The sequence below is a fragment of the Sylvia atricapilla genome, chromosome 14 (genome assembly GCF_009819655.1).
Source record: "Sylvia atricapilla isolate bSylAtr1 chromosome 14, bSylAtr1.pri, whole genome shotgun sequence".
Lineage (NCBI taxonomy): Eukaryota > Metazoa > Chordata > Aves > Passeriformes > Sylviidae > Sylvia > Sylvia atricapilla.
The window spans coordinates 17,165,011-17,232,001 of record NC_089153.1 but is presented as its reverse complement, the minus strand read 5'-3'; the positions used below and the strand labels follow the sequence as shown (position 1 = coordinate 17,232,001).

General features: G+C 59.4%; 4 protein-coding genes across 7 annotated transcripts; 1 reads left to right on the top strand and 3 right to left on the bottom strand.

Annotated features, from left to right (window-relative positions):
• The first annotated feature begins 18,422 nt into the window (after positions 1–18,422).
• Positions 18,423–24,114, top strand: IL17B (interleukin 17B). Its single transcript, XM_066329496.1, has 4 exons — positions 18,423–18,872; positions 22,289–22,354; positions 23,217–23,497; positions 23,653–24,114. The coding sequence occupies exons 1-4, from the start codon at positions 18,423–18,425 to the stop codon at positions 23,909–23,911; spliced, it is 1,056 nt and encodes a 351-aa protein (XP_066185593.1). The 3' UTR covers positions 23,912–24,114.
• Positions 24,115–25,048: 934 nt separating this feature from the next.
• PCYOX1L (prenylcysteine oxidase 1 like) lies at positions 25,049–27,896 on the bottom strand. Its single transcript, XM_066329399.1, has 5 exons — positions 27,692–27,896; positions 27,081–27,255; positions 26,494–26,705; positions 26,260–26,400; positions 25,049–25,744 (listed from the first exon to the last, which is right to left on the bottom strand). The coding sequence occupies exons 1-5, from the start codon at positions 27,714–27,716 to the stop codon at positions 25,086–25,088; spliced, it is 1,212 nt and encodes a 403-aa protein (XP_066185496.1). The 5' UTR covers positions 27,717–27,896; the 3' UTR covers positions 25,049–25,085.
• A 2,860-nt stretch (positions 27,897–30,756) lies between these two features.
• GRPEL2 (GrpE like 2, mitochondrial) lies at positions 30,757–42,019 on the bottom strand. Of its 3 annotated transcripts, none has more exons than XM_066329397.1 (5): positions 41,955–42,019; positions 37,690–37,858; positions 36,485–36,566; positions 33,969–34,170; positions 30,757–32,948 (listed from the first exon to the last, which is right to left on the bottom strand). In XM_066329397.1, exons 1-5 carry the CDS (start codon positions 42,014–42,016, stop codon positions 32,792–32,794), a joined length of 672 nt encoding a protein of 223 aa, XP_066185494.1. In that variant the 5' UTR covers positions 42,017–42,019; the 3' UTR covers positions 30,757–32,791. The 3 variants fall into 3 exon arrangements, 2 of the variants coding, with proteins under 2 accessions (XP_066185494.1, XP_066185495.1); XR_010744710.1 differs by having other exon boundaries at positions 32,861–32,948; positions 33,036–34,170; XM_066329398.1 differs by having other exon boundaries at positions 32,824–34,170.
• A 2,654-nt stretch (positions 42,020–44,673) lies between these two features.
• On the bottom strand, positions 44,674–64,711 carry AFAP1L1 (actin filament associated protein 1 like 1). 2 transcript variants are annotated; one of them, XM_066329395.1, is made up of 19 exons: positions 64,666–64,711; positions 53,637–53,765; positions 53,101–53,184; positions 52,216–52,316; positions 51,957–52,068; positions 51,536–51,634; positions 50,963–51,174; positions 50,461–50,640; positions 49,724–49,810; positions 49,403–49,496; positions 49,130–49,282; positions 48,555–48,766; positions 47,487–47,632; positions 47,145–47,223; positions 46,935–47,052; positions 46,633–46,797; positions 45,448–45,626; positions 45,066–45,194; positions 44,674–44,821 (listed from the first exon to the last, which is right to left on the bottom strand). In XM_066329395.1, exons 1-19 carry the CDS (start codon positions 64,679–64,681, stop codon positions 44,798–44,800), a joined length of 2,319 nt encoding a protein of 772 aa, XP_066185492.1. In that variant the 5' UTR covers positions 64,682–64,711; the 3' UTR covers positions 44,674–44,797. The 2 variants fall into 2 exon arrangements, with proteins under 2 accessions (XP_066185492.1, XP_066185493.1); XM_066329396.1 differs by having other exon boundaries at positions 46,935–47,049.
• Positions 64,712–66,991: the final 2,280 nt, after the last annotated feature.

Sequence of the window (66,991 nt, the reverse complement as noted above, 5' to 3'; positions counted from 1 at the left end):
ACTCTGGAGCTGCCGGGCTCAGGCTGCTCTGTGCCACCCCCGAGCAGCCGGTTCCAGCTCCTCCAGCCCACTTAGCCCAGATTTTCTGCTAAATAGGTCACTCGTTAATTGAGGGCAAGTACAAAGTTGCTCTGTTTCTCCTTGCTCTGCCGGGCTGGACCAGACCCACCTCAGGAGCTGCCAGACCTGGGGCGAGGCTGGTGCTGAAATCCTCGTGGGCTGCGGCAGTGTGAAGCTGTGCAGGGCAGGTTGGGGCTGACTCTGTCCGTGCAAGGCCGTGTGAAAGCCCAGCCCTGGCTTGTTTTGCAGGAGGAGAGGCCAGTCAGAGTCTGGGGCTGTGGCTGTGAGAGGCAGGGAGCAGCCCTGGTGCGGCAGGATGGGTTTGTATCCTCTGTGGCCGAGGGGAACGAGCCCTGTGTGTGCTCCTCACAGAACTCAGAGCTCAGCAAGGGCTCGGTGCTGGGGACAGGGGTGAGCTCTGCTGTCCCCCCTGTCTGTGCACATAGACCCCAGGGCTGCCCCTGGTGTAAGGGGATCACACAGAGCCCATCCCAGCAGCTCTCTGCTCCTGCCTCCAGCTCTGGGGCCGGGTGTGTGATCTCCCCCCGCTCGTTTCCATGCAGAATGTGGATGGAGAGAACCAGCTGCAGCCTCTGGTTCCCAGGAACACGGACCAAAGTCCAGCTGGGAGCACGGGCACAGCCAGCTGGTGTCTTTCTGCTGCCCAGGGAGGATGTGGCGGAGCAGGACGAGGCGTGGCACCGAGTGCCACCACCCTGCCCATGGCACTGCCCTGCTCTGGATGGTCCTGTGCTGGTTTACCCCGCACAGGAGCTCGTCCCCGACCCCGGGGTGGGGTTAACGCACCCTCGGGACCCTGGCTGCTCCCCTGGGGCAGGAGGAGATAACGCCGGAGCCAGGCCCATGGCGCCGAGCTGGAGCTGTGCCTTGAGTCAATATTGGCTGATGACAGCCCGTGGGCGCTGGTGACAGGGCCCTCGGCTGTGTCCCTCCCAAGGCAGGGCCAGCCCCAGCAGGATCCAAACCCGTCCTGCTGCCGGGCCCCAGGGGCTGGGGGAAGGAGAGGAACAGGGTGGGAAAGCGCCCTGTGCTTCCCTGGGAGCGGGGCTGGGCGAGCAGGTTTGGGGCTGGGAGCTGCTGACAGAGGGGTTTGGGAGCGGGGTGAGTGGGCAGGGCTGTGCCTCCCCTGGGCTGGGCACAGCTCTGAGCACCCTGGGGCTGTGCTGGGGGCTCCCTGCCACCCCTGGGGCTGGGTACGTGGGGCTGGTGAGGGGGGCGCTGGCAGTGCCCAAAGCACCCGTGCTGTGCTCAGCCAGCCCGGGGTTGGCAGCGGGTTTGGCACCGCGGGCGTTGGGGCGCGCCGGGCGAGCCCGGGACAGACCTGCTGCCGCTGACTCAGCAGGGTGGTGGTGGCTGCCAGCCCAGGCTGTGGGTGCTGGGCACGCTGAGCTCCTGGGCACGGACAGCCCTGCCACCCTGCTCCCTGCTCCAGGGCTCCTGGGGGCCAGGGCTGTCCCCTTCCTCTCCTCCATCCCATCCCATCCCATCCCATCCCAACCCATCCCATCTAACCCCATCCATCCCATCCCATCCCACTCTACCCCATCCATCCCATCCCATCCCATCCCATCCCATCCCATCCCATCCCATCCCATCCCACTCTACCCCATCCATCCCATCCCTATCCCCACCCCATCCCACCCCATCCCACCCCATAACATCCCCACCCCACCCCATCCCATCCCACACACCATCCCATCCCACCCTATCCATCCCATCCCATCCCCCTGGAGCAGCAAGAACGGCTCATCCCTGCAGGGTTGGGGTGGAGGGGCAGATCCTGAGCTGCTCCTGGGGTGCTGTGGGACCCTCGGGGCCTGAACCCCACCGTGCTGGGATGGAGCTGCCCAAGCCCCGTTCCCGTGTCTCCAGCAGAGCTCAGGGCTGGGTGTGGTGGCCCCTGGAGGGGCTGTGGGGAGCAGGGAGGGGCAGGGACCCTCGGGAAATCCCTGGGGATGCAGATGGGCCCTGTGTGTGTGTGGAAAACCCTGCGTTTGCAAAGCTGAGCCCGTGGAAAACCTGTGTTGGCAAAACCCCCTAATCCAGGAGCCTTTCCCCAGCCCAGGGGTGCCCTGCCCCTAAACTGGGGTGTCCAAACCACTCTGGGGCCAGCGCTGTGACACCCACAGTGCCCAGAGCCTGCTGGGCACTCGGGGCTGGCACCTGGGCACCGCCACACCGCCCTCGGGGCCTGGAGAAAGGGAGCGAGGTGCCCTGCAGTGACAGACATTGGGTGGCAGTGCCATACAGAGGCAGCCCCGGAGTTAAAGTGCCCCGTGGGCGGTGGCAGGGGGCACTGCCAGCCCCCCTGGGAGCCCCGAGCCCGGGGCCAGGGCAGGACACGCTCGGGGATTATTTTTAAGCCGATTGCTGCTGCCCGTTGACGAAGTGCTGAGACACTCGGCTCTGGGCTGTGGGTCACGGGGGGACCGTGGGCACCACGGGGCTGGCACTGCCCCTTCTGGGGCAACAGGAGGTTTTGTCCCTTCCCCAAATCTCTTTGGGTTTGCCAACCACCACCCTAGAGCCTCTAGGAGTGAGGGGAGCCATCCTCTGCCCTGGCACCCAGAGCCTCGTGCCCATCTCCACCCGGGCATCCACGGGGACAACCCTCCCTGCCTGGCACACGGATGGCTCTGGGCTCCCAGAGACATTTTTTCTGAGAGATATTTATTTCTGAGAGATGAAGTTTTGGAGGGATGTGACTCGCAGGAGGTGGAGAAAGGGCAGGGAAGCACGAGGAGGCAGTCTTGGGGACAGAGGAAGATTTATGGCCACTGAATTTCTGCAAAGTTGGGGGTGGCTGGAGAGCACCGAAAGCTTTCAGAGTACTGCTAAAAAAAAAAAAAAAAAAAAAGGAGCGTGGCAGCTTGGCCTCCCCTCCTGGGCGCCTTGCAGGGAGCAGGGAACACGTGGAGCTCCTCAGGGAGGCGAAGAAGGAGCAGGGAATCATCCACTGCTGCCACCTCCCTGCTGCCTGCCCGGGGCGGTGCCAGCGGCTGCTGCAGCTCCCAGGTGCTGCCGGTTTTACCGGCTGAGTCAGGACAACTCCCTTCCCTTCCCTTCCTTTCCCTCGCCGGCCTCGGCAGCCCCCGGCACGGAGCGGTGACCCCCAGGGCCAGCTGGGGAACGGAGCTGTGCTGGGGGAGCTCAGCGTTCTCCAGCGGGTCTGTGCCAGCGCTGCGGGAAACTGAGGCAGGAGGAGTGCCAGGGTGGCATCTCGCCCGGGGCATCCTCACCCGCACCGGGCTGGGCTGGAGCGGAGCCCCGGCTGTGCTGTGCTGTGCGTGCCTCAGTTTCCCTGGCAGGTGGCTGAGTCAGCGCTCCCGGGGATAATCCCGGAGCTCGGAGCTGGGGGTGCACCTGGAAAATTCCAAAGGAGCTGAATCCCAGCCCTGCTCTGGTGGCTGGAGCCAGACTGGGACAGGCTGGGGCAGCTGGGTCACAGGCAAGCTCTGGGCAATCAGTTCTCCAAGTAAAAAGCTTTTTTCTGGCCAGAAATTACTGGTATTGTCCCAACCTAAATCTCTCTCTGGGACAGGGTAAACCTTGATGAATTTTCTGGCTGAAAAAAAAAAAAAAGAAAGAAAGGGGGGAAAAGAAAGAAGGAAACAATCAAAGCTCTCTGAGCTGGCATTTCCTGAACTAAGTGCCATATTTTTTTAATTTGGGTGTGTGAGAGCCATGGCTTTCCCCTCGTGCCCCGGCATGTCCTGCAAGCCCCTAACAACCAGAATCCAAACAAATGCTTGGAAAGCGTTGAAACAGAGTGGCTGGAGCCGTGGCAAACCGACAGTGCTGTCACGGGGTTGGATTTCAGCTTTCCACTTCCAGAGAGCTTTTGTGATTCCCACTTTTCCTTCTGGTGTGGGGCAGGAAGGACTTTCCCCATCGCTGCCTTCCCTTGGCTGGGTCTGGGGGGTTCTCTTGGGGTTCTCCTTGCCCATCCCGGGCACCCCAAACCCCATTCCATGTCCCCACACGAGGTCCCAGCTCCTGCATGGGGCGGGTGGGGGGCGCTGGCTCCGTGTCACTGTCCCCCCGGACAGGCTGCTGCTGGCCTGGGGACAGGGGGACAGCTCTGCCAGGGATGGGGGGACCCCTGGGGGGCAGCCTGGGGGGCTCCATGCTGGGAACTGGGGAGTGTGGGATGGGATGGGATGGGATGGGATGGGATGGGATGGGATGGGATGGGATGGGATGGGCAGGGCAGGGCAGGGGTGGCCCTGCCCGCTCCCGTTGATACCGCAGTGCCACCTGCCGGCCCGCACCTGGCCGTACCTGCACCTGCCTCCCGGGCCAGGGGAGGCTCAGGGTGGACATCAGCAGGAATTTCCCCACCGAAAAGATGCTCAGGCCTTGGAAGCGCCCAGGGAGGTTCGGAGTGCCCATCCCTGGAGGTGGCACTGAGTGCTCTGGGCTGGGGACAAGGTGAGGGTCGGGCAGAGCTCGGATTCCATGTGCTGGGAGGGATTTTTCCAAGCTCAGCGGTTCTGGGATTCTTCTGTCTCTCATCCACGCCCACCCTGGTGCAGGCAGCGGGGCAGGGATCGATGCTGGGTGTCCGGGGGGCTGCAGGGACAGTCCCCAGCCCATCCCCAGGCAGCGGCAGCCCGGGATGCTCCCGGTGCCCCACAGAATCATATCCAGTGTCCCTCCTGCAGGAGCTCCGCAGGGCTGGGACTGGGGGGCACACGGTGGGGCACAGCAGCCCCCCAGGTATTTCTTGTCCCTCCTTTCTGCCCCACGCCGTGCTGGCAGCACCCCCTCGGCCCCCACCCTGCTCCCACAGCACAGGGACAGAGCCACTCGGGAGTGCAGACCTTTATTGAGCCTGGGCAGGAGCAGCCTGAGGCCACCTGCCCGTGAGCCACCACCTCCCCTGGCAGTGAGTGGGGACCCACAGGGACACCCAGCGACCCCCGAGTGGCATCTCCAGGGGCTCCCCATCCCCTCCCGTCCCTCCGGTGTCCCTGTACCTCCATTCCGGCTCCTCCGTGGCCTGGGCTCCCTGGGGATGGGCTGCCGAGCCGTGGCCCCAAGAACAGTATTTCCAGGAATCCCCAACCGAGTGCCTAAGGGATTCCTGGGAAAACTGGACCCTGAGGACACGGCAACCCAGGCTCTGTGCCAGCCCCGTGTGTCCTCGCCGCTGTCCAGTACCGTGTGTGTGGCTGATGGGGGGAAGCCACCACTGTGTCCCTGCTGTGCCCCCACCCCTCCCATCCCTGTGGGACCCCTCCCGTGGTGCCCAGCACCTGAGCCGACACAGCGGTCCCTCTGCTGCAAGGAAAATCCTCCCCAGCCTCCCATCCCTCCTTGGGAGCTTTGGGACGAGCCCTTTTCCTGCTGCCAGGGCTGAGCTGTCCTTGTGTCACCTGTGCCAGGGGGTGGGGGGTCCCCAGGGTGCGCAGTTCCTCCCTTCCCGAGCTACAGTGCTTCATCTCAGACTCCCAATTGACCAGAGATGCAGCACTGCACCTTGGGCTGGGAGACATGGATGTGGCCGTGGTCCCCCTCGCTGCGTGGCCGTGGCTGGGAACTCGGCCAGGCTGTGTCTGGGTGCTGGCAGAGAGGTGTCCCCAGCCTCCAGGGCTGTGTGCCCGTGTTCCCAGCCTCCAGGGCTGTGTGCCCGTGTCCCCAGCCTCCAGGGCTGTGTGTCCATGTCCCCAGCCCCCAGAGCTCTCTGTGCCTGTGTCCCCAGCCTCCAGAATTACGTGCCCATGTCCCCAGCCTCCAGGGCTGTGTGCCCGTGTCCCCAGCCTCCAGAGCTCTGTGCCCGTGTCCCCAGCCTCCAGAGCTCTGTGCCCGTGTCCCCAGCCTCCAGGGCTGTGTGTCCATGTCCCCAGCCTCCAGAGCTCTGTGCCCGTGTCCCCAGCCTGCAGACCTGTGTGCCCATGTCCCCAGCCACCAGGGCTCTGTGCCCATGTCCCCAGCCTGCAGACCTGTGAGCCCGTGTCCCCAGGCCTGGGCTGGGTAGCTCAGCCTGGCCCCAGCTCTGCAGGGACAGACAGGAACAGGGACAGGGGCTGGGTACATGGTGGGGCCGCCTCGGAATCCCAAATGTGTCTCCCCAGAGAGCTGGTGCAGAGCTGGGCAATAGGGTGAACAGGACGGTGTGGGGCTGTGGGTGCCACACAGCACACCCCTCCCTGCCCCTTCCCCACCCTGGGGGTGAGGAGTGTGTGAAAGCTCCTGCTGTCCCTCCCCACCCCTGTCCCTGTCCCCAGGAGAGCCGGGAGCTGGCCACTGCCTTGGCTTCCCAGGCTCAGACCTGACCCATTCCCAGGCTGAGCCCAGCCCAGCCCTTCCCTCGGGAAGAACCAGGGGCTGTAGGACAGGAGCTCCCCGGATCTCCTCCTCCCTGGTGTCTGGCCAGGCTTCAGCCCACCTGGCCCGGAGAGTGAAGATCCGGAGGGAAGCAGGAGGCGAGGGAGGACGGAGGGAGCGGCCGAGCCCAAATATATCTTTCTCAGGCGAACACTAACATCCTGAGCGGGGCTGAAGCTGATAAACAGACCATCTATCACAGCCCCAGCAGCCTGATGAAAAGCAGATGCTGCATCTCTGCTGTGAGCAGCCCCTGCATCCGGCCCGGCCCCTCTGGCCACGCGCACCCAGCTGGGAGCCGGGGCAGGAACCACCCCGTGCACTGGGCTGGGCTCCTCCTGCTGCTGCCCCTTGTTCTTTGGGGGGAAAGAGGAGGGAAAAGAGCCCCGTGGAGCCCCAAGATTGCAGCCTCCATTGCTCAGGAAAGAGTTTGGAGCAGCCTTGGCCAGCACGGGGTTGTCTCTGTACCAGCCACAGCCCTGAGCCCTGAGCCCTGGCCAAGTGTGACAACAGCCACGGGCACACAGAAGCAGGGGAGGTGCTGCAGGGACCCTGCTGCCTTTGCAGAGCCTCTGCCTGGCCCCCTGCACACCCCCAGAGACTGCTATGGGCTCTGCAGGAGGGATGTGCGGCACTGCAGAGTGCCCTGGGATCCGGGTACTGGGAGCCAGCCCCTGGGATCCATCCTCTGGGATCCAGCCCCTGGCATCCAGCCCCCTTTGCAGCCTGGGCAGGGGAAAATAACCCCACAGCCTGTCCCTGCCTGTGCCCAGGAAAGGGCCCGTGGTGGTGCCCGTGTGGCAGCGTGGTGGCACATCAGCTCTGCCCATCTCTCTCTCTCTCGGTGGCTGCACCATCCTCCTGTGTGCTCTCAGCAGCTTCAAAACCCCAGGGACAGCCACAGCTGAGCCTGTAAAACACAGAGGGTGGGAGTCAGCAGAGCAGTGGAGAGCTGAGTGTGGAGCCACAAGCTCTTGGGTGCTGTGGGGCTCCTTTGGGTGCTCAGCACCCCCTGAGCCTGAGGACAGCAATGCCAACAGCTCTGTGCTCATAACAAACCCTACAACAGTCACTCAAAATCCTCCCTTTGTTGCTCAAAGCCCCGTGTGCCCAAAGCCTCAGGTGTGGGACATGTTTCCCCTCCTTGGAGTGGCTTCCAGGTCCCCCAGGTGTGCGGGGAGCGCTGGGGATGGCCCTGTCCCTCCCTGCCACCATGCCCTGGTGGGAAAAGGCAGGACAAAGCCTTGCCTGCCGCGGTGGTGCGGGGCTGGGAGAGCTCAGCTGCCGTCCCCGGGGAGGTGCCGGCGGGGGAAGAAACGCCGAGAAAGTCTGGAGGAATGCGCCGGGCTGCGCATCCCGCCGGGATGGAGGAGAAACATCTGCACAGCTCACCCAGCCGTGCCCCAGAGAGGCTCCCAGGGCACACAGACACCCCGACCCTGCCTTCAGTGGCCCCAAAATGGGGCAAACCCCCAGCACCGCCCCGTCCCCCTTGATTCCACTCGCGGTTTTCTCCCAAACTGCCAAGGAAAGACAACGGCCACCAGCACGCCACTGGTGGCCACACTGACATTGCTGCTGGGGCACCTCTGTGTGGGGACACCAGTGTCCCCTGAGCCAGGACAGTCACAGCCCCAGGCTGCTCACCTCCCTCGAGCGGGATGAGCGCGCCACATGCGTTCGGAAGGATCCGGAATGACAAATGGCTGGATCACAGTCCTGCCAACACTGGGCACCCACCACGCACTGTCACATCCCCACGTCCGTGGGGACATCACCTGTATGGCCACCACACTCCCCTGGCACCTTCCGTGTGCACAGCAGCTCTGCTGGCACTGCCCATGCCCCGACCCGCCGCTCACCTCCAGCCTTGCCTGTGCCAAGCCGTGTCCCTGCGTGTCCCTGTGTGTCCCTGTGTGTCCCCTGCTGCTGCTGGTGATGCCAGAGGAGGAGCGGGCGAGTGCTCTGAGAGCTCCGTGGCCACCCTGAGCTGCTCCCAGCAGTGCTGGGCTGAGTCAGAGCTCGGCCCTCCCCGTGGTTACAACACAGCGCCCTTTCCCCTCTCCAGGCAGGCCTCTGCTGCAGGAAATGTCCTTTTTTAATAGCACTTGGGATTTGTTGCTCCTTGAAATTCCCCAGCCCTGCGAGGCCAGGCTGGGGCTCCTCAGGGATGCCTGAGCCCCCCGGCCAGGAGGGTTCTGCTGTGAGCAGCTCCCCGCTCTCTGCAGGGTGGGAGGCACAGGGTGATGCTCCATCCCATTCAGCTGCCCTTTCCCTCCTCCTGGCCCCCAAAATCCTCATCTCCAGCCATCAGAACCCCAATCCTGCCCCAGACAGGCTTTAATCTACCAACTTCCCAAACAGCCCTGATGCCACCACTAAGCCAGCACAAGGTAAATCTTGCCCAAGAAGCCCCTCAGATGCCCCTCCCGGGTGCTGAGGACTGGGGTCGTGTTGGACAACATACTGGAAGGACTCAATCAACTCCAGAAATTTAAGGGGCTGACCCCAGGGCAGCTCCTGCTGCCTGCTGGGTGCCTCAGGCAGTGATCACACGGAGATGCTGCTCCCTGGCATGAGCTGGTGGCAGCACAGCTCCAATGCTCCTTCCCACTGGGCCCTTCCAGCTCTCCCAGCATCTCCATCCCGTCCCCCACAGACCACGGCGGCCTCTGTGGAGGAGAGGTGCCTCCTCTCTCCCTTCCTCCCTCCCTCCCTCGCCAGCACTGGTATTAAATCAAAGGTTTATGAGAAAATGGAGGGGCCAGGGGAGATCCTAATCTGGTCACAGGCTGATTAACCCCGAGTTCAGGCTGAGGTCCTGATGCTGGGCTATAAATAGCTCTGCCTTCCCTTTCCCATCCTCCTGCCGGGGCTGCGTGCCTGGCCTTTTATGGTCAAAAAGGCAGATTTGGAGCCCGAGCGGCCCCCATCTCCCCCCATCTCCCTTGCTGGGGACGAGCCAAGGGGGCCCAGGGGGATGCTGCTCTTGCTCGCTGGGCTTTGCTGGGATGAATTATAATGCCAAGAACAAAGGAGCAGGTTTGGGGGGCTGCGAGCAGGGGATGGGTGCAGAGGGGAGAGCGCATCTGGTTTGTGGGGCCAGGGCGAGGGAGAAATCACCGTATTTGGTGTCTCTGCAGAGCTGGGATCCTGCACACTCTGCTGCTGCTGGTGGCACGGCACGGCATGGCATGGCTGGAGGGAGCCCTGGGACAAACGAGGCCTCTGCCACCTCCCTGTTTGTCACCCCAGGGAAGGGCACTGAGTGGTGTCCCAGCCTGGCCACCGCTGTGCCCAGCTCTGCCGTGCAGAACCCGCTGGTGCCAGGGCTGTGGTGAGGGGCTGAGACCCTCCAGCTACAGCTCCTGGCTTGGGGGTGAGGAGTCTCCAGAAGGGCAGGAGCAGCAGAACAGGGTCTCCTTCATGGCTGGAAGAAGCCATGGAAGCTCCAGAGGAGCCAAGGCACACAGGAGCCTGCTCACTGCCATTCCCACAGCCTCTTCCCCACTGCTGCTGGCCCTGGGATCACCATCTCCCCATCCCTGGCTGCTTTCCTCCCCCAGAGCTGCTCCCCAGCCCCAGCCCCACGCCCTGGAAGGTGTTTTGGGGCACGGGGATGCCACTGGGGCCAGGGCTGGCCCTGGGGCACACGGAGCGTGGGAGCCCAGCCTGGCCCCAGCCTTCCCACTCTGTTTACACGTCACATTCCCGGCCTGCAGGAAGTGGTGCAGGGGTGAAGTCCCAGAGGGGACAGGCCAGCACGTCACCGGCCTCCAGCCCGCTCTGGGAAGGGCTGGTGGGAACCCAGAGCCCTGCAGGGAGAGCTCCCTGTGGATGCTGTTCCCAAGCAGCGTGGGGAGGCTGCTCCAGCATCCTCCTCGCTCCCGGGCTCTGCTCCTCACCCCACTCTTGCAGAGCTCCTGATGGGGCTGCTGAGGGCATGGTGGGCGTGCAGGAGCTCCCCAGCACTTGGAGCTGGAGCAGGCAGGGAGCTGCCTCCTCGGGCAGAGGCACAGCCAGGGTGTGCTCCTTGAGCTGCCACAGCTTTGGCTGCTTCTCCGAGTTGTGTCACCTCATCTCTGCAGGTCGTCATTCACATCCCCACACAGCTTTCCCAGCCCTCTGAACAATAAAAGACAATAAAATAAAACGCCCTAAATGGCTGAAGTTCCCAGCACTCAGGAGAAGAGATATGAAAAAACAGGGAGCACAAAAGTGGTGGGACAGGCATGGCTCCCCTGCAGAGCCTCCGGCAGGAATTGTGGGGCTGGAGGTGGGGAAGAATCAAAACGAAACTTAAAAAATAAGGTGGGAAAGGGAGAGGGAAAAAAACAGAAGACAAATCTCCAGTGAGGTCTCCAGTTAAAAAGGCCGAGCTGGGAGACAGACACTGTCCCAAGTACCAGTGGCCACTGAGCTGGTCCCACAGCGAGACCAAGGTGATCTGCTGGCCACCATGGAGCATCTGCCCCACATGTGGCACCTCACAGCCCCATCCCCAGGCTCTGGCTGCTGCCATCCCTTGTGCACGGGGAGCTCGTCTCATCTCAGTGCTGCCCACGGCCCTGTGCTGCCACCAAGGCAGGGCTGTCCCTGCAGAGTGGGGACACCTGCTCAGGGCAAAGACAACAGCACCAGGCAGCCCCCAGAGATCCTGCTGGCCCAGAGTGGGAAGCTGCAGCACTGCCAGCACATCCCAGTGCCTGTCACCACACCCTGGCACTGTCACAGCCCATCCCAACAGACCCAGGCAGGGCTGAGCCCTGAGTCTCTCTGGGGAAGGTGGCACTGGCAGAGCCCTGGGCAAACCCCCAGGACCCTCTGCACCTTCATCCCCTGCAGCTCCAGCACTGCACACACCAGGTTTCAGTGACAAGAGGACAGGGAAAACGCTGCTGCTCAGAAGCTGCTGCCTGGATGTGTCACCTCAAGCAGAGCCTGACACACAGAGGTGTGTCACCTCCCCAGCTGACAGCCATGCATGCTGTGCTCCTAGAGGGACACAGGGCTGGCCCACGGGCTGCCAGCCCTCCAGAGCCCCCTGCCCACAGACAGACCACCCACAGCTTGTTCACCAGCACAGAGCACCTTCAGCCCTCACCCAGCAGCTGCAGCTCTGCATGGAGTCTGTCTCCAGCCTCTTCCTTTTGTCTCTCCATGACCATGCCAGCATCTGTCCCTGCTGTCCCTGTCCTAAGCCAGAGAGATGGGGCACCCCAAGGGCTGGGGGAGCCCCAGTGACCCCTTTGGTGGCTATTGCAAGAGGAGGAAGAGGAGACCCTCCTCCCCTGTGCTCTCCCAGTGCATGGCTGGGGGGTGCTGCTGGTGGGCACACACTGCCCCAGTTCCCCCAGCATCCCCAGAGAGGGCAGGCAGCACATTCCCACTCCCCAGGCATGGAGACAGGGCTGAGAGGAGCCCTGTGAACACTCACAGCCCCGGGCAGGCAAAGGGGTTTGGGATTCAGGAGCAGAGAGCACCCCCAGCACCCACCAGCCTTCAGCCACGGGAGGTGAGTTGGGCTTCACCCGCCCGGGCTGCAGCCCTCCCCTGTGCAGGATCTGCTCCCATCGCCTCCTCTGTGCTCCCAGCCAAGGTCAGGGCACGGTGAAACAGCCCCAGAGCTCAGATTTCACTGCTGAGCTGTCGCTGCCTCTGCCTGCACAGGCTCAGGTGCTGGGGCTGCCCTGGGGACAGCCGAGTCCCCAGCCTGGCACAGCCCCTGTGCTCCTGTCTGTGTCACACCACTGCCAGCACCCTGCCAGGGCCTGGCACAGCACCTGCCATGGCCAGAGCTGGCACTGGCCAGGGGACAGCAGTGCCACAGCTGGAGCTGGCACTGGCCAGGGGACAGCAGTGCCACAGCTGGAGCTGGCACTGGCCAGGGGACAGCAGAGCCATGGGCTGAGGGAGAAACTCATCCCAGCCCTGCTCTCCAGGAGCCACTGCAGGATGATCCAGCAGGCACTGAGCACTGGCTCTCCCCGCTGATCCCCAGGAGAGGAGCAGGATGAGAAAAGGCAAGTTACCTGGGCGCTGTGGAGGAACAAGCCTGATCAGGGACAAGGGTAGTTCTTGGACAGAAACGGAGACCAAGAGGAAAAAAAGAGCTCTTAATCATCTGCAGACTCTCTCTTGACAAGTGTGGAGGGAAATGCCACTCTATCCAGCAGCCACCCAGAGCTGCAGCCTGTCTAGACACAGCCTTTCCCAAATTCCTGCTGATAACTGCTCGGGAAATCTTTGGCAGAGGACACTCTGCCTGTGTTTGTTGGAAGTTGCCTTCTCTCCCACCGGCTGGTGGTGGGGAGACAATTCCCCTGTCCTTTGGAGCGCTCCCTGGATGGTGCACGGGGGCTGGGGAGGCAGATAGGATAGCCCTGTGCCAGGGACATTGCCACTGGCATGGGGACACAGCTCATGTCCCACCAGTGGCTCCCCAACCCCGTGTGCAGCATCCCAGTGCCAGGATGCTGCAACTTCCCCAGGAGCAGCCAGCAACAGCGGGAATCCTGAGGAGCAGCAGAGCGGGGACAGACTGGGACCATGGTGGCCACGGCTGCCCTGACAGGCACTGTCACTGTCACTGTCACTGTCCCATTGCAGAGGGACACAGAGCCCCTACACAGTCTGTACCCCCAGGGATGGCACCCTGTCCTTGTGCTGGACCTGAATAACACCTGGCAGTTGTCCCTGCAGAGGAAGGAGGCAGGAGGACATGCCACCTTGCACAGTGTCCCCAGGTGACCCACCGGGAGGTGACAGCCACTATCAGTGCCTTAGGAGCAGAGCAAGAGGGCAGAGCCACATAAACCCCACAAAGGCAGCCCCGAGGGACGAGACACCAGCCGGGGAGCCTTTGCAAGGCCATCCTCCCTGCTGGCCATCACCTGCTGCCCTCCGTGTGCCATCCCCTGCGGCCAGGACAGGGCTCAGCTGCTGGCAGGGTCACACGCTGTCACACGCTGCGCAGCCACCACTGCGTCTCGGCGGGGCTGAGGATGCAGTTCCCCAGGACAGCGATGGAGCCGGGGAAGTGTCCCCTGCTCAGACAACATCCTTGGGGCCGGCTGGGGCCATTCCCGGAGGACAGCGAGAGGCAGGGCACAGGCTGGCTGGCCCCGGGGTCCCTGGCAGCAGGACGCTCCCAGTCGGTGTGAGTGCGCTGGGACGGCGGCTCCAGCCCCCTGCGAGCCTCGGGCGCTGCGCCCCGGCTCCATTCCCTTCCCCGGCTCGTCCTCCCGAAAATGCAGCAGCACGGGCAGCAAGGAGCCGAGCAGAGCTCCATGTCCCCGCTGTGTGAGGAGCCCACCCAGGCTCACCTCCAGTTTTTCCATCCCAGACATCCACAAAAGCAATTCCTCCCCCGTGCCCAGCTCTGAAAAGCTGAGCGAGCCCCACCAAGCCCAGCAGCACGACGGAGCTACAGGGACAGATTTTGGGGAACCCTTTTTCCCAGGATCCCCTAACCCTGAGGAAACTTCGGCCGCTCCTTGCCAGCTCAATGCCAGGCACATTTGCCTGCTCGTGCTGCCGCTGCTCCACTCACCTCGAGGGGACAACCGCAGAGTCGCTGCGCCGAGCATCCCGGGCTGGGCTGGCGGAGCGGGACGCCGCAGGAGTTGAGTTTCCAGGAGCGAACCGCGGCAGCACCAAACCTCCCCGTCCTTTTATCCACAGCCACCTACCTGCGAGCCCACCGGCGCCCTGGGGCCACCGCGGGGACACGGCCACGTGCCCGCCGCCACCACCTCCTGCCGCCACATCACAAGCGGCCGCCGCCACCGCGGGCGACGCCGGGCGGGCCTTTTTGAAGCGGGCCGGGCTTGGGAGCCCCTGGGTGCAAACCAAAAAAAAAAAAAAAAAAAGGCAAAAAAAACCACCACTCCTCACGGGGCTCCTGAGAAAGCCGGGGGATAAAAAAAAAAAAAATAATAATAAAAAAACCCCCCAACAAACCGTTTTTCTTTTTACCTTATATGAGGCGGCGGGGGAGGCCCGGCGGCGGCGGGCGGCGCTGTCAGGGCCGCCGCGGGCCGCCATTGGCTGAGGGCGGTCACGTGGGCGCCGCGCCGCCACCGCCGCCGCCGGCCGCGCTTGTTGCTTTTACCCCCTAAGGAAGGGCCGCTTGACAATTTTCATATTTCTTCTAAATTTGGAGATTTCAGACAATGCCGGCAGGCTTTGGCTCGGCCCGCCGAGAGGCCCATGTGGAAGTCATTAAGGCGGAGAGGGGGAGAGGAGGGAAAAGGAGGGTTTGGGGGGGAAGCGAGGGGGAGGAGAGCGGCCAGAGACGCGCCTGGGAAGCCGGGCCCTGGCGGCCGGGGAAAGTTGTTCGGAATAACTCGCTTCCTCCCGGCATCGGGCACGGACGGCGAACACGCATCCCCCGGCCCGTGAGGAGAGGCTCCTGGATGAGGGGCTGGGTGGCAGCCCGGGAAGCGGAGATGTTCCCCCGGCCTGGCCGGAGGGGACACGGGGCTCGCATGGCTTTGAAAAGCTCCATCTGGCCTGGGGAAAAAAAGGACATTGCAGCAGCCCTGGGGCTCTGTTGGGGATCCAGAGTGAGATCTCTGAGTGTCCCCAGGCTGGGAGCCCTGTGGGGTGTTGGATCGGCTGTGTGAGGCCGTTCCCGGAGCACGGGGAGCTGAGGGGGAGCTCCATCCCCATCCCGTCCCTCCCCGGCCGTGTGTGGGCCGGGATGGCCTCCAGCCGCCTCCGGGCCCCGCAAGGAGCAGCAGCTGGCGGAACCTTCCCCGAGAACCTTCGTCCTCTGCTCCATCAGCCCCTGGCAGGGGGAGGCAGGGATTTGTCCCCGCTGCAGACACCGCCGCTCTGCCTGGGCCGCACAGGGCTGTGCCGGGCAGGGAAGGCAGCACGGAGCTCAGCCCTGCAGCAGCAGCCGCATGAGATAACTGAGGGACAGCCAGGGAGCACGGGGACACAGTGCCAGCTTCACCTCTGGCCCTCCCGAGGGGAGCACAGAGCTGGGTTCTGGGTTTTCGTGTCCGTCAGAGGGTCGTGGCTTGTGGAAGGAGGCTGATCCTGAGCCGTGCACAGGCACAGCGGTTGCTGTAACCTCGGTGGAGACAAATGTGGAGGGAGAGTCTGGCAGGGCAGGACTTTGACCAGAAACACATCCCAGAGAGGGCTCCTACCGTCCTGGGACCCCTGAGCCTGTTGGGACAGCCCCAAAGCCAATCTCTGCCGTCCTGCCAGGCTTTGGACAGGGATGGTGTGCAGTGCTTGGCCTCCCTGAGGCTCCCCTGGGACCCAGAGCCACTGCTGCAGGAGCTGAACATCTCCTCAGCACTTCTGTGTGTGTCCCAGGGATATCCCTCATCCCGGAGGAGCTGCCTTGCCAGCTGCAGGAAAGGAGAAGCAGGGAACCAGCCTGTGCTGGACGAGGCACTAGGAAGGTGCCAGGAGAGCAGGGATAGGAGCAGCAGTGCCTGGATGTGCCACCACCGTGCCCAGATCTGGCAGGGAGAGGCAGCTGATGGCCTCTGAGGAGCCAGAGCCACCAGCGAGGTACCTGGCTAGAGAAATGAAGCACTTCCCAGGGGTTGCTTGGGGAAAAAAAAAACCCAATCTTTTTTGGAATTGCTGCGCACACAGAGACGCAGTGGCCCCCAGCAGGACAAGCCTTGGCTTTGCCAAGCCCCAGGAGCAGCCAGCTCCCAGCAGGTCTGCCCGCTGTCACCACGGCAGAGATGAGCCCAGGCTCACTGAGCTGCCATGGGAATTGCACAGAGCACAACCCACAGCACGACATCCCCTTCCCCTGCTGCAGACAGCCTCGGTGCACGGCACTGAGCTGGGACAGCACCTGTGGGATGTCCCCAGGACACGCTGGGGCTCTCCCTGGACACAGACCCTCCCTCACTGCTCCCAATCCCCAAACCCTTCGCTGTCCCCAGTTCAATCCCCAGCCCATGCCCTGGGAGCCAGCAGGGAGATCTCCCAGCCCTCTCACTCCCCTGTCGCTCTGCTCTCGGGGGGCTGGCTTTGAGCGAGGCACAACCGAGGGCTGCCATTAAACAAACACTATAATTAGAAACCAGGTTCCCTAAATGAAGTGAAAAATGTAACGTTAGCCTCTGTTTGTTCGCTGGATGCTGCGCTCTTGTTCCATGACCCAGAGGGGTCGTGCCCTGTGGTTTCTGAGAAGCCTTAATAAGGTAATGTTTAGGAGGTTACTATCTTTACAGCTCTTGTCTTATTACAACTCCATAAGAAAAACATTTGGGGCAAAGCAGGATTCCTTGGCGCGGGTTTGTTTTTGTTACTCCTTCACTAAGATGCTGCCCAGCCATCCTTCCTCACCACAGATTCAGTTTCAGTATCTCCACAAAAGTGACATTTATTCCCACCTCGGGGTGACCTCCGGCCTCTCTGGCTGGCTGTGAGGGCAGGGGTCAAGTGGCAGTGACAGCTCTGTCCCAGGCAGGTGGGCTGCTGGCTGCACACGGGGTGATGCCACAGGGCAGCGAGGCAAAGGGAGCCCCTGGGCTGCTCCCACCTGCCCAAGGGCCTGGGATGTGGTAAGAGAAACCCTCCTGCTCCAAGCCCTGTTAACATCCAAACACGCCAAATTTAGAACCTTTTCATCTGCTGCCCCACCTCAGAGGGGGCTGCTGGAGGGCAGGAGGGCATTTCTCAGCCCGTATTTTATTACAGCCCCTGCCTCCCTCACCCCCTTGCAGGGCCAGGACAGTGATTAATGGGCGAGCTGGGCTGGAGCAGCTCTGAAGGTGACCTTCAGGAGTGGCCAGTGCTGCCCTGTAAATCCCTTCCCTCCCTGGGCTGCAGCGCACAGGAGCAGGGCAGGAGACTCTCTGCTCTGACTTCAAGCCACCAGTTCCCAGCTGGTGATGATTCCTCAGTTTGGGGGTCCCTGCATGGGATCCCTTGCCCAGGGACATGGAGAGAAGTTCGGTTTGATCACAGCCCTCCAGGACAGACGTCAGTGTCATTGCCGAGCTTTCCATTTACCTCCGCCCTTCGCCTTGCCCTGGGAACTGGGAACTTGGACTCCTGCCCACAAGAAAAAGCCACCAAAGCCCTTCGAATGAGAGACTTTCTCCTCATAGACACAGAGGGCACTGGTGCCCTGGCAGCACGTCCCAGGGAGCATCCTCCAGCCCCCTGGCCTTGCAGGGAAGGTGGTGGGGATGGCTCCAGGCTGCTCCATTGTCCCACAGGACAATGAGGGACCAGCCCTTCCCACAGGCAGGAGCTGGGATGCAGGGGACACTCTGGCAGGACTGTCTCACCTTTACCATCCAGCACAAAATGAAACCCCCTCTCCAAAGCACTCAGGGCTTTGGTGTCCGACTGCCTGAGGCTGCAGGGGGAAGGAGAAGTGAATTATTTGGAAAGCCAGCGTTGCTCACCCATGGTCTGTGCTGCTGGGCAGGAGGGCACGGCCAGGGCAGGCTGAGGCCAGAGCTGGAAAAACTCAGAGGGCAAAACCAGGGACCGTGAAGGGAGCGGGGCATGGAGCCAGGCAGGATGAGGGGACCCATGGCCAGGTAGTGCCTCAGTGGTCCCTGCAGCCTCCCAGCCTGCAGGAGCCCGTGGCTCTGTCCCCCTCTGTCCTGTGGGGACCTGAGGCTGTCCCACACAGAGCTCCCAGAGGGGCTCACTGGGACCAGGCTCAGTCCGTGCCGGGCACTCACAGCGGCCTCTCCAGCCCTCCCCAGTGCCACCATCGGGGACAGGACACGGGCCACCAGGGCAGGGAGGCACCGGGGCAGCCACCGGCCCCGCAGCAGGCGCTGTGCCGGGCAGGGATGGAAGGAAGAGGCTCTTTCCAGCCCGGAGAGCGGCAGAGCAGGCTTTTTCCATCAGGTGCTCTGTCTCCAGCAGCAGCAGGAGGCAAAAAAGAAAACAAAAGGCACGAGAAGAGCGGGGACAGGAGGAACCTGCGCGTCTGGATCGTGTAAGCAGCGACGTGCTGTAAACGCCGGGCGGGTGTGATGGATGTGCCGGAGGGGCCGCGCAGGATGTGCCGGACGAGCATCTTCCCCCGCCCCGCCCGCCCGGCGCTGCCGGCAGCCGCTGGCCCGACGCCTCCTGTCCCTCCGGAGCCTCCTGGCCCGGGTGCTGCTGTCCCCCCGGAGCCCCCTGTCCCTCCGGAGCCTCCTGGCCCGGGTGCTGCTGTCCCCCCGGAGCCTCCTGTCCCCCCGGAGCCTCCTGGCCCGGGTGCTGCTGTCCCCCGGACCTCCTGTCCCTCCGGAGCCTCCTGGCCCGGGTGCTGCTGTCCCCCGGACCTCCTGTCCCTCCGGAGCCTCCTGGCCCGGGTGATGCTGTCCCTCCGGAGCCTCCTGTCCCCCCGGAGCCTCCTGGCCCGGGTGCTGCTGTCCCCCCGGAGCCCCCTGTCCCTCCGGAGCCTCCTGGCCCGGGTGATGCTGTCCCCCCGGAGCCCCCTGTCCCCCCGGAGCCTCCTGGCCCGGGTGCTGCTGTCCCCCCCCCGCAGCCCCAGAGGAGAGCCTGGCTCAGCTCTGCCTCCCGACGCCCAAATCTGGCTGTTCTGGGATCCAAAGGGCGTGATTTACGACCAGCCCCGAGGCAGAAGGGCCGCCGGGAGAGCTGGATTAAGGCTGTATAAATAATATTGTGCAGTGATGATGCAGAGAGCTCGGGCTGTCGGCGTGGTCACCCCTCCTGCCCGCGACAGCCTGGCACCACAGTGGGGCAGTGCCCCTTCCCTCCCTCGGGAAAACCCATCCTGCCAGGCTGAGGCTTTGGGGACAATGGGAGCACAGAAGGGGACGAGTCCTTGTCCCACAACAGCTGCTGGGGGGAGAGCACCCATCCTGCTCGATGCCAGTAACAAATCCCTGCCCGCCCTGTCCAGCCGTGCCGTGTCTCTGTGTTTATGCAATGGCAGGAGCCGGCAGAATTAAGCACTTTTTGTTTTTCCCTTTTTTGAGAATGGCGAGTCTTAATTCCCACCAAACAATGTTCTTTTTCCAGCAAGCTTAAAATAAGCTTTTTTGGCTCGGGCGTCTCTGGAGCCCGTTGTGCAAATAAGGATGTGAGCTCCGTGCTCTGGCTGGGCCAGCACTACCTGCCAGGGGGGTTTTGGGGGGACATGGGAGGCCCCCAGGCCTGACTCTCCTCCCACTGCAGCTCAGGGCTGGCTCTGGCCGGGACAGCTCGCTGGAGCTTTCCTTTGATGAGTGGAAAATGTTGCTCACACAGAGATAGGGATGCGGCCGTGCTGGAGCCTCCTGCCAGACCCGCCCGTCTGGCCCCGGGCTGGGCGTGTGCTCAGGTGTTCTGGTGCCTCACAAAGCCCACGAGGAGCTGCGTTCTGGAGCAGCCTGGTGCCCGGAGAGGTGGCCGTGCCCTGCAGAGTGGCACCAGCAGTGATGCTACCCACTGCAGACCCCACAGCAGCAACTCCCACCCATACAGGGACATTCCTGCTTGTGGGAAACTGCACAAAGCTGTCTTCTGCCAGCGTGGAGCTGTGGCCTGACTTCCCCTCGTTCCCTTACCTGCAGTCCCAGTGGCGTGCTGTGCCACATGATCCCTGCCCAGCAGAGCATGGCATGGCACGGATGCCCTGCATCATCTCCTGGGCTGGGTTCCATGAGGGTTATCTGGCAAATAACCACCTGGGTTTACTCAGGGCAGGTGGAGCTTATTTTCACAGCCTCTCCTGCCCCATCTGCACCCCTGTTCCCCATCTCCAGGCCCTGCTCCCCACCCATTTTCCCCGTGGTGGTGTGGCAAAGGGGTGACAGCACCAGAGATGAGCACGTACAAAACCTGAGAGCACCTCTCCTGTCCCCTGTGGGTAACCCAGAGGGGTTTCCAGCACACGCTGCTCCCTCAGGGACGGCACTGCAGCCAAAATGGGCACACGGAGCCCTCCTGTCCCAGCCTGGAGGCAGAGCTGGCCATGACCCAGCCTCCCCATCCCAGCCCCTTCCCGGTGGGGAAAAACCTCCCGCGCCTGCCCCCGCCTCCCCCAGCTTATCAAATTTGGCCATGTCTGAAAAGGCCTGGTTTCCTTTTCACCAAAAAAGATCAAAACTGGGTAATTGGCTGCCGGCACAGATGCCTCTGCGCCTCTCTCATGTGTAAACAGCATTGCCGAGCGCTGACACAACGCAGGCGGCCGCGGCACACGCAGGCGCCCGGGGCTGCCACCGGCCCTTCTGGGGCTGCCACAACACGGCGTGAAGTCGCTGGGCGCAGGCAGAGGTTGGCTCAGCACCCCAAAAAATGCGGGTGGCCAAAGGCCGGGTGCTGCCGTGCACCTAAAGCACGGGCAGGTGGTTGCGGGGCTCCCCCGGCGGGTGCTGAGGTGACAAAGGGGACACTCTGTGCTCAGATCTCAGCCAAGGGGACAGCAAAGCCTCGGAAATGCTGTCCTTGGGGACGGGAACGTGGGCTGGGGCGGGTGGGAGCAGCCAGGCTGTTCCCTGCTTCATCCCAGGGCTGGCAGGAGGAGGGAACAGCGTGAGTTGAGGGTGCAGAGACCTTTACCCTATTTACGGGATTTTCTAGAGGCCAAATTCACGGACTGGGAAAAGGAGGTGGAAATTTCTCTCCGCCCCACAAAGCTCAAGGGCCTTCAAATCCCTGGGGATGCACAGTGAGGAGCAGGGGAACAACATCCAGTGCTGCCAGCAAAGGAGCAGGGCAGAGCCTGCGGCCCGGGAGCGCCGGGAACAGCGCCGGGCACCCGCCTGCGGCTGGGCTGGAGGGGAGGAGAGAGGGATGCAGGGAGGGATGGAGGGGCGGAGGGATGCAGGGAGGGATGGAGAGGAGGAGGGATGGAGAGGAGGAGGGATGCAGGGAGGGATGGAGGGGCGGAGGGATGCAGGGAGGGATGGAGAGGAGGAGGGATGGAGAGGAGGAGGGATGGAGAGGAGGAGGGATGCAGGGAGGGATGCAGGGAGGGATGGAAGGGCGGAGGGATGCAGGGAGGGATAGAGAGGCGGAGAGACGGAGAGGAGGAGGGATGCAGGGCGGGATGGAAGGGCGGAGGGATGGAGAGGAGGAGGAGGAGGGATGCAGACGGGAAGGATGGCGAGCTGGGAGCGGTTGGGTGGCGGACAGCACCATCGCGTGGCACTTGACCGCAGGGACAGCGACAGCCCAGAGCGGCGATGTAATGCCAGCCCCTGCCCCCTGGACGGGGAACTACAGCCAGCATCCCCGTGCCTCAGTTTCCCCCACCGCAGAACCCTGCACCTCGGTACCTGGTCCCGGAAAGCCACGGCAGCACCCACCAACACCCAGCACCCCACAGACCCACGGCCAGCTGTGGGCACAGCTGCTGTGTGCCCGTGGCAGGAGCTGGAGGACACAGAAGGGGAAGGGTTTGGGGACAGACAGCCCAGGGGTGCAGGGAGTGATGGGTGCCATTATCTCACTGCTGGCCAGAAAGGGTTTGGGGGCTCCTGGGGACGCCAGAGCTGCTGCTGGTGGTGGCACACAGATGACAACGGGCCCTCAGCCCCAGGTTACCTGCTCATCTTGCAGGACACAGCCACCCCTGCTCCTCCTGTGAGCCCCTGTTCTGCCAGCCCAGCAGCCGTGTCCCTGCGGTCCTGTCAGGGCTGTGACCATGCCGGTGACACCAACAGAGCCCGAAGTCCCTCCCCAGAGCATGTTATTGCCAAAAGAGCCCCTCAGGGCTGCCTGGTCCGGAGAGGACCCGCCACTGACCACAGTCACCACTGCCAGCAGAGCCAGTGCCCGGGGCGGCGACGGGTGGCCGAGTCCCAGACCACGCTGGCCCCCTGCCCTGTCTGCTCCGAGGCTCCCTGGCACCTTGGGGACCGGACACACCTCTGGCAGGGCACAGCTGGGGGCTGGGGCTTTCCCTTTTTAGCTGCCTGGCTTGCAGGGACCGGCCACACTGCAGGACAGCGGCCGGCACCCCTCCGCGGCCATGGAGCGGGCTCCAAACCTGGTAAGGTTCCTCCCGGGGCAGCTCGGGGCTTGCTCCTCGTTTTCCTTCTCTACTAGAATGATTTGCATGCTTGTTTACCTGGGGTTGTTTGCTTTGGAGAGGCCTGCTGTGGCCTGCCAGCTCCCACACCCGGCACGGTGAGGATGCAGCAGCCTGGGAGAGAGAGAGAGCAAAGCCACGGCCAGTCCGGCCGGACAGTCCGGCTCCGGCCGGGGAGAGCAGCCCTGGCCGAGCCCTCGCTGCCCCCAGGGCACTGCACACCCACGGGCAGGGTCTGGGGCTGCCTGCGCCTCTGCAGGGACACGAAGAGCAAGGAGCAGCACTACAGAAAGCAACTTTGTTCCCTGCTGGGCAGCCTGCCGGGTGGCAGCACACGGCTGCTGGGCACGGCGAGGCCGGAGGGAGAAGGGAAGGAAAAAAGCATCTTTTCTCTCTCACCGTCCTCAGAGCACAGAGGGAGGGAGAGGAGGGTTTGGATAAAGATCCCGTTCTTGACTGTCTCATCTCTGTAAGGCTCCTTTTAAACCAGAGGCTGCCCAGGTACAGCGTGAGCTGGGTGCCTCCCGACACGCAGCTGCCTCAGGGTGGGGACTGGGCACAGCTCAGGCAGGGGCATTTTGGGCAACACAAATTGCAGCCACAATCAGGGCAGCCACACATCAGCTCAGCATGACTGTGTCCCCACCTCACCTGCAGGATGTTCTTCACCTGCAGGTCAGCACTGTCTTTGGGCATTGAATGTGCCACCTCAAAGTGAGTGTGGCCCTGCCATCACCTGGTGACCCCTGGGAGGAGGGAGAGCTCCCCTTCCATGGCAGTCCTGCAGCCCAAGCAGCCACTCACCATCCTCCTTCTTCCTCAGCTTCTCCTTTGCATCTTCACCTTGGTGCTGGTTCCCGAAGCCAAGGACCAGAGCAAGGCGGCCAAGGGCAGGAGAAGGGGCCTGGCACGGCCACCAACAGCCCCCCCTGCCCTGGCCTGGGCCCCCGAGGAGCCCTACAGCAGCATGGCAGAGTACGAGCACAGCATCCAGGACATGGTGCGCCAGCTGAGGAACGGCTCCGAGCCGGGGGACGCCAAGTGCCAGGTGAACCTGAGGCTCTGGAGGTCCAACCGCAGGAGCCTGTCCCCCTGGGCCTACAGGTGAGCTTGGGGCAGGGACCTCGGGGACAGGCAAGGTGGCTCTGTGCCAGCACAGGGGCCGTGCTGCCTGCTGGAGGCTGTGATGCAGAACCCATTTCACCCACTGCCCCCATCACCATCTCCCTTAGCCTTATCCTGCTTTCCTTTTTCTGCAGGATAAACCACGATGCCACACGGATCCCAGCAGACATCCCCGAGGCCCGGTGCCTCTGCACTGGCTGCATCAACCCCTTCACCATGCAGGAGGACCGCACCATGGCCAGCATCCCCATCTACAGCCGCCTGCCCGTGCGCCGCCTGCTCTGCCCGGGCCCGGCCGAGGCGGGCCACAGGCCCTCGGGCAAGAAGAAGTGCCACAAGAAGTACCAGATGGTGATGGAGACCATCGCTGTGGGCTGCACCTGCATCTTCTGAGGCTGCAAAACCGCCCCCCTGCAGCTCCCCGTGGGCATCTCAGCAGCTTGCTCTTGCTTCCCGAGCTTGCCCGGCCCTTTGGGAGAGGCCACCTGGATGGGCATCAGGGTGAGGGGAGGTCCCTGTGCAAGAGCTCCTCAAAATTCCCCTGCAGACTCTGTCAGGCTCAGCCCCAGCAGCTGCTTTGGGGACACCCAGGGCAGAGGCAGAGTCCCCCAGTGCCAGACACTGCCTGCCCCAGCCTCCAGGGAGGAGCTCAGCTATGGGCTGGGGGAGACAGGGAGGCAGCTGGCCATGGTGCCCCAGGCTGGGCAGGATCAGGATTAGAATCAGGATAGGATCAGGATCAGGATCAGGATCAGGATTGAGATCAGGATTAGAATCAGGATCAGAATTGGGATCAGGCTTCCTCCCTTCCCAAAGTCCCCACTTCTCTTTGTTGGCTTCACAGCTACAACAGCTGCAGCAACACCCAGCCCTCCCGTTCCTCCCAGTCCTCCCACAAGTTCCTCTGTGCCAGGCCGGGCAGTCCAAGGAGCGGGGCGAGCTGCTGGTGGTTTGGGCAGCTTCTGAGGTCTCAATAAAGCGCATTGCTGGCCCTGGTCTGAGCTGCCCCTGCCTTGGCCCCTCACGCTGCTCAGCTTCTCCCACTGAGGCTTTTCTGCCCCCCAAACACAAGCCTGGACACCCCCGAGACACAGAGCACCCGGCAGGACCTGTGACAGCTCTCGCTGTCTCAGCCTCGGGGCGAGGCTCCAGGCGTGGGAGAGGCGTGGGATCTCCAGCCCTACCTGGGCCTTTCCCAAGGGCAAAGCCAGGAGAGACTGGTGGGAGCTGGAGGTGGGAGCTTTGGGGGAGACCCATCTGCTGCCAGTGCCAGCCGACCTTGCCCCTGAAAGCCCCTCAAAAATCCCTCCCGAACACAGTGACCCTTCTTCAGGAGAAGGCACAGGCTCCTTTCCAGTAGAGCCTGGGCTGAGAGAGAACAGGGCAACTGAGGCACACATCACAGACACAGCCACACTGGGCAGGAACTGTATTCCTGAAGGCCTTCACGTCACCGGCACACGGCCTGTCCCTTGTCCCCAGCCCCCCCAAGGCCTCCCCAAGGCAATAAATACGTCCTCAGCCTACCACACCCCAAAGCTCCTGGCCCGCCACCCCCTCGCGGCTGTCACAGCTCCGTCTTCACCTTGTGCATCAAGTCCTTCTGGTCGATCTTCTCCAGCTCCTGGTGCCAGCGGTTGTAGGCCAGCAGGGCCACGTTTTTGGCCGCCACGGCCACCATCTCCATGGAGCTGGCCACCCACTCCACGCCGCTGAGGTAGAAGAGGTTCTCGTGGAGCACGACGGGCGGCAGGGCCTTGGCGGAGTCGTAGCGGGGGTACGTCTGCCACTCCGTCACCTGCACCGAGTAGTAGGACCTGAAGAGGGTCTTCAGCTGGGGCTTGTCCAGCGGCTGCTGGGACAGGACGCGCCACACGGCCGCCTCCTGAGGCTGCTTGCGCCGGAACGCTGCCGAGATGTTGACGGGGCAGATGTTGTCCATGGCGTGGAAGAAGAGGTCGGGGGTGTCGGTGGTGAGGATGCTGGTGAAAGGGAACAGCTTGGGGTCGGGGAAGCCGAAGTAGGAGGAGTTGAGGTAGCCGTGCACCACCGAGGTGACGGAGGGCTGGAAGGCTCCGGGGAGGTCGGCGATGGGCGGGTCGAAGTTCTCGAAGGTGAAGTTGCTCCTGCTGGGATGCAGCGGAGTGGTCACCACCACCAGGTCGTAGAAAGCCGAGCCCTGGCCTTCGGTGCTCTCGTAGTGGACCTGGTACAGGGCTCTCCCCTCTGAAAAGAGACACGGGACAGTCAGAGCAGCCCTGAGGCCCAGCTGGTGCTGCCCTGACCCTCTTTTTTCCAACCTGACCTCCATCCCCTGGTTTTCCAGCACACACCACAGCACCTGATGGTTATGGGTGAGTTGCTGATGCCTTAGGATGGCAGAAAGGTTTCATTATGACTCTGGGAAAATGTTTCCAGAGCAGCCCAACACAATGAGGGCAAAGAGGATTCAGGGGAACACAGCCCAGATCCCAGCCCCCAGATATTCTTCTGCTGTGGTGGAACAAGGACGGTGCCACAGTAGAACATCATGGACCTCAGGAGGGTGGGAGGGAGGGGAACCTCAGGGCTGAGGCTGGTGCTGCAGGGTCCCCTCTGGATCAAAGGGAGAAGGACAGACCCTCAGGCCCTCTCCCAAATGCCTCAGCAGGCCGAGGATGCCCTCCAACCACAGCACTCCCATGCTGTCACCACCAACCAACCTCCCACCCTGGTGCACCCAGAGCCGTGCCCAGGCTCACCCGAGCTGTGCAGGGAGATGCCTGTCACCCTGGCTGAGATGACATTGGCTTTGGTCAGCTTCAGCAGACCCGAACACACCAGCTTATTCCCTCCTTCCACCGCCCAGGTGCTGCCCTGGGCTCCCGCCAGCGACATGGCCCCTGCAAGACGAGGAAGATGAGGGTGAGGCCCCACAGCCTGGGCCGCAGAGGGGACACTGAGGGGTGTCACACGGCCAGACGAGGTGGCTTCACCTGCAAAGGCGGGCACCAGCACGGACTGGCCGTAGCTGGAGCGCAGCACGGCGGCGATGACATCGTCCACGAAGCGCTGGGTGACCCCCACCTCCAGCAGGGACTCGGCCACCGAGCGCTGGGTCATGTTCACAAAGGCCTCACCCCCCAGCGAGCGCAGCAGCTCCTCCAGGCTGGAGAAGGCGTAGCCGTGTGCCTGGTACTTGTAGATCCTGCAGGGGACAGCAGCAGGGGGCACCTGGTGGCACTCTGGTGACAGGGAAACACCTGCCCCCAGCCCCTTGGGTGTGGGCTTGATATTTTCTGAGCTAGCTCTTCTCAAGGGAAACTTTTTACAGTTTTCTTTTTCCCCAAACAGCCTTGTGTAAACAATATTCCTTTCCCATGACAACAGGAGTTGTTTGCTATCTCTGTCACTGAGCCAATGGCAGAGGTGTCAGCCCTATGGACCAATAACGTGCCTTTTAGTGCAGCAGGTTATAAAAGGGCTGAATGAACTGTAAATAAACCTTCTGATTTCTGCTGCCTCCTGACTGCAGTCAAACAGCTTTACTCCGTGTCCTGTTGCGACACTTGGGCTCTCCTACCTCATGAACTTCTCCATCACCTCCTCCACCCACATCTGCAGGCGCAGGAAGCTGATGCCGTAGTGCCACCAGAGGCGGAAGAGGTTGAGCAGGTACCAGTCGGTCTCCTCCAGGACAAAGTGCTCCCCGCTGAAGATGGCGCTTTTCCCGGCCACCTCCCGCCGGTGCTTGAGGCCTGTGAGAGCACAGGGACAGCGTGGCTGTCACTCCCTGGCCTGGCTCCTGGGAAAGGCCAGCCCTGGACACGGCCCAGCAGGGAGGGAGATGGGCAAAGATGCTTTTGGAGGAGCATCAGGATTGAGAGGTTCCCACATCACATTGGGGTGTCTCATGGAGCTGCTGCTGCCTGCTGGGACAGACTGGCAGGGGTTTGTGAACAACCCTCCAACACTAACTCCACCACCTGGTGGTGACCACCCCGTCCCTTTCTCTCTCCAGGGCACAACAGGGCAGGCATGCACGGACAGCAAGGGGATCACCACACGCCTGAGGTGCCATGGGGCACTGGCAGAAACCCTCCCCACTGCCCCAAGCACAGAGCCCGGCGGTGTCCCGGCCCCGCAGCTCAGCGAGGGAAACCACGCAAGCAGCGCTGAGCCGCCCAGTCTCACCCAGGATCTTGACGAAGTCCTGCATGTGGAGGCTGAGGGCGTGGATGGAGGCTCCCCGGCTCTCATACTGCTGCTTGTTGACGGTGACGGTGGCCAGGCGCCCTCCCACGCCCGCCGCCTCGTACACGTCCAGCTGCACCTGCGGCCCGAAGTGCTGCTGCAGGAAATACGCGGAGGCCGAGCCCCCCAGCCCGGCGCCCACCACGGCTGCGGGCGAGAGCGGCCAGAGGCCGGGTCAGCAGCGCCTCGGGGGCGCGGAGGGTCCCGCCGTTCCCCCGGCCGCGGTGGGGAAGCGCCAGCGCCGCCTGCGAGGGCGGGGATGCGGGGGGATGCGCGGGGATGCGCGGGGATGCGGGGGGATGCGGGGGGATGCGCGGGGATGCGGGGGGATGCAGGGGGATGCGGGGGGATGCGCGGGGATGCGCGGGGATGCGGGGGGATGCGCGGGGATGCGCGGGGATGCGGGGGGATGCGCGGGGATGCAGGGCTGCCGAGCCCCTCCGCCGCTCAGCGCTTGCGGAACGCTCTGTGCCGGCCCCGGCGGGGCAGGCAGGCGGCCCGCTCCTTCCCTGGATGCCCCGGATGCCCACCCCGTGCCACCCCAGCCCCACGCCGTGCCATCCCCCGCGTACCGATGGAGCGCGGCGCGGCGCGGGCGGCGGGCGCGGCCGGGAGCGCGGCCAGGAGCGCGGCCAGGGCCGGCAGCAGCGGCAGCGCGGCGGGCGGCGGGGCCATGGCGCGGAGAGCGGGGCCGGCAGCGCCCGCCCCGGCCCGCCTCTCCCGCAGGCTCGGCCCCCGAGCCCCCCGCCCCGCCCCGAGCCCGGCACGGCACGGCACGGCACGGCACGGGGGAGGCGGCACCGGGCACCGCGGGGCGGAGACACTGGGGGGACACCGTGGGGAATGACACGGTGCTAACACTGCCGGCGAGCATCCATCCCCCTGCGAGCATCCATCCCCTGCGAGCATCCATCCCCCTGCGAGCATCCATCCCCTGCGATCATCCATCCCCTGCGATCATCCATCCCCTGCGAGCATCCATCCCCTGCGAGCATCCATCCCCCTGCGAGCATCCATCCCCCTGCGATCACCCATCCCCTGCGAGCATCCATCCCCTGCGAGCATCCATCCCCTGCGAGCATCCATCCCCTGCGATCATCCATCCCCCTGCGATCACCCATCCCCTGCGAGCATCCATCCCCTGCGATCATCCATCCCCTGCGAGCATCCATCCCCTGCGAGCATCCATCCCCCTGCGAGCATCCATCCCCTGCGAGCATCCATCCCGCTGCCCTCCGCTCCTCACTCCATCCATCGCCCCGGCAGCACCGCGCTCCCGCTGCCCTTTGTCCCAGCACGTTCTCCATGTGCTCTGCCATCACAGAGCTCGGTGCCCGGCCGAGGGAAGGGAGCAGGCTGGGTCCTGCCTGCCTCATGCAGCAGCAAGGGCGTTTTTCAAGCTTTGCGCTCGGACTTTCTGCCCCGGGCAAAAGAAGGTGCCTGAACAGCGAGCGGTTTGTGTGCCAAGGGCATCATCATCCCACGGGAGCCCGCTGCTGCTCGGATTACAAAGGATAGCAAAGGCTGAGCAAAAAACTCTCCAACAGGTTGGACGTGTAATTACAGACCCAGAGCCTGCTCCAGCCCAGGGCTGGCTCCTTACCAAAGGGACAGAATTTTGTTTGAGAATCCATCACTTTGTCTCCGGGAAACACAACACGAGCACAGGCCCTTTCCTTTCCCCAGCCAGGAATCACTCCAGACTTCCTGCACGGGGAGCACGTACAACCCTGAACCTCAAGTGTGAATATTTGGGGTGGGCACAGACAAAAATTACCCTTGCTCAGCTCGCCCTCACAATGAGCAGGATCCCACCGGGATGGGGAGACCACCACCCCAAGCAGCTCAAAAGGCAGCACACAAATGTCTTTACAGCACGTCTCGGGTTTTCACAAGCTCTTACTTAACCAGCCTGATTTCCTCAGGGCTGTGGGCGACAAGAAATCTGCTGTGCACACAGCAGGGCTCCCAGGCAGGTCAGCACTGCTCCCAATCCCTGCCCTGCTCGCAGGAATTCTGGAATATATCATGCCATAAGCAAAACGCTCTGCCCCAAGCTCCGAGGCTTTTCTGCACGTGGTGGTTTGAGAGCTCCCAACTCTCACTGTTGCTGCAGAGGAAAAAAAAAAAAACAAAACCAAACCAGCAGAGCCAGAAATTGCCTATTGCAGCAGCAGGATTTCCTGGGCTGGCCGTGGTGACACCAAACAATGCCCGTGCGTTTCAGCAGGATGAGGAAAAGCCCCTATAATGGGCCATCACCGCCGCGTTCACGGCTGGCTCCGCCGGCAGATCTCAAACACGGAAATATTGATCTCACCGCCATAAAGGCTGTTTGTAAATGGTTCTTTTGCAAATGCTTTTGATCGCAGGGAGAAGCGCCCGGGGGCATCCAGAGCTCTGGGAGAACAAGGCCCACGCACACGGCACCAAGAGCCACAGCAAAAGCAGGAAAGGAGGCCCAGCTATTCTTGCAGAGAACAAAACCTGTTACAAACACACCCTCACAGAGAAAGCCTCATCTTTTCCCCCACAAATCCCTGAAATCACAGCCTGCCTGTGGGTACCACAGTGTGAATGCAGCCTGTAAATTAACCCACCCTAACTGCACTGAGGGGCAAACAGGGAGCAGAGCCAGCAAAGATCAACACAGATATCCAGATTTCAGCTGCTGGCAGAGCTCTGCTGAACCAACCACCACCAGAGGCTGGCAGAAAACATTTCCCTCCGCAGTCATCCAGGAACAGACCCAGCAGAAGGTGTGGAAATGCCACGGGCTGACACACCTACACCTGGGCAGGTTTATCAGTGCAGGAATCACTGACACCACGCGTGTGTGCATTTCTGGGAGTCCTCCCAAAGCACCGTTAATAAAATGTTCAGCCAAATGCTGCCGTGGCCCTTTCACAGACAATGGCATCAGGAACAGCGAGAAACCTTCCAGTGTGCAGTCCCAGCTGGTTGGAATGAGCAGCAGTTTGGGGCAGGGAAAAAGGCAAGAGAAGTCACTGCAATTCTTCTGTTTTATTAGCAAATGGACAGTATCTGGACACCTAAAGGAAATCAGCCCTTTCCAACATCAACTCAAATGTCGTCGTCAATTCCTTGCACAGCTCCCACACATCTGTGTCTTTTCAGACTGCCAGAACCTTTGGGTAAACAAAGAGCACAGAAACACACAAAAAATACAATATATACACACCTTCCCCACACCTAAATGGCCTCAGGATTTTTGGAGATCAGCAACGCTTTGTTCGTTTGACTTTGCAAGTAATATCAAAACACCTCGAGTTTTAAAATAAAAAAATACTACAATATTCACAATAAAAAACTTAAATACTTTTTTTTTTTTTTAATAATTAAGGGACTGCTAGGAGCTATTGAGTGATCACAGCTCTTCCAACAGAAGCTCTGCTGCTGAAGCACTGGGAAGTTGAGGTTCACAAAGCAACATCCATTTCATTCTGCACTGCTCCTGGTCAGAGCTCAGATTCATGGGTCAGACCCCTCCCTGCAGGAGTTACAGAAACAGGGCAGAAAAGGCAGCAGGAACCAAGGAGAAATTCAACTCACCCTTCCACAATCTCATCCAGGACAAAAAAAACCATCATTTAAGTGTGCTTGAAAGGCAAGAGAATCAAATTTTACCTGGGAAATCTGGATTCTGTGATGGAATCAAGGTTTGGTTATTTCATTTTCACTTCACCTTTCAAAGGAAGCAGAAACTGGGACAAACAACAGCTACAGGATTTATCTCTTTGGTAACATCTGTGAAAGAGTCAGCACTGGCTCCATTTCACAGGATTCATAAAAACTGACAGGATCCTGTAGAAGTTTCATAGTTTTTACTGGGAGAAGAACTTGCCCCAAATTAAACAGAGCCCCTGTGAGGGTGGGAAGGTCTGCCCAGGACCTGGATCCCTCCTCAGACTGCTGCTGCAGCCACAGTGCCCCAGTGAGAGCAGACCCCAGACAGACAAGGTGAACAAATCATCTCTCAGTACAGACAGAAGGTCTGGAGTGCATTTTAGGGTATTTCCTTAAGGCAGAAGAGGGTGAGTACTGGCTGAGGAGACAAGCAGAGCTGGCAAACCCAGCTGAGGACATGGGTTCCTCACTTTTGAGGAGGAACAGCCAGATTTGTAGTGCCACATTTCATATTTTACCCATTCTTCTCTGGAGAAACAGCGTACCCTGGTGACCTGCTCAGCACAGCAATGAATCCTGTTTATAAAGTCCTGTTTATCTCTGAAACTTCCAAAAACATCACAATAATGCAGGACACTGAACAAGAGGTTTGCCCACGAGCTAAAGCTGCCAGAAATGCTGTTTCAGGGCTGGAATGTCCAGTGCCTCCCTCAGAACCTACTGCACAAAGGTAGAAAACCACACTCCAAAAAGGATCCATGACAGACTCACACCACAGCTGCCACTAAAAAAACATTTCTTAAATTTCTGGGATGCCAAGCCACTAACTGCACACAGTCTCCCCAGGTGAAAGACTGTCAATGTTAAAGGCTGTGACAATCCTGAAGTCCACCACAAAAGGACTTGAAGCCTGCAAAGGAATGGGAGAAGAATAAATTTTCTTCTAAACCAGAGATGGCATCCACTCTAAGTCAAGCAGTTTTAGAAGTGCATTTGTCAGGTTATGGAACCAATTCCACAAAGGAAAAAAAAAAAAAAAAAAAAAAAAAAAAAAAGGAATGAACAAATCAGTAAGAAACAACCTGGGAAACAGGTTGTTTTGAGGCTTATGTGTTCTTCTGTCATTTGACTGCTTGCTGCTGTGCAAAGGGTTAAATTCTGATCCTCCTCAGTGACTGCATCCTTTCAGCTGAGATAAATGAACTCCCAGGCAATAGGGCCAGTGGGAAATACATATGTGCTGTGACAACAACATGCCTCCAGCCAGGAGGACAGCTCGAGGTCAGCTTTCACTTCCTCAGCCTTCTGCTTCTCTTGCTTTCTTGTCACTGCTGCTAAAATTGGTTCAAGGGCACTTGAGACTTTGGAGCAGAGAAGATTTTTCTCTTTGCGTCAAAACCCAAAAGGTTTAATGTTTACCAGGATCATTGAAGGTAGGAACAGAATGTGGATTGGAAGTTGGTGTAATCTGAGGATCTCTGCTGGAGAGCTGAGAAAACAGAACCGTCCAGATTTCCTGCTAAAGGGCACAGCTCCATTTTGCCAGCAGCTGCAACAAAGAGCACATAGTTTATCATGCTTGAAAGCTGCACAAATACCCACCAGGGAAGAGAAATTACTCTCCTCTAAAACATACATTTGGGCTGGAGATTAAGAGATGTGAGGACAGTTTTCTGGCTCCACCACAAATCACCATGCACTGTTTTACCTTTGGGAACAAAGAGTCAAGCTGGAATTTTACCTGGAGAAGCAATATTAACATTAGTCTGACCTAACAACCGAATTCTTTTTAAACCCTCATCTCTATTCAGCTCTAGTACAACAGAGATTCCATGAATTCCAGATTGTTTCCCTGAAGCAACCTAAGAAAAAGCTGCCCCAAAATGTCATTTCAAGTGATCATCTTCACCCCATCCGAGGGGTCTGGGGACAAGGGAAGACATCAGATCCAGGTGATAATAATACTCATCCCTCTGGACTTTTCCCAGTGCTTTGCACAGGAAAAGCCTCACCACATCCTCGTGAGGTAGGTCAGTATTATTACAGTCCCTTAATAGAGCTGTGGGAAGCGAGGCAGAGAAGTTCCTTTCCCGCAGGAGTCTCCCTCAGAGGTGGCAGAGAGAGACAAGAAGAAAATTTCCCTTTCTCTCCGTATCTCTTCTCTTCCTTATTTCATGGAGAAACAAGCAGAGAAAGGGGCTACAGAGCCACAAACCCCTGACCAACAGCAGCACTCCTACTCCTACCTCACGGACTCCAAGAAGGACCATTAAATACCCAAGTACCTCAAAACCGGCGGCGGTGCCGCCACACGCCGCAAACGCAGCTCAATAAATAATCCAAACCCACGTGCAGCCCTGACTGCCCCCAGCTCAGGAAAGTCCCAGGTGAAGGAGCAGGTGAAGGAGGCAGAGGTCACTCCTGTGCCTCCACGGCCACTCCCACCAGGGCGTGCCTGATGGTGCGGCCGTGCAGTTTGTAGCCGTCCTGCGTCACCAGCGCCACCGTGCCCGGCTGCAGCCCCTCGGCCGGCACGTGGCAGATGATCTCGTGGTCGTAGGGGTCGTACCTGCCCCCGACGGGGTTCATCTTGTGCAGGCCGTGCTTGGCAAAGACACTCTGCAGCTTGGCCTCGATCAGGGACAGGCCCTCGTAGATCTTCTTCAGGGTGGGGTTGGGGTCGCTGGGCCCCGCGTGGCCCGCGGCGCTCTCGGCTGTCTTCTCCAGGATGTCCGCCACCTCCACCAGGTCCCTGCAGAAACTCTGGATGCCTGCAGGAAGGAAATGAAGGACAGCTCAGAGTGATGTAATTTTATACTATGATGACACAAACTTCTGAGTTTCAGGAGGCTGAAATGACTTTTTTTATTTTTAGGATGTGCCTCCCCTTATAGACTATTTTACACAGACCAGTTTGATTGGTGACACAAAGATAAACCTCTTCAATCACACTGGTCAGACCAGAGGGACATCAAGAAGTCCCTCCTAGGAAAAGGAATGAATAACATAGGTGGAGTTTACAAAAACATTTCTCCTGTTTACAAAAAATTCTCTGAGAAAAGGATTTCAGAAAACCAAAACATCTCAGGCACGAACCAGGACTACACCAGAGCTCCAGTACTGAGAACAGACAAAGTCACAGTGGTTTGAAAGCACCTTTAAAGCTGCTCAGTGATTTGAAATCAATTTAGCAAGACCAAGTGGTGTCTTCTGATTCCCGGAATCAAAGCTTCAGCATTAAGAGACTCATCAATATCTCAACTAAAGACTCTCCAAATGAAGGTATATGCAGGAAATGCACATCCATACCACGAACATATATATATATTTGGTATTCTTGACAAAGCAGAGCATTAAAGTCCCACTCCAAACAGATTTTTGCAACTCAGATTTGTCATTTAGGACTCTGCTCCACACCCCCTGCTCCAGCCCCCACTGACATGACTTTGTCACACAAATGCCCATTCCACAGGGAACAAACACAGTGGAGGGAAGCAAAAACAATGCATGGCTATTGTGAAGTACAAAATCCCCAATTCATTCATTGCTTAAAACCACTGGAGGGTGGAAGGACTGGACCAAAATGGTCCTTGGGTTGGTCATGAAAAGCCAGGCAGGTTTTGTCATTAGAAAAATGGGGTTATATGGGCTGCATTTCCAGCAGTGGTTTTTTTTTTTTTTTTTTTTTTTTTTTTTTTTTTTTTTTTTTTTTTTGCATAGTGCAGAAAATTCCAGGAAAAGCAGCCTCCCTCAGTTACATAAATGTCATAACTCTCTGACTGGAATGACACATTAGGGAAACACAGAAAATGAGGCAATAGTCAGGTCTGTCTGCAGCTGTACATGTGAACAGGCACAGAACAAAGGGAGAGGAAGGAGATGCAGCAGAGGAGCAGACAGAAGCCCAGCAATTCCCACTCATTTCATGGAATCAGAGTCATTTAGGCTGCTCAAGACCTTGAAGATCATCAAGTCAGCACTGCCAAGGCCACCACTAAACCCTGTCACTGAGTCTTTTCAACATCTCCAGGGATGGTGTCCCACCTCTTCCCTGAGCAGCTTGTGCCAGTGCTTGGCAACACTCTCAGTGAAGAAATTTCTCCTAAAATCCAATCTAAACCTCCTCTGGAACAACTTGAGGCTGTTTCCTCTTGTCCTACCTCTCATCAATCAGGAAAAGAGCCTAACCCCACCTTGCTAGGACCTCCTTTCAGATTTTCCTCATACATACAGATCTCCAAGCCTCTCTCTGTTGCTCACTCTCTGAACAATTTCTATTAAATAACTTATTTTTTCTTCATGCTACATATAAAATCCCAAGAGCTCAAAAAAACCCTCTCAAAATCAATCATCCTGTTGTTTGATTACCCCCAAACTCAGCAGCCATTTTATAGCACCATGGGTGGAAGGTAAGAAAATACAGCAGCTCTAATTTCAAGGCTGCTAGAATTAACTAACAATAAACCTCTTGAGATTCATGCCTGATGGAGAAAACCAGCTTTTCATTCTCAGAGATGGTTTTGGCACAGTGCAATGCCTGAACAGCACTTTCTTCCCCCTTCACCTGCTTCTGCTGCCAAAGCTACAAATCCAGCTCGTTTCACTGATACTAAAATATTTCTTTTAAAGGTTTTAAACATCTAATCTAGATAAAGACAACTATTGCCCCAGGCTGCATCTACCTCCAATGAACTGAAGCAGAAGAGGCTGTTAATCTAGTAAAAGAGATCACAACCTGATGACACAGCTGACTATAAAATACACCCTGCCAGAGCCAATCCTCAGCACACAGCACAGCCTGCATTTTCAACCAAGTCAGCAGAACTAAACTCAGCTGCACTGGGACTATTTAAAAAAAATAATAGTCAAAATTCTGATTCTGTGGGTAAATCTAATAGGACAGGACACAGCTGGACACAGAGAAAATATAGTGATTAAGGCCAGATATCAAGAGTCCAGGCCAAACGTCACAGCAGGCTTTAAAATAAATGAGGGAGGGCAGGACAGTGGGACACAAAAGCTGCTGATCAGCATTTTCTGCTCAGTCAGGCAGGGCAGTGCAGTGAACACAGCTCTTCTGCTTACCAAAGAGTTTGGCATCTTCCACAAACTTCTGTGTTCTCCTCCGGACGTTCTCGGAGTCTGCCAATGCTTTCCGGTATCGCTCCTGCAACCACAGAGGGGTCACGTCACACCAGCAGGGAAAAGCCCTTTCCTGACACTGGAAACCCCTCAGAAATGCTTTAAAGAAGAGAAGGTTGTGCTGGCCTCCTGCATTTTCATACACAGCCAAGTCCTTCTACTGATTAACCAGAAAAAAAAAAAACTGCAACTCCCTCAGAAGACCCAAGGAAGGCCAAAACTATTCTGGGCACTGAATGACTGAATTCAGCTGAACAGCCACTGTCAGGCTGCTGCTGAGATCCTCCTTTCTCCAGCAGGGAGCTCTGTGACAGCTGATTTCTCACTCAGTGCAGGATTCTCAGGGTGATAATCTCCAGAACAGCCCAGTGCTGTGGGATTTAATCCCCTCCTCAGTCACGTGTGTTCAATACAGAACCTGATTTCCACCACACACAGACACTTGAAAGGATTTCCCTTCTTGGCTAATCTGGATCCAGTGTGACATAAAGCTATTAAGGAGTGTCCAAAGGAGGGACACAGGGATGGGGAAGGGTCTGGAGGGGCCACGGAGGAGCAGCTGAGGGATTGTGCAGCTGGAGGAGACTGAGGGGACACTTTTCAGGGTCTGCAGCTCCAATCTCTGCTCCTGTGACAGCGACAGGACCCAGGGCAGGGCTGGAGCTGTGCCAGGGCAGGTTCAGGTTGGATTTTGGGGAAGGTTCTTCCCCCAGAGGGTGCTGGCACTGCCCAGGCTCCCCAGGGAATGGGCATGAGGTGCCAGAGCTCCAGGAGAGCTGGGACAGCGCCCCAGGGATGCCCAGGGTGGGATTTGGGGGTCTGGGCAGGGCCAGGAGCTGCACTGGATGATCCTGTGGGAATTCAGGATACTCCATGGTTCTGTGCCAACATCTAATCACCATGAAGCCAGTGCCACAAGTGAAAGAAGTGACCAGCCCCAACACACAGCTTTTTCCTGCCAGGATCCCACCATCAGTGCCCTGCTGACAGATGGTGTTTGGGGGGAGGCAGGGCGGAATTTCACCCTCTCACACTCAGGGCACAGCTGCTCTGGAGCTCTGTGTGTGTCACAGCATTCAGGGAAAAATCCAGGGCTGAAAACCAGACCAAGCCAAGAGGATTGAAGCAAAGGCAGCCGGCACACTCACAGTTAAATCCCGGACTTGCTCCTCCAATTTGATGGCTTTGTGCTCCAGGGCACAGTCAGACAGGGGGTGCTTGGGCTCCTCACTGGGGTCCTCTGGGCCACACTCATCTCCTGTGCTCCTCTGCTGAGCTGCAGTGCTGAAAGCACAGGGGGACCCTCTGGAACACAAACTGGGGACAAAGAAACAAAGTTGAGTAACTTCAGGGTCTACCAGAATTCAAGATTAGAGTCATTATTAAAAGCAGGCTCTCTCAGAAGAGGCACACAGGATTCTAGAGACAATTTGAGTTCTTTTCAGAAAACACAGACAATTGGCAAAGAAACACAAAGAGGTGTTTTTAAAGTCTTTCATTTTAGACTAACATGGCACACAGAGGCTTGACACCATTTCTTTGGCATACCTTGAAAAGAGTCAGATTTTCACAGAAACACAGATTAAATGGGGTTGGAAAACACCTTCAAGACCATCAAGTCAAACCTGTTCCCCAATCCCCACTTTGTCACCAGCCCAGAGCCCTGAGTGCCACATCCAGCCATTCCCTGGACACTTCCACCACTTCCCTGGTCTTTTCCAACATAAATAATTCTGTGATTCCCTGACTGTGTTTCACTCTTCCTCCTACTGCACTTGCTTTTACAAACCAACCTACACAGGGCTCACTCCTGCCAGCATGAGCCTCAGCTCTACCTCCCTCTCACACCTTACACCAGAACAAAACAGAATTTACTTCCAAACCAGCTCCCTTCAGGAAGCATTTCAGTACACACCTAACCAGAAAGGGTGTGTTCTCTTCTTTTGGGAATACCTGGGCTCTTCCTCTGAGCAAAGCTGTCAACACTCCCTTCATGCAATGGTTTATATCCCCTCTATGCAATGTTTTCCATACAATAAGTGCACATTTACCCTGTAAAAGGCAGCACAGCCCAGAAATCCCCGTGCTAGCACCAACTCCACTCCCTGTGTTTTTACAGAACAATTCCACTCTGCACAGAGACGTGAATTTAGACCCCAGAATCGATTCAGCTGAGGTCACATTACCAGGCCTGCACCATTAAGCATTCTTTCTCTTTAGCAAGGCAGAATTGCCCAGGTTCAATGTCATGGAAGTGCACAGAGTTTGTTCTGGGGTCTGTCATGGACCCTCAGTGCTGTTCAGCCGTTTTGCCCTCTTTATTCCAGTACAGGAATTGAGCAGAATTTAATCTCACAGAGTTAAACCGGCTGAAAAATAACCCTATAAAACAAGAGGATTTTTCTCTCAGCGTCCCTGAATAGGTCTGCTGACAGCAGATCAGATCAGTGCAAGTGCCAGGACCAAAGAGAAGCCAAGTCATGTGAGATGGGCTGGTGAGGTGACCCTGAGGTGGCTCAGCCTGGCTCAACCCTCAAAGCCCAGCTCAAGAGATCTGTATCTGCTCAGAGACCACCAGGCATCTCCTCCCACCCCGTGTTTAGCAGCCCAGATGTTTCTTCATTTAAATCCCTAATACCAGGTTGCTAAATGTCCCACAGCACTAATGACAAACTTCCTTTCCCCACCTGAGGTCATTTGCATGTGCAGTTTTTATTAAGTGGGTACTCAAAACATCATCTGTAGGTCAAACCACTCCTTTTCAACAAATTATGTGCAAAACCTAAAAGTGCTTTCACAAACCTGAAAGTGCTTTCTGTACTTACACTAGTCCTAGAGCGGGATGTTCCTCAGAGTAATCTTTAAAGAACCATCTGGGTTCCAGGAGTTTCTTTCCAATACAGGAAAGAAAAAACCCCACATTTCATCTCTGGCTGCTGTTTGGGGCCCATCTTGAATTATTTTTTTTAAGATTCCTTTCACATCCATTTTATTGACCGATTAACAGCACTTTATCAAGCTTAGAGAAAGTAGATCAAATTAGAGGGGAGGACAGAGCAGGACCCCTTCACCAAGCATTCAAAAATCCATCTGAGGCTTTCTTTGCACCTAAAAATGTCCATGGGAAGCACCAGCTACAAGCTTTATCCTTTATCACCTCACATTTCATCTCGAAGAGCTGCGGGGATGGAAATCAGCCATGCTACAGACGAACCAAAGAACCTGAAACGCAGCTGAGAAATCTCGCTGGGCCTCTCAGAGGTGAAACTCTAATGTTTTAAAAATAGGCTGTGCAGCTCAGTTAACTCCTCTGCAGCCCAGATGCCGGAGCTGGGGAGGTATTTCCCTCTGCCAGTGGTTACAGCGCAGGGATGGGTGTGTTTTGCGTGGGAGAGGGGCATGGAGGAGCCGGTCCCAGCTGCCTACGTGGAGCAGGGAGCTGCCTGCATGGACTCCTCTCTGCAGCCTCTGAGCACAAATCCCAAACCCCAGAGCGTTCCCCCGAGCAGGGGACATGCCCCGGCTGTCACATGCTGCCTGGAAAAAGTCACAGCCAAGAAATCACAGCCTGACTCCAAAAGGGAATTCTTCAGGTCTGTTATGCGGGGTTGAAAATGCCGCTCCATTTCCTACCTTCCTGCAGGATGGAAGGAATCCTCCCCAACAAGTGGCAGGAGCTATTTCCAGCCTGTCCACTGACTGGACTCCATCTTCCTAAAGGCTGGTTTGATCACAGCTACCCTAAAAATAGGCAGAGATCCCACGGGAGGCAGCTGACACATCCCGAAGTGCCAGACCCGTGGAAGTCGCGGGGCGTTACACAAGTTGGTGTCACCGAAAGATTTACAAAGTGATGTCACAGAAAGCCAAAGAGATAAGAAAGAGCAGAGAAGCTGATGGCAGCCATATGGCTTAAGCCAATTGTCCTTCAAGATTAATATTTCAGCGATGGGAGAGGGTTTCTGGTTAGAGGCACAAGGGCATCACGTCTTTCTGCAGCACTCCAAAGTGACAATCAGCTCTCTCTAAGGCAAGGGTCCTCCCTTCCCCACTCCTCCTGGAACTCCTCCCAAATCAGCATGACAAAGCACTGGAGTGCTGAGACACACAGAAACATCTGCACTGGTTTCAGCTCGGATGAGCCTGCTTCGGGAAGGAAATCTAATTACCCCCAATTCCATGGCGCTGTTTCATCAGGGAGTGACTGCAGAGATAACCCAGTGGAAGGAGGGGATTGTCCCGCTCTGCTCGGCACTGGGGTGGCCTCACCTCGAGTCCTGCGGCAGTTTTGGGTGCCAGGAAAAAAAGAAAGACCTAAACTTCTTCGAGAGCATCCAAAGGAGGGACACGAAGATGCTGAAAGACTCATTTTAGGGGGACAAAGCAGTTTTCACCCACGTAAGAGGGAGAGTTTCCTGACACGCATCTACATTTAGTCCCAAACACAGCTGCCTCTGTTATGTGCTGCAGATTTATTAAATTATATTTAAATAGTCTTTTGGTGGTGTTTCTCTTCTAGAAAAAAAAAAAAAAAAAAAAAAGAGGAAAAAAGATTTTGGCTTTTTTTTTCCTTTTCATCTGCCCACACTTCACTCAAACAACCAAAGCACCTTTATGGATTTCTCTTTTCTAAGCCAATATTCCGTGATGTAAGAAAGCATGAGCGGACACTGCTCCTCTGTCTAAATACTGACACAATCAAATGGATTCTCTTCCTGCGACCACCCAAAACGCGCTGATGGCACATGTGCTGCCTCACCACCAAAACCAAAACCCGGGGAGCACATTAAATCCGTAATTAAAGAATAAATGCCTCAGCCGGGCGAGACACAGAACCCACCCACAGCGGCACGAAACCACCTCCCAACGTGACTTAGCGAGCGCGGAAACGCTTCGCCTTAAAAACGAACATTCATTTACGTCCCCCGCCCCCAAAAAAATCACTTTTGGGGTAAAAAGGGCTTGGTTATCGGGGTTCTTTCTGCTCTCGAGGAGCGCAGAAGGGCTCGGTGGGGTTCTGGCGGTGCGATGGGGAGCGGCGGGGGATGATGGAGCCGCGGCCGGGGATGATGGGGCCCACCTCGGGCTGTCCCTGTGGGTCCGGTTCGGCCTCCAGAGCCGGCCCAGGGCCGTGCCCGGCCTCCAGAGCCGGCCCAGGGCCGTGCCCGGGCTCCAGAGCCGGCCCAGGGCCGTGCCCGGGCTCCAGAGCCGGCCCAGGGCCGTGCTTGGCCTCCAGAGCCGGCCCAGGGCCGTTCCTGGGCTCCAGCCCCGGCTGTGGAGCCGTTCCCCTTCCCGCCCCCAGCGCGGCGCCCGCCCGGGCCCGGCCCCGCGGCTGTGCCACGTCTGTCCCCGACATCCCCGCAGGACGGCCAGCGCTGTCCCCCACAGCAGCCCGGCCTGGTTCCCCACGTACCTGCCCGTGCCGGCCTTGGCGGGCAGCAGCGGCCCGAGGCGCCGCAGGCAGCGGGCGGCCATGGCCCGGCGCGGAGCGGCGCAGCGCGGAACTACAGCTCCCAGAGCGCCGCGGAGCCGCGGGCCGCCGCTGAGGGGAGGCGGGAGGAGGGACGGCGGCGCTGTGGGGCGGTGGTTCGGCCGGCGCCGGGCACGGGGCTGAGGCGCCTCGGGAGCCGGCTGTGGGCACACGGGGACGGGACGGCGGGGTTTGGCTCCGGACACGGCTCCTGACACCCGAGAGTCGGAGCGGGACACGCGGGACCGGCCCCCGGCGCTGGGACCCGGACACAGCTCCAGTCCCAGGGATCAGACCTGGGCACCCAGCACTGGTTCCCTGAGCTCACCCTTGGATACAGCTCCGGTGTCCCAGGGATCAGACCTGGACACCCAGCACTGGTTCCCTGAGCTCACCCTTGGATACAGCTCCGGTGTCCGAAGGATCAGACTCCGAGCTCAGTCCTGGACACAGCTCCGGTGTCCCGAGGATCAGACTCGGAGGTCGGTCCTGGACACGGCTCCAGTGTCCCAGGGATAGGAGCTGGACACCCAGCCCCAGTTCCCTGGAGCTCTGCCCCAGACACAGCTCCGGTGTCCCGAGGATCAGACTCGGAGCTCGGCCCCAGACACAGCTCCCAAGGATCAGACCTGGACATGCTGCACCGGTTCCCTGCAGTTCGGCCCAGGGCACAGGTCAAGTGTCCCAAAGATCAGACCTGGGCACACAGAACCAGTTCTCCGGAGCTCAGCCCCAGACAGGGCTCCAGTGTCCCAAGGATCAGACCTGGGCACACAGAACCAGTTCTCCAGAGCTTGGTCCTGGACACAGCTCTGGTGTCCCGAGGATCAGACCTGGAGCTCAGCCCTGGACACAGCTCCGGTGTCCCAGGGATCAGACTTGGGCACCCAGCACTGGTTCCCTGGAGCTCAGCCCAGGACACAGAACCAGTGTCCCAAAGATCAAACCTGGAGCTCTGCCCAGCACACATCTCTATGTCCCCAGGAGTCAGTCCCAGCCCCAGCTGCTGTCCCCAGCAGAGTTTGGACCTGCACACTGGGTACACAGCTCTGCTCCCCTTGGCTCGGACATGGGCACGTGTCTCTGTCCCCCGGGGCTCGGACCTGGTCCCCCCAGGGCTCGGACCTGGACACAGCTCTGTCACCCCAAGACACACAGCTCCTGCTGCGGGCTGGGTGGGTTAAGGGGTGATAACAGGGGAGGTTCACCTCTAGTTCAAGAAAAGGCTGGAAGGGACTGAGAGTGTTCCTTACCTGAATGAATAAACATTAACCAAAGACCACAACAACTGCGGGCTACCCAGCGTGAAGGATGAGGAGAGATGGCTTCAAACTGCCAGAGAGCAGGGTTGGATAGGATATTGGGAAGGAATTCTTCCCTGTGAGGATGCTGAGGCCCTGGCACAGGGTGCCCAGAGAAGCTGTCCCATCCCTGGAAGTGTCCAAGGCCAGGGTGGATGGAGCCTAGAGAAACCAGGGACAGTGGAAGGTGTCCCTGCCCCTTGGAACGAGATGAGCTTTAAGGCCCCTTCCAACCCAAGCCAGTCTGGGATTCTCTGATGTGCTCTCAGGGGCTGCTTGTCCCAGCAGCTGCTGCCACAGGGTGCTGAGCCCACCCCAGCCCCTTTCCCTGGGAGCAGGAGTAGAATTCCCACCTTGTTCCCTCAGTCAGAGGACCAGGCAAGCCAGTGCCAGCGTTTTTATTAAAAGCTGCTTACCTAGGTACTAACACAGGGCTGTGGAAGAGCGAGCTCCAGAGGTTAATTGTGGCAGTCCATAGCATGAGAGGGTGATGGTGACTCCCTTCTTCCCAGCACAAAAGCTGGGGTCTTTCATTTCCATTCCTGACCCTTGTTTCTGCCTGTGCTGAATGACCTTACTCTCTATTTCGCTTTTCTACTCCAATAGCCCTGCTGGCTTTTTTTTTTTTTTTTTTTAATTTTTAGACTTCCCTTCACTCCATTTTGATCACATGCCTTACCAATCTGTGTCTGAGTGCAGCAGCCAGAGTGTGAATGTGCTGTTGGCCAGGAGACAGCCCTATCCCCTTCCCTACTCCCCCCCAAAATGCAGAAAGCTGGCCTGCCTCCATCCCCAGCCCTTTGCAGCACTTCAAAGCTGTTTAGCAAAGGTAAAAAGTGTCCAGTGTTAATTTGCTTTCCAGTGCTGACACTTGAGCTTCCTTCATTCCAAGGGAAGGCATCATGCCCTCACCCTTATTGCCTGGAGAACAAGAAGGAAATATTGGACAAAGGCACAGCAAGCTCGAGCCGTGAGGAACCCTGAGATGAGACCCTGCAGAGCTGGGAGCAGTGAGCAGGGTGAACAGGCGGCATCTCCAAAGTGGCTGGTCCTGAGCAGCTCCTGAATCCCAAAACTGAGGGGGCCAAAACCCCAACAAGTCCATGGTTGCTTTGGCAAACGTCGGCCTGGACACACGCTGATCCCAAAAACTGGAGCACTTGCTGGGCAGTGCCAACTGCCAGCCCCAGGCTCTGCTCTCCTTCCTTCTGCACCCAGAGTTTGTGTGGCAGTCCTGGCTCCGGGGCAGGCTCCCCCAGAGCTGGGTTACCCCATCGTTTGTGACCCTGATCCACAAGGAACTCCCTTTCCCCACCCACCTCCCTATCCCCTCCCGCCCCCTTCCCCTGGTTTATAGTGGTGGTGAGGGTCGGGAGAAGGTGTCTTCCCACCACTCCTCCCCACCACCCTCCCAGTGTCTTGGAGAAAGGGGGCTGGTAGCTCCTCCGTGATCCCCAGTGTGTGTTCGGGGCTTGGCAGGCTCATTTAAGTCTGCTTCTTTTCCCATTCCTGCAGAGAAAGGAAAAAAAAAAAAGCCAAAAAATCAGGGGGTGAGGAGACATCACTGGAAAAGCAACACTTCGAGGCGTCCCTCCCTCCCAGCATTTCCCAAGCATTTTCACTGCTGCTGTTGTAGGGGTGATGCTTTCCCCCCTCCCACCCAGCCCTGCACTTCCATGAGTTCATGGCTGACAAGGGGCAAAGACTGAGATTTCCCGTGGGGCCAGGGAGGAGAGGGGGAGCAAAGCAGGACCTTGGCTTTCCGCAGCACGCTCCCCGTGTTGGCAGGGATGATGGAGGGGCTCCTCTTCCTCAGCTCTGCCGCACAGTTCACAGGCACCAAGTGCTCAGGGGGGCTCCCGTTTGGCTTGTTTGTTGTCTCCTGTGGAAAAGGGAGAACAAGAAAAGCTTAGGAAACACAAGAAGCATTGACAACTAGATTAAAAAAATAAAAAAAGAGTATGAACTGTAATGAGATAAAAGTTGAGGTGATCAAATTTAACTCACACACCTTTGTCCACAATGGGACAAAGCCACAGGGACGTCCCCTCTCCCCTCTGCTGCTGCCCACAATACCCCAACCACTGTTTCCTGCAGAAGCTGGGAGCTATGAGTGAGGAAAAAGGGATGCATACCCCATTCTCAGCCTTGCTGGTCACGGCCAGCCCCAGGGCCGGCCCTCCTGCCAGCGACTGCTTCAGCTGCTCCTTCACTTCGGTCAGCTTGAGCTCCAGATCCACCCGAGACTCCTCCTTGTGCCGGCAGCGCTCCTCCAGCGCCGCCACCCTCTGCTCCAGCTCCTGCAGCCTCGGCCCTGCGCGGACAAGCGCCCAGCTGAGCGCTGCGGGAATCCAGCCACCGTGCCGCACGGCGACACTAGATGGGGCTGCCAGCCCGGCACAGCGCTGCAGCCAGCCCAGCTCCCGGCCACTTGGTGTCCCTGTGCCAGCCCGGTGTCCCTGTGGCCAGCCGGTGTCCCTGTGCCAGCCCAGCTCCCGGCCACTTGGTGTCCCTGTGCCAGCCCGGTGTCCCTGTGGCCAGCCGGTGTCCCGGTGCCAGCCCAGCTCCCGGCCGCGCTGTCCCTGTGGCCAGCCGGTGTCCCTGTGGCCAGCCCGGTGTCCCTGTGCCAGCCCGATGTCCCTGTGGCCAGCCCGGTGTCCCTGTGCCAGCCCAGCTCCTGGCCACGCTGTCCCTGTGGCCACCCGGTGTCCCTGAGCCAGCCCGGTGTCCCTGTGCCAGCCCAGCTCCCGGCCACTTGGTGTCCCTGTGCCAGCCCAGCTCCCGGCCACGCTGTCCCTGTGGCCAGCCCGGTGTCCCTGTGCCAGCCCAGCTCCCGGCCACCCGGTGTCCCTGTGCCAGTCCAATGTCCCTGTGGCCAGCCGGTGTCCCTGTGCCAGCCCAGCTCCCAGCCACGCTTGTCCCTGTGGCCAGCCCGATGTCCCTGTGGCCAGCCCGGTGTCCCGGTGCCAGCCCAGCTCCCGGCCACGCTGTCCCTGTGGCCACCCGGTGTCCCTGTGCCCAGCCCGGTGTCCCTGTGGCCAGTCCAATGTCCCTGTGGCCAGCCCGGTGTCCCTGTGCCAGCCCGGTGTCCCTGTGCCAGTCCGGCAGAGCGCTGCAGCCAGCCCAGCTCCCGGCCACCCGGTGTCCCTGTGCCAGCCCAGCTCCCGGCCACGCTGTCTCTGTGGCCAGCCCGGTGTCCCTGTGCCAGCCCAGCTCCCGGCCACCCTGTCCTTGTGGCCAGCCCGATGTCCCTGTGCCAGCCCGGTGTCCCTGTGCCAGCCCAGCTCTGTACCCGAGCACCTCGGATGGCGCTGACCTACCCGTGCTGCCCTTCATGGCTTCCCGCAGCTCCCGCTTCTCCTTCCGCAGCAGCATCAGCTCGCTGCGGATCGATGCCTTCTCCTTCTCCAGCTTCTCTTTCTCCGTCAGGAATCGCCTGGCGTCCTCCTCGGCCCGGTTCTTGCCGTACCTGTACTGGTTGGCACCTGCGGGCACGGGGAGACCCGTGAAGGGCTGCCCTGGTGGCCCCCCTGGTCCGGCTGAGCGCACCCACCACATCCCTCTGGAGAACAGCCCCGTCCTGCCCTGGAGCCCTGGGGAGGTTTGTGACCCGGGGACTCACTGGACGCGTGTCTCTTCACTTTGACTTGCGGGTCCACTCGTCGCGACTTCTCGCTGCAGGACGAGGCGTGGCGCTTCACCTGAGCTGCCCCCGGCCGCCCCGGCTCCTCCTCCGCCTGCTGGGAGGAGAGAGCGAGCTGAGACACCTGCAGGGCCGGCCCGTCCCTGGGCCACCGTGGTGGAAGGGGATGAGCCATGAAGTCGTGCTCACCTGAACCTTCTCATAGGGCACATCATCGTACACCACCCGAGAGGAGTCCGCTCGGTGATCCTGCGAGGAGCTGGCCCACCTGCACAAGGAGAGGGGAGGTCTTCCTTTCCAGAACATCCTTGCCAGCCCCTCAAGGAGCCCTTCCAGCATCTCACGGCTCTACCCCACCACACCCTTCATCAGCACCGATGGAAACCCTTTCAGCTTCCCATCCTGCCCGAGGGACCAACCCCTGGGGCACTGAGTGTCCCAGCCTGTGCCCGCTCCAGGGAACCCACAGGGCCAAGGATCACCGTGCCCAGCCCAGCCCTCACCCCTGGCACGGCAGGAGCCCAGCCTTACAGGTAGGAGTGTCTCACGGCCGTCACGATGTTGGCAATGGTCTCCACGTCCACGTAGTCGTAGTGCAAAGCCTCTGGGGCTGTCTGCGAGCCTGTTTCCACCAAGAGGAGACCCAGCCAGCGGCCCAGGTCTTCAGAGCAGCTTGCCTGGAGGACAGAGGAAGAGTTGGGGTGCATGCCCAGCTCCCAGCCCCTCTTCCTTGCTGCCTCCCGACACAAAGCCCTTCTGTGCACAAAGTTCCCATGTCGCTGCCCCAAAAGGTGGCCTGAGTTTTCCAGGGGAGGACCAAACAAGCCACTGCTTGCACGGCGTGGTGATCACCCCAAGGATTGCTCCCTGTCCTAGGGTGACTTCATGATGCTTTATGATTTCTTCTCGTCTGTTTTGTTTGTGCTGTATATTGAGTTCTGTGCTTTTAGGATTAGTTTTGAGAGCGAAGCAGGAAAAGAAGTAGGCAGTTCATTTTGAGGAATAGCATTCACTCTTTTGCATTCTTCCTCTGGTGTGTGTTCAGCTGAGACACGGACAGCAGCAGAACAGAAATCTTTTTTTGCTTTTAGTTAGTTTAGCTAGCTAAGGTAGAGAAGCTTCTTGGAGTGTTGTGTTTTTTGGTTGTTTTGTTTTGGGGTGTTTTTTTTTGTTTGGTTTGGGTTTCTTTTTTTTGTTTGTTTTTGTTTTGTTTTGTTTTTTTTTAAGACTGTTTAAACCTGCTTTAGACTGAAAGATGAGCACCAGGGAGCTCACACCTGCAGCCCACCGGGGCCTAGACCTCTAGAGGGACTGATAAAAAACTAAGAGAGAGTCGAGCTACACCTATGGCAAGAACTTTCTCAATTTGCTATCTTACTCCAGAACGAAAAGTTTTATTGTTTTGTATTACCCATTTTTTAAAATTTCTGGGCACTTTGTTCGCTAAATAAATAGTTTTTTCTACATTTTTTTTCCAAGGAGGAGCACCCCTCAGGGCTTTTGGTTTGCTCCCCAGAAGTGGCCTCTAATTAGAAGTTTCTCTTAAATTCGCCCTAAACCAGGACACTCCCCGCAGCATCCTGTCCCCACCGTGCTCACCTCCAGCGCCGCCACCTCGTGCCCGTGGCGCAGGATGCGGAAGGCGAAGGGATGCTTGGGCCCCAGCCCGGGGACCACCTCGCAGCCCCGCAGCACGATGGCGTTGACGTGCGTGCGCAGCTCCGTGCGCTCCTTGTGCAGGTACAGCGTGTTGCCCTTGAGGCGACACCAGCGCTCCTTCCAGCACTGGTTCACCAGCACGCTGAGGTAGCCTGCGGGGTGGCAGAGGGAAGGAAAAGGCATCAGCGCCTGCTCTGCTGGGCAGGCTTTGGCCAGGCAGAGGTTACAGCATGGCTTTCTACTCGTCCAGCACTTCTGTGCCTCAGTTTCCCCGCCGCAGACAACCAGCTGGGCCCAGGGGAGCTGCCAGCTGCACACAAGCCTGGTTTTGGGGACATGGGTGACCCCTTGACCACTCATGGCTGGAATTTGCAGAGCCAGGCAGCATTTCCCAGGCTGTGGCGGTGTCACAGCCCCCTGATGAGCTCGTCCCCACCCCTCACCCCTACAGGATGTCACTCCCCATTGATCCCACTCCACTCCCAGCCCCATCTTTGCCCCCAGCTTGCACCCACCGCAGCAGGGGATGTCCTCCTCGGTGGAGGAGGTCTGGGTGTCCTCGGGGGATGGCTTCTTCTTGGAGAAGCTGATGATCCTGGTGATTTTCTTCCCCGCTGCCCGGCTCATGGAGCCCTTCAGGTCAGCCAGGCCGCTCTTTTTGCCTTTCCCTGGAAGGACAGGGGGGCTGTGTGACCCTGGTGCGTGTCCTGGCATCCCAGCTGGCTGCAGAAGCTGTCCTGGCACACAGCTGGCCCTGGCTGGGTGGGCAGTGGGGACAGGGACCGTACCGTGCTCGCCGTGCTCTCTGCGGGTGGCCGGGGACCCGGTGTCACCCATGGCCACGCTGTCCGAGTCTGAGGTGTGCTTCTCCTGGGACAGCCTCTGTGGGAGAGCAGAATCCCATCAGCAAATCCGCCAGCCACTGCCAGCCCTTCATCCCCCTGCACAGGGCTGGGAGATCCAGCTCCTGTTCTCCTTCCCAGCCCTGCACAGCTCCCGTGGGAATGGGAAGGGTTTTTTGGACAGCCCCAGGAATTTGGGGTCCTCCAGCCTCTGTGTCCCCCAGGTTTGTCCACAGCAGCCCCACACAGCCCCTTAGAAACCATCACCTTGTCCAGTTCCATCTTGCACGGCATCACTGGGGAGGTGGGGGCTTCCATGCCTCCTGCTGCTGGGCTGCTGGCCTCCTTTATCACCTGCACAGACAGCCCCAGCTGTCACTTCAGAATGACCCCAGGGCCAGGGCTGCCCTCCCTGGCTCAGCTCCTTCACTCCCAGAGCCAGGCTGAACCAGGGGAACAGCTCCTGGTCCCCACAGCTCAGGGCAGCAAACCCAGCTTGGGACTGCTCACCCCTTGGCCCTTTCAAAATTTTAACCAGTTTTGTGGGTTTTGTCGGGAATTTTGGAAATCTCCGAAGGGAGAGGCTGAGGTGCCAAGCCCAGCATCATCCTGCCGGCACAGTACACTTTGTGACCCTCCTATTTTAAGGCATGGCGTGTCCTGGGTGTGTAAAACAACCCTGTTCTCCCACATTGGGGGTGACAGCTGCCTTGGTGGTGTGCTCAGAGGCTCCTTTCCCACCCACCACCCCTTCCCCGCAGTCCTGGCTTCCCGGCCCCGAACAAAGGCAGGAAAAGGCCCTGGGGAAGAGGAAGGGGAGAGCAAACATCCCCCCAGCCGGGGCTATCAGCTCCGGAGCCGCCCAGGCGCTGGGAAGCGGCCGATAAGAGACAGGAGCAAAGCCCCTTTCCCCTTCCAGCCTTCCCAGGACAGCCCCCTCCCCAGCTCGGGCAGCGAGGATGCCAAGGGGAGGCTGTGGATGGCCCTGGCAGGAGCAGCGGTACCTTGAGCCACTCCTCAGCCTGCTCCTTGCTCTGCACTGCCAGCACCAGCGCCTCGGCCCCCGGCAGCGAGAACCGCAGCTCGTGCTTCTTGCGCCGCCCGTCCTTGGGGACATAAATGACGTTGCAGGTGGCCAGGGGCACCTCCATGTGTGGCTGCCGGTCCTTGGAGCTTTTGTAGCACTAAAGGAAGCAGAGGGAGCTGCTCAGGGCTCAGCCAAGCCTGGCTGGCTGCTGTGCTGGAGGGGTCTCAGGTGGTACGGGGTCTCAGGTGGTGGCACAGATGGAGGTGGCTCAGGCCATGCAACAGCCTGAGGGTGCCCTCTAATTCCGTGGTGTCCCAAAAATAGGGGAGCCCTGTGTTCCCTTGCAAGGTAAGCAAGCTGCTTGGGGGCAGCCTTGGGGCAGGGGCTTTGTTTGGATGATGCTTTTTCCCTTCAGTTTGGGCTCGGCCACCCTCCCAACCCCCCCAGGGGGATTTCTGTGCCCCCCAGGCCAGGCTCACCAGCAGTTTGCCATCCCGGATGATGGTGAGCTGCTTGGCCCACTGCCCAAAGCGCTTCTTGCGCAGGAGGAACGCGCAGATCCGGCAATCCTTCACCAGGTTCATGGAGGCCTCCTCTGAGGGCCACTGGTGTGTCAGCTGCTGGCCCTTGCCCTCCTCCTCCTCCTCGTCATAGGACTCGTAAGAGCTGCTCATGGCGTCCGAGTCATTGTCTGGAAGGAAGCAGGGGAGTCACCCTGAAAGGTGCCACACGCCCTGCCAGGGTTCCCCAAGCCCAGCAGGCTCCAGACAGAGCTGGGCTGGGTGGATTCCGTGTCGTCCTCTGGAAACAGCAGCCTTTGGCACCGTCTCCATTTCCCTTGGAATCCCAGCAGGATGCTCCTGGGCCCAGTGCCAGCCCCAGGTGCATCTATCCACAGCCCTGGGCTGGTTTATTCCTTTGCAAGGCTCACACTTTGGAATCCTGGTTCTCCAGCCTCAGCCCCAGCAGCCCCCAGCCCATTGCTCAGCCCCACCTCGGGTTTGACTTGTCCAAAGCTCTCCCCTCCCTGTGGAGGACGCCCAGATACCTACAGGAATTTTTTTGCTCCCCGTTTATCCTGGTGACGGGGTAGTTGCTGTCTGCATCCTCGTAATAGCCGTCCTCGATGGAGTTGGGGGGGCTGGAGCTGTCTGCAGGGGAAGCACAGGGAGCTGCTACACTCATTTTTCCCCCATGGATGCTCAGTGGGGGCACAGCCAAGCACACCCCTTCCCAGGGCATCCCAGCACTGATCCTCCCACAGCTCTGATCTCTCCCCATCCCCTCATTCCCAGTCTAGCTGGAGCAAACAAGTGGGATGGAAGGGAGTGGGGTGAGAGCAGTGACAATTCCTTCCCCAGGATGAGCACTCCAGCCCACTGAGAGGGATTTTTCAGGCGGGTGAGGGATGCAGTGGGCAGCTGGTTGGGGCTGTCCCCACCCTCCTGCTGGCCTGGATGGAGCAGGACTCACTGCGGGAGGTGATGTACTCAGGGGCCTTGCCGGGGCCCAGGGGCAGCGCTTCCTCGTAGTAATCCTCAGGAGGGGGAGTGGTGGGCAGTGGAGGAGCAGGATCCACAGGAACCTGGAGCAGACACACCTCCAGCATGAGGCAGGCAGCAGCAGGGGCTGCAGGAGCCCCAGCAGGGCACAGGAAGGTCCCACCCTGGCCACTGTCACCTCGCCATGCAGGTGCAGAGCAGACCTGCCTTGGGGACAGCCAGGCACTTACAGAAGGTTTGGTTGTCTGGTTCCTCTCCAGCTCCACGCCAACGCTGTCACTGGTGTCCCCCTCCTCCTCCTGCATGTCCTGCAGGTCCCGCAGGTCACAGTCTGCACGGGGGAGACAGAGGGTGAAGGGAGCAGGAAAGCAGAGCTGGACACCCCAGCTGTGACCTCCAAGGAACTCTCCCTCCACGGCCCTTCCCTGGGAATCACTGGTAAACCCAGCTGGAGCGTGGATTCCCTCATGGCCAGCCCCCAAACGGCTACAGGGGAGCAGGAACAAGCACCCAGAGTGATGATGTCCCCACTCTGGACACAAGAATGTAGCTGTCACTCTTCTTCCAAAGGACCCCAGGACAAGCAGGCACCCAGCATGACCCCCAGGGCACCCCTCCAGCTCAGCCACACGTACCAAACTCCTCAGAGAGGGACCCACACGTACCAAACTCCTCAGAGAGGGACCCACACGTACCAAACTCCTCAGAGAGGGACCCACACGTACCAAACTCCTCAAAGAGGGACCCACACATACCAAACTCCTCAAAAAGTGACTCAAACATTCCAAACTCCTCAGAGAGGAACCCACATGTACCAAACTCCTCAGAGAGGGACCCAAAGGTACCAAACTCCTCAAATAGGGACCCAAACATACCAAACTCCTCAAAGAGGGACCCAAACATACCAAACTCCTCAAAGAGCGACTCAAATGTACCAAACTCCTCAAAAAGAGACTCAAACATTCCAAACTCCTCAGAGAGGGACCCACATGTACCAAACTCCTCAGAGAGGGACCCAAAGGTACCAAACTCCTCAAAAAGAGACTCAAATGTATTAAACTCCTCAAATAGGGACCCAAACATGCCAAACTCCTCAGAGAGGGACCCACACGTACCAAACTCCTCGAAGAGGGACTCCACGAAGCTGGTGCCGTTGCCCAGGGACGCTGTGTTGACGTACATGTAGTCCACATCCTTCCCTGGAATTGAGGGGGATGCTCTGAGCCCGGGGCGGGCACTGGCACCCCGCAAACACCAGCCCAGGGATGCAGAGCAGGCGCTGGGGATGCAGGAACCCCCAGGGATGCTGCAGCTCCCCCGGGAGAGCAGGAACGGGGGGAGGCTGTGAAGCCCCCAGGTGCACAGGGCCGGCCTTCCCGCGGAAACCCCTGTGCTCAGCACAAAGCCAGGGCAGGAAAAGCTCTGGGAAGCAGCATTTCCGCAGGGAGCAGCCCTCTGGATCCGTGGCAGCGCTGACGCCAGCCCTGCTCCCGGGGCAGGGCAGAGCTGGGAAGGGAAAGCGGGAAGCAAAGTGCCCTGAGGGGGCTGAGCAGGTGCTGGGCTCATCCCTGTCCTGCAGGAGCTTTTCTCTGCGCTGCTGGGAGCACCCACTGCCTTTGGGAACAGCCACTGGCTGCAGAGGGACACAGACCTGCAGGCGGCTGCAGCTTCTGCAGGATGGTGGAGACAGCCAGCTTCTTCTCCTGCGTGGTGGCACTCAGGTACTCGTGGTCCAGCAGCTTGAGCAGAACGCTGAGCTCTGGCAGGAGCTGATCCAGCACTGAGGGGAGCAGGAAAAGAATCCCGTCAGCCAGGAGGATGGTGGGATGCTGGGGTACAAGGCAAACTGGGGCTGGAACTCCAGCAAAGCTCTGGAGCTGGAACTCCAGCAAAGCTCTGGAGCTCTGGACAGGGCACAAAGAAAGAGCTGCAGTTTCTCCCAGTGCAGGATCCCCGCTCCTGGCAGCCACCAAACATCCTCAGGGCACAGCTGGGGTGGCACACAGCTGGCTTTGGGTCTCCAGGGACAGCAGCAGAGGCCAAGGGTCACCCCAGAGGCAGCTCTGACTGCTGACTGATGGGGGTGGCTCGAAGGAGGGGACAGTGCGTGTCCCAGCAGCACGGGGCTGGCACAGCGGATTTCCCAGAGGAAGGGAAGGATTCTGAGCCACTGCTGGGATCCTCCTCCTCCATGTAAAGGCACACGGAGCCAAAAGCAGCACAATAAAACCAGAGGGTGTTTCAAAGGGTGAAGAGGAGCCCAGCAGGAGGGGGGTGATGTGGAGCAGTGCCAGCCAAGACGAGCCCCTGGGCACAGAGACAACGTGCCAGCCCAAATTGTCACTGTCCCAGGACACGGGGCAGGAGGAGGCTCCTCCTGCCTCCCTGCATTCTACCTCCACAGCCCTTCTGCTTCCTCCTCCCTCCCTCAGCCTCAGCCCTTGTGGCCACAGCGGCGGGCAGTGCCCACCTCCCGTGGGCAGGACAGACATGGGCAGCAGGAGAAGCCTCAGCGCTGCTCCACGAGGAACAGACCCTCAAGTCCTTGGGGAAGGAGAAAGCAGCCCCAGGGAATGGGACTCCTGCTCCTTGACATCCCACAGCCATCACCCAGGCTCAGGACAGGTCCTGCTGGTGGTCTCAGCTCGCTGGCCCTCACCAGCACACACCTCCCGTGGTGGGGACCTGCTCTGCCCCACTCAGCCAGGAGCTCCCACAAAGGGGACGGGGACTGTGCAGGCTCCCTGCACTGGCTTTCCACAGCTCACCAGCCCATGGTGTCACCAGCATCATCCACACTGCCAGGACACCCCAAACCCCAGCCTGTGGTGTCACCAGTGTCCCCACACTCCCAGGACACCCCAAACCCCAGCCCATGGTGTCACCAGCATCATCCACACTCCCAGGACACCCCAAACCCCAGCCCATGGTGTCACCAGCGTCCCCCCACCCCGTGCCACATGCAGGACATGTCCCATCCCAGCCACCAGCTCCGTGTCAGGGCTCTGGGCAGCCAAGGGCAGAAGGGCAGCCCTGGTTTCCATGAACAGTGCCCAAGCAGGCCGGGAGGGGGCCAGGGGACCCTGCTGGCCACCCCAGGCCGGCTGCCCCATAAGGCAGGGCTGCTGGCAGCGCCTGAGCTCAGCAGAGCCCCGAGCCGGGCACACTCAGCACGGACACAGAGCTCTGAAGGAGCCTTTGTTTCCCCCCCAGCTGAGCTGTCCCCTCCGTCTCCCTTGTTAAACATCCTCCAAAATCCGCTCGGGGGAGGGCTGGGGACACTCAAAGAGGCCTGTGATCCCAGGAGGGTTCGCTGAGCAGAGCCCGGGGCAGCGCAGGGACACAGGGAATTCATTTCCTACGCTCCTTAGGCTCCCGGCCTGGAGCAGCTGAATGGGGAGGGGGCTGCGGGAAGTCAGGGGAGAAGGTTTGGGGGCAGCAGGGGATGGTGTGACACCCAAGGTCACCTGGCAAGCGAGGAGCAGCACAGACACTTGTGCAGGAGCAGGTGAGAGTGAGCACAGAGCCACAAAGGGGACAGGGGACACATCTCCTGTGGGCACTGGTGTGTCCCCCTGGGGGTCTGAGCCCGGGGACAGAGGCAGTGGGACAGCAAAGGGGAGGAGGGGGTGGGATGTCAGAGTGACCACAAGTGACACAGCTCAAAATGGACCCTGTGTCCCCTGCCCTGGGACACCTCCAGCCACCTGCTGCTTCCTGCATCCCAAATCTGTGGGATCAGACTTGGAACACAGACTGCCCAGGACAGAGAGTGACACCACAATCTCCCTCCTCTCCACGTCTGCAGCCTGACCGAGGAGGATGGGAGACGTCCACGAGGTCTCTGAGCCTGGGAAGGCCAGGACCTGTGGCAGCAGATGGCTTCAGCATTAACTTAGAGGCCTGGACGGGCTGGGGGAGACCCAGGGCAGCTCTGCTGGGACAGGGTGACCCAGGGGACAGCACCAGGACACCAGGGCTGTGCTTCCCCTGCTGCCAAATCCTGCCCTGGCAGCAGCACCAAGCTGCAAAGGAGCTGCATCCCCTCCAGCCCCTCTCTCCACCCTACACCAGGGCAGCTCTATTTTTAGACCCCACAAGTGTTCCCCTCCTCAGGGACCCTTTTCCCAGCACCGAGATAAGGTCTGGACACAGCCTGCAGCTGCAGAGCCTCTCTGCCCCTCCCCGGCTCTGCTCCAGCACAGCAGCAAAACCAGCTCCTGCTCCAGTAACCTGCAGGGAGGAGGAGGAGGAGGAAGAGGAGGAAGAGGAGGAGGAGGAGGAAGAGTCTCTGGCCAAGCCAAAGCAGGAGTTTCCTGGTGTAGAGACACAGTTTTGCAAGGGGACAGATAAGACAACCCCGTGGAGTTCTGACTCCAAGAAAAGCCCAGTGTGCAGCTTGAGGGAGCCCCGGGGAGGGGAGATGCTGAATCAGAGCTCTGAAATTCCGTAGGAGGTGCCACAGGGACCCCGATCCCCTGGGCACAGCTCTGCTGCCTCCGGCCACGCTTCCTCCTGCGCCAGGTGATGGCTGGGCCCGAGGGGGGCCGGGGGAAATCGGATGCTGGGAGTTAACAGCCATTGTTTGTAGCTAAAATAAAACCCAGGCACAAATAAATCCTTCCTGTTGGCACGGGCAGGGCCCTTGGCTGCTCTGCCTGCAGGCACAGGGCTCCTCACAGCTGCCACCCGCAGCAAACACACACCGAGAGCTCCTGGGATGTGGGGACAGCACCCGGGGACACCCCAGGGACACCCCAGTGACACCCCAGTGACACCCCAGTGACACCCCAGTGACACCTCAGTGACACCCCAGCCCCTGGGGGAGCCCTGCAGGGACAAACAGACCCAGAGGAGTTCTCTGCAGCACACTCTGTGCTCACCTGTCCACCTGCAAGAGCCACACGGGGCTGGGACGTGTCCCTGTGCCCTGGGGACATGCTGTGGGGACATGCTGCAGCCCCCTCCAGCCCCAACACCGCTGCTCCTTGAGGGAGCCCACGGCCTCCTGGGCACTTTGCTGAGCTCCCAGGGCTGTTCCTGTTCCCACTCCCATTCCCAAGGAGGTTTCTGCCTTGGTGGGGGTGGCCTGGCTCTGCCAGAATTGTCCCTTTGCGCAGGGGACAGGAGGACAGAGCTGCCTGCACCCTGCCCACGGCCACTGCTGTGGCCCTGCCCTGCCAAGTGGCAGCAGAGGGGCAGCAGGAGGCAGCCAGGCTCTGCTCCCATCACTCAGCCCCTGCTGGCTGTGGGGCAAACTGGGATGGACTGGCAGGGGCAGGAACAGCAGCCTGGCAAACACCTCCTCCTCCTCCTCCTGCCAGTCTGTCCTGCTCCAGCCAGAGGGCTTTTAGGGAAAAGCCGACCATTAATGATCACACTTGAGCCCTGGCAACATCCTGTAAGAGTGGAAGATTTGCTGAGGGGCCACTCGGTGCACATGAATCATCTCCTCCCTGCAAACAAGGGCCCCTTGAGTGGGGCGGATGGGGGGAGCCTCTGGCTCTGCATCCGACAATTCCAGCAGGAGCTGAGCTGGCTCCTGCCTGCCTGGGACCCTGCCACCCTCCCTGGCCCTCCAGCTGCCCCTCTCGGGGATAACTCACAGCATCCTGCTCCCACTTTGGGTGCTGCAGCAGTTCTGGGTGTTGAGGAGCGCAAGGGAAGCTCAAATCCCAAATCTCAGCGTCTCCCCAGGGCCCCAGGCAGAGCGGCCATGCCCAGCTCCTGGGGCCCTCAGCGCCGTGGCCTTGCGGTAACTCATACCCTGAGCTGACAGCCTTGGAAAATCAGTTTGGGGAGATGAATGTGAAACCTGATTGCTTGAGGGGGCACAAGGCCCTCCCAGAGCAGCTTCTCCCCTTCCACCAGGGGCCTGCAGGGTTTGGAGGGCTTCTCTGTCCTGCCCCAGTCCTGGGACAGGGGCAGATGAGCCACCAGGATGGTTAAAAAGCACCAAGGGTGCCCAGGCTGAGCCTCCTCCATCAGTGTCCCCATCTGCTGCAGCCACCCCAGAGCTGACAGCTGCTCTAGGGATCCCTTTCCAGTGTCACCAGTTCATCCCAGCAGGGCTCAGGGGGCTCCAGTGCCACCAGTTCATCCCAGCAGGGCTCAGGGGGCTCCAGTGTCACCAGTTCATCCCAGCGGTGCTCAGGGAGGGTCCTGGGCCCGTCCTTTGCCAGCAGAGGCTCCTGTCCCCGGGATAAAGAGCCCTGCACAAAGCTTTGTCTCATGGCCTTGCTGCAGCCACTCACCCAGCCCAGCAGAGCCCAGGCAAGCCCAGCCCAGAGCTGCTCCCTCAGCCAGGCTCTTCCCAGACCCAGAGGGGTTCTGAGCCCTCACCACCTCCCAAAAAGGGGAGAAGAGCAAAGGGAGCCACAGCTCTGCCCTGCACCAGGGAACTGGACACAAGCAAGGCTCCAACATCCCCCTCTGAGCGCACTCTTTCCTGGAGGAGACATCAGTTTCTCACATCCTCCTCCTTCTTCCAACGAGGAAACAGGAGCGCTGAATAGAGGGAAGTGTAATTACAGGCTGATGGAGCGTGCAGAGGGCAAAGATTATCACCTGCCTTGGTGTCCCTGGCAGCTCACACACTGCGGGAACCATCACTCACTCCGGGGGACAGTGAAACCTCTTCCCAGTGTAATCAGATGTAAAAGGAGATGGAGAACAAGGGGATCCCAGCCAGCCCGGGGCCAGCAGGACAGCCTGGAGGGAGTGCTGCTGGCTGCAGCTCACCCCCAGCCTGGGTCTGGGCTCTCCTGGCGGTGTCACACCCAGAGCAGGGCTGTGGGTGGGAAATGTGCCCCCCAGTCCCAGCCCCTCACCCTGCACACTCCCCTTGGCACCCCGAGCCTTGGGCCAGGGAGTCCCCAGCACAGCCATGGGACATCAGGGGGACAGAGGCTCCCTGAGGGGACAGCCCCTGGGACAGCCCCTGCTGGGCTGCAGGGCACGTCCTTCCTCACAGCAGCTTCAGGTAATAATTAACAGGCTGATTAAATCACCCACAAGCACCTCCTTGTGACTCAGGCCGCCCGTGACCCCCCCAGTGCCCCGTGCTGTGGCAGGACCCTTCCCCAGGGGCTGCTCCCCCCCTTTTCTCTGCCCCCTGCAGAAGTTGGTGGCTGTTTGCTTTAGCTCACCCAAAGCAAACTTCATCCCCCAGACCTGGAGGCTGCAGCTTCCCCCAGCCCAGAGGAGCAGGGGCTGGTTTCTGGGTCGCCCCTCTCACAAATGACGCTGAGCAAATAAAATCCCCCAGGCGGGAGAGTGACCCTGCTGTGTCCCCAGAGAGGCCAGGGGCACCTCCAAGCTCTGCTCTAACCCCAGGGACCAGGAGTCAGCTCTGGAAGATCCCAGGGAGCAGGTTTAGTGCTCCCAGGCTACATTTCAGGACTGGGTGCCAGGCTCATGGCAGGATGCTCCAGCCCGGGAGCAGGGCTGGAGAACACATTTAAATAATGAATGAAAAGGAGAGGTTGGAGATGCCCTTTAAAGGAATAGTCAGGCAGGGGCGAGACCTGCTGAGTAATGTATAAAAAACAAGCTTCGGGCAGAGGAGAGATGTTAGGATTACTCAGAACGCAGAATAAACTGTCTTTCCTCCAACCAAAATTTTAGTGTCGGCCTTTTCCAAACAAACTCCAGCAACAGGTTGGCCTGGGCTCCTCTCCAGCACTGGGAGAGGCCCTGGGATGTGCCCCAAACCTTTGCCCACCCCCGTGCCCACCCTCCCTGGTGGTGGGCAGAGCAGTGGGAAACCTCCCTGGGTCACACCTTCCTGCCTCCGGGCACCTGGGGCTGTCACCTCTCTGCAGCCTTCGGTCTCTTCAGCCTCCAGGAGAGTCAGTATTCCAGCTAATTGCAGGAATTCCAGCTAATTGCAGGAATTCTGGTGGGGAAACTCCAATTCCCACCAGTCCATGACACCACCCAGGGCTGGATCCGGCCCCCACATCCCCCAGATCTCCTCCGGTGGGGATGGAAAGCTCTCTGCACCCCAAGAGACTCTTCTCCATGTCCTATCCATCCTCATTCCCCAAAAACGAGTTCCAAAATGCTTTGGGTGCAATTCCCAACCTGCAGGAGTGAGACAGGGGGAGGCCGCCAGAGCTGGGACATCTTTTTTGGGAGGAAAAGTCACACGGGGAGGTTGTGACAGGATCCTGAGAAGGAGAGGAGGATCCAAACCCTCCCCTAACAGGATAGGGGCAGGGATTTGCAGGAAGGAGCTGGTGGATCAGCTTTCCCAAATCCCACTGCGCTTTCCCAAATGCCTCCAACAGAGCAGGATGTGGATCCTCCTTTACAGAGCTGGTGGGAGGAGAAACCACAGATCCCAGTGAGGGAAAGAAATATCCCTGTGAGGGAAAGAAATATCCCAGTGGGGGAAAGAAATATCCCTGTGGGAGAAATAAATGTCCCAGTGGGAGAAATGAATATCCCAGTGGGGAAATAAATAGTCCTGTGGGGGAAATAAATATCCCAGTGGTCCTGGGGCAGGGAGATGTGCCCAGCACCCTGCCCTCAGCCTTGGCATCCCTGCCCTGACCCCGACAATGCCCAGGAGTTCCAGAGCTGTGCTGGACACGGGTTCCCTGCCTGGTGAGGAATTTAGGACCCTCTCAGAGACCACCCCCAGCCGTGTCCCCATGTCCCCAGGCCGAGGGTGTCGGTGTGTGGGGGCTGTGTGGCCCGGAGGACCCTCGGCCAGCAGGATAAGCGTTATTTTCTCAGCCCTTCCCTTTCCTTCCCTTGCCAAGCTCCGCCGGGAGCATCAGGTGCAGAGGCAAGGCCACCATCCGACAGCGTTTCCTACTCGTTTAACCCGTGCGGGGCAGGGCTGGAGGGGCAGGAAAACCGGGATATGCCAGCGGGGAAGGTGACAAGGTGTGACCCACTGCTCTGGTCACTGCGGGTGGCTCCACCAGTGCCGGGACTGCCTCACCTGCTTTGAACTCCGGGACACCAAAAGCAGCTCTCAAACCTGTTTTGTACTTCAGTTCTGTTCCTTGTTCTGCCCTTCACAACCCCAAAATTTTGGAGCACGTGAAATGGAGCAGCTGTTCCTCCATCGTGAACCTGGGGTGGGGTTTAATGCTCCAACAAACCCCCGGAGAAAGCCAAAGCCGTTCTATAAAGCGCTCCTTACACATTTCCTGCTAATTGCCAGCAATCAGAGCATTACCAGCATCTCCCTGAGCTCCCTCTTATCACTTCCACGATCAAATGCACATGAAAACCACTTTAAAAAAAAAAAAAAAAAAAAAAAAAAAAAGTATTTTGAGCATGGAAACCCCTTGCAGCAAAGCTGTTTTTGTTCCAAACCATTACGAAATGTCAGTGTTTTTCCCTGGCCTGCCAAAGAGCCGGCTTTGATGCCACGGGGAGGCTTTATCAGGAGCAGGAAAGGAAGGAGCTGCCTCGGGGGGAATGCTCAGAGTGGCTGTTTTATCCTTCCCTGCTGATGATCGTCAGCCCGGAATCCACACGGAGGGACCTGAGCTCCCCAAATGCCGCTGCTCTCAGCGCCTCGGGGCGATGACAGGAGGCTGCTGCCTGCCAGGGTGCCCTCCCTGCCCTGTCACCTCCTGGGTGCCCTGGCTGAGGTGCCAGCCCTCTGGCAGTGAAAGGTTTCCAGCCCCATTGTCTTCTTGCTGGCCCGGGACAGTGACATTTAATAGGGATTTTAGGGGACAAAGAGTTGTGTCCTTAGTTTGAAGGTTCCTTATAAACAGGAGATGTGTTCTTCTGGAGGGAGTTTGAGCTGTGCCGGACTAGATAATAGGGAAGGGTTAAAGGGTTAGGACACAAGTCTGGGATGCCAGAAACCACTTCAAGGCTCCCCTCTGCTGCACTGTTATCTCCTGTCCCCAGCAAGTGATTTGGCTCCTGAGCACAGGCAGAGCTCGGGCCGAGCCCAGTGCTGTCCTCTGGAAAGGCTTCCCACTGCCTGGGGCGAGACAACTCCTTCAGAGCCTTCCACAAAGCTTTCCTGGGCAGGGATAGGAACCTCCTGCAGCCCCCTGGGAGCTCGGGCACTGCTCCACAGCAAAGGGCACGGCAGCCTCGCGGCTCAGCACGTTTGCACAGGAAAAGAGCATTTCCAGGTCAAGAGTGGGAAAGAGACGGGTTTTCCAGGCACTGCAGGCAGACGGGACGGTCCCCAGGGCTCCTGGCTGAGGGACATTATCCCACAGTGTCCTTCTCCTCTCCGGCAGCTCCTCTGTGCCCCTCCGGAGCTGCCAGCAGCCTTCACACGGATCCAGGGATGCCCAGCGCTGCGGGCAGCAGGAGATTGGAAAATCCAGAGGGGCGAACAACCCCTTCAGCAGCGCTTCATCAGCATCCCCAGGGCCACCCTCGCACCCAGTTTGAGCCACCCCAGGGCGGCTCAGCCCCTTTCCCCAGCAGCCCCGGGCCGGGAACAGGCGGTGGCGGAGTTTCCAGCAGAAGGAATGGATGCAATGCGGAGCGGAGCTCGGCACTTGCCCGGCGCTAACAGCTGGCCCTGGCCGTGCTCCTCGGCAGCCCGGAGCCCTTCTTTGCACCGGCAGGATTCCTGCTGCCGCCTGGCAGGAATGATCCCGGCTCCCTCCCAGCCGTCCTGCAGCCTCCCCATTCCTGTGGGCGAGCTGGAGCCAAGTTTATCCCCGGCACATCTCCGCCGCCTCGGCTGGATTTAGAGCCCTGATAAGTTTGGGGCAGGAGTTAAATTCTGGTGGCTCCAAAGGTCAGGGAAGAGATACTAATGAGGGAGGAGAAGCCGTGTGTGAGCACAGGCGTGTTTGAGCGAAGGATGGCCTCCCAAATCACACACTGGGAGTTTGGCTTCTCCGTCAGCACAGCCCGAAACGACTCTGCCAGCAGCACCATTCCCCCCAGGCAGGCACTGCTGCAGAGCTGGGCCACCAGAACAAACTGGCAGGTGATAAAATCAGGGTACAGCAGGGCCTGAGCAGAGCTCCAGGTGAAGGAAGGAGCTGCCACAGACTGGGAAGGGCACAGAGTTCCTGCCTAACGCCAGACCCACCCTTTCACTGGCGAAATGAACCTTCACTCCACGAGTCACAGCCCCCAGAGGGGTCCAGCGGCTCTGGCTGATGAGCAGGAGGGGCTGGGGGAGGTTTACATTAGCGAAGAGCCACCCAAGTGCCAACAGCCATTCATCACAACACTCAAAACAAAGCAGGCAGGCGCTGCTGTCGCTGCCATGGCAGGCACCAACAAGGGGGACAAGAGAGGTCTTCTCTGGCAGGGTCAATCTGTGGAGAGGCCAAACCATGGCCAGACACGGCCCCCTCAGCTGGGCATCCCCGCCTTCCCTGCCATGAGCTCCTAGGTTTGGGTTTTGGGGTGGGCTGAGGTGTAAGGAGGGAATTTCCCGTCGGCTCACACTGCAGGAGGATGGGGAGGCCGGGACACTCTGCTCCCCCCTGTCCCCACCGGTGACATCCTCTGGGACCCTGAAGGACAGCTCTGCCATCAAGTGTCGCTTGCCGACACTCCCCCTCTTGCCACAGCTCCCTCCTCGAGAGCTGGCAAAGCCACCCTGGCTGCACACGGCCACAGGGGACAGCTGTCCCTGTCACCATCCCTGTCCCTGTCACCGTCCCTGTCCCTCCCCGGGCTGCAGGCCAGTGGCACGGCTCCCCAGGCGCTGACACCGTGCCTGTGTTTCCAGCAGCCCCAAACTCCCCCGAGCTGTTTCCACTGCGGAAACGCCACCCCATCCTTTTACATCGGCACGGGGAACTCTTGACCCCTGGGTGTCTGTGGTGCTGACCCGGGGCTGCACACACAGCACTCCTGAGCCGCCCGGGGACTTGAGCCTGGTCCAGCCCAGGCAGCCAGAGAGGCCCCTGGCCACTCTCTTATCGATTTTGGCCGGTGTTTCTGTAGCACCTCCAAGGACAGGTCAAGGGCCAGGACCCCCGTGCCCCATCCTGTCACCACCTGCTCCTCCTGCGCAGCCCCGGGCTGCGATCAGCAGCAGCAAGAAGCGATCCCACTGCGAACCTCCCTCTGCTCCCTCCAGGAGCCTGGCAGCCCCAGCAGAACGCCAGGACCTTCCCTGCAGAGCTGGCCCCAAGCCCTGGCAGGTTCATACAGATCCCAGATCAAAGCCCAGCAGCTCCGGGAGCCCAGTGCCACGGGCTGCAGGCGGGAAGCCCACACGTGTGGGAAGGCAGCTGCTCCCGGCGGGGTGGGGATCCGGCTCTCCGTGCCTTTACCGGACTCCCGGCCTCTTCCCCACACAGGGAAACGCTCTGAGCGCCATCAGCTCCATCGGGGGACGTCACCTCCCTTCGCATCACCGCAAACTCCCCTAACAGGCGCTTACACCCCACAGCCTCCCTTGCAGGCTCCTGGTGTTTTACCCATCCCACCAGCGAAGACAAACTGGTTCCAGTAGGAGCCCCAGGCGGCTCTGCCGGAGCGCTGGTGGCGAGCACGGAGCAGCGTCCCTCCCGGAGCCGGTGGGGATGCACACGCTCGGCTGGGACGGGATGTGCCACCCGCGATTCCCTGAGCCTGGCACGGGCATGCCCCGCGCCCTCCGCACTGCGCTCCGGGGAGGGGATGTACCGTCCCTTCCATTCCCATCCCGTCCCTTCCCGTCTCGCTCCTGGCCCTTCCCATCCCTTCTCTTGCCATCCCGTGCGGTCCCTCACCGCTGAGCCGGTCCATGTCCGGAGCCGAGGCTGTCGCTGCCGCCCCGGGAGCAGCGGGCGGGCGAATGTCGCGGGCAGCGGCCGCCCGGCGGGGCCGGCTCTGCCTCGGGGGCGGCCAATCCCTTCACCCGCCCCTCCCTCCTTCCCTCGCTCGATCGGTGTACGGCAGCGCCGAGCACCGGCCCGGCACGGCACGGCACCGGGGACAGCCCGCGGGGACAGCTGGGGTGCCCTGCCACCCTGCATCCCCTGCCACCCTGCACCCCTTATCACCCTGCATTCCTTATCACCCTGCATTCCTTATCACCCTGCACCCCTCATCATCCAGCACCCCTCTTCACCCTGCACTTCTTATCACCCTGCATCTCCTGCCACTCTGCGCCCCTTATCACCCTGCACCCCTCATCACCCTGCACCTCTTATCACCCTGCATCCCCACGACCCTGCACCCCTCGTCACCCTGCTCCCCCGCCATGGGCACCCCCAGACCCCCCTGGGCAGGGTGGGGGGTCCTGAGTGCACCATCTCCCCCTGCCCGCCTTGGGCAGCTTCAGTTTTGGGGAAAAATCCCCAGTTCCCACACTCAGTAGTAAGAACAGCTCCCGCTGACCCCTCACTCCTCCCTGAAATCCTCCCTGTGTCTGCTCCCTCCTGGTGTCCCTCCTGTGCCCAGCGTCCTCTGGCCATGCCATTGCCATTGTCGCCCCCCAGGACAGACCTCGGGGACACTGTGGGACGTGTGACAGTGTCCCAGGCGTGGCAACTCCCAGGACAATTGGGGCTGCCGCAGAGGGGACAGCAGATTGGGACAGAAATGTGATGAGGTTTCACACGGACCCAATCATTATCACTTGGGAACGCAATAATTGAATTATCAGATGGGAGATTCACAACTGGCCTGCAGAAATTCCCGTTTTGGGGCAATTTCAGCCCAGAATTACTCAGCCCCTTTCACCCCCCACGCCCAGTTGGGGACCAGCCCCTGCACGGACGGAGTTTGATGGCCTCTCCATCCTGGATTGAGCCCCAGTTTTCTTCCAAAACCTGGGGTCACCTTTGGGGCTGTGGTTGGGGCAGGAATCTCAGCCCAGGGCTGCCAACACTGCCAGGCTGCTTTGGGAATTGCAGAGCAGGCAGGGACAGCTCCCAGGGCAGCTGGTGACACCTGGGGTGTCCCTGCACACCCCCTCAGGGCCATGGGACACCAGCAGGGACCCTTGGAGTGTCTGCTGCCCCGAAATGGAGCTGGACAGGCTGCCCTGGCTCCAAGAGAAAAAAACCCAAAAAACCCCCAAGCTCTGCCTCAGTTTCCCCTCCTTTGCCCTGCAGGTCCTCGAGGAGGAGAGTTACTGTCCATAAAACGCTTTGGAAATGAAAAGACCTCGCTGTTGTGTTATTATTGTTATTAATAACACCCCCCAGGCTCTATCACTGGACCTGCTGCTGCAGAGGGGAGATTCCTACAGCCACCAACAGCCGAGTTTGATTTAGAGAGCCCTGTTCTGTATGAATAAAATAATTACCAAGAACCTCGGCTCGTTTACTGCTGCACTAAAGCAGATGAGCGATTCCCAGGGCCGTGCTGCCATCGTCACCTCAATCCCCAGCCCTCTCCTTGCTGGCATAGAGCTGCTGCTGCTGCTGATGGGAAAACTCCTGCCCTGGACCCCTGAACTCTGCCAAACCCCTGCAAGGGGAACCTGCTTTGGATTTTTTGGGCAGCTTTGGATTTTCTGGCAGGTTTTTTTTGGATTTTTGGGCAGCTTTGGACGGCACGGGAGGAACTGAATCCACTCTGTGGGGACACCAGGGGGTTTCAGAGGGGACCAGAATGTGGCCCATGGCACAGGGAAGGTAAAACCTGCACTGTCCCCTCACAGGGACTCTGCTGAGCTCCTCTGGCACCCCACAGATCCCTGGGCTGGTTTTGGGGATTGTTCAGTCCTGCTGTATGCCTGAAAATCCTGCAGGATGAGCAAACAGGAGAGCAGAGCACCACAGACACCAGGGAAGGGGTTTGTGTGGAAACAACCTGATCTGTTTTATGGAAAACAATAAGAAAAAAAAAAAAAGAAAAAAAAAAGAAAAAAAAAGTTATCCCGTAGAGTTTGGGATATGACCATGGAGAGTTTGTAGTGGAGGGAATTGCCTTCATTCCCAGAGGGATTCATCAGGGACTCAGGCAGCTGCGATGGGGAGTTTAGGAAAACCCAGCAGAGGTCCAGCAGGGAGTGGGACCTGCATTTCCCACTCCTCTCCTCTGGCCTTCCCCCAGCTCCAGGCTGGAATATCCTGGAATACTCAGCCCTGGACAAACCTGAAGAGC

What these genes read in the sequence shown, in the direction of transcription:
- IL17B (XM_066329496.1), top strand. Translation starts at nt 18,423, where the DNA reads ATGTGCCGGACGAGCATCTTCCCCCGCCCCGCCCGCCCGGCGCTGCCG. An exon ending in CCCGGAGCCTCCTGGCCCGG is followed by an intron (nt 18,873 to 22,288) that starts GTGCTGCTGTCC and finishes CCTGGCTTGCAG; the next exon opens with GGACCGGCCACACTGCAGGA. An exon ending in CTGTCCCCCTGGGCCTACAG is followed by an intron (nt 23,498 to 23,652) that starts GTGAGCTTGGGG and finishes CTTTTTCTGCAG; the next exon opens with GATAAACCACGATGCCACAC.
- PCYOX1L (XM_066329399.1), bottom strand. Translation starts at nt 27,716, where the DNA reads ATGCAGGACTTCGTCAAGATCCTGG. An exon ending in GTGATGGAGAAGTTCATGAG is followed by an intron (nt 26,706 to 27,080) that starts GTAGGAGAGCCC and finishes TGTCCCCTGCAG; the next exon opens with GATCTACAAGTACCAGGCAC. An exon ending in CATCTCCCTGCACAGCTCGG is followed by an intron (nt 25,745 to 26,259) that starts GTGAGCCTGGGC and finishes GTCTCTTTTCAG; the next exon opens with AGGGGAGAGCCCTGTACCAG.
- GRPEL2 (XM_066329397.1), bottom strand. Translation starts at nt 42,016, where the DNA reads ATGGCCGCCCGCTGCCTGCGGCGCCTCGGGCCGCTGCTGCCCGCCAAG. An exon ending in GCCAAGGCCGGCACGGGCAG is followed by an intron (nt 37,859 to 41,954) that starts GTACGTGGGGAA and finishes CTTTGTCCCCAG; the next exon opens with TTTGTGTTCCAGAGGGTCCC. An exon ending in ATGAACCCCGTCGGGGGCAG is followed by an intron (nt 32,949 to 33,968) that starts GTACGACCCCTA and finishes TCTTTGTTGCAG; the next exon opens with CTGCTGGCAAAATGGAGCTG.
- AFAP1L1 (XM_066329395.1), bottom strand. An exon ending in TGAGTACATCACCTCCCGCA is followed by an intron (nt 51,635 to 51,956) that starts GTGAGTCCTGCT and finishes CTTCCCCTGCAG; the next exon opens with ACAGCTCCAGCCCCCCCAAC. An exon ending in GCGTGCTGCGGAAAGCCAAG is followed by an intron (nt 44,822 to 45,065) that starts GTCCTGCTTTGC and finishes CTTTCTCTGCAG; the next exon opens with GAATGGGAAAAGAAGCAGAC.